At 44.2% G+C, this 70,783-nt stretch overlaps 3 protein-coding genes across 3 annotated transcripts; 2 read left to right on the forward strand and 1 right to left on the reverse strand.

Annotated features, from left to right (window-relative positions):
- Positions 1–2,274: 2,274 nt before the first annotated feature.
- Positions 2,275–11,945, forward strand: LOC308612792 (dual specificity tyrosine-phosphorylation-regulated kinase 3-like; the record flags this gene model as incomplete). The annotated part of the gene is made up of 3 exons (XM_081225498.1): positions 2,275–2,552; positions 4,419–4,527; positions 10,371–11,945. Exons 1-3 carry the CDS (start codon positions 2,476–2,478, stop codon positions 11,943–11,945), a joined length of 1,761 nt encoding a protein of 586 aa, XP_081081624.1. The 5' UTR covers positions 2,275–2,475.
- LOC308612795 (eukaryotic translation initiation factor 2D-like) lies at positions 11,912–22,013 on the reverse strand. The gene is made up of 8 exons (XM_081225501.1): positions 21,813–22,013; positions 20,712–20,902; positions 19,133–19,216; positions 18,569–18,659; positions 15,883–15,990; positions 13,792–14,045; positions 13,174–13,291; positions 11,912–12,001 (listed from the first exon to the last, which is right to left on the reverse strand). Exons 1-8 carry the CDS (start codon positions 21,866–21,868, stop codon positions 11,989–11,991), a joined length of 915 nt encoding a protein of 304 aa, XP_081081627.1. The 5' UTR covers positions 21,869–22,013; the 3' UTR covers positions 11,912–11,988.
- Positions 22,014–37,721: 15,708 nt separating this feature from the next.
- Positions 37,722–47,404, forward strand: LOC308629000 (dual specificity tyrosine-phosphorylation-regulated kinase 3-like). Its single transcript, XM_081256446.1, has 3 exons — positions 37,722–37,897; positions 39,772–39,883; positions 45,494–47,404. The coding sequence occupies exons 1-3, from the start codon at positions 37,821–37,823 to the stop codon at positions 47,066–47,068; spliced, it is 1,764 nt and encodes a 587-aa protein (XP_081112572.1). The 5' UTR covers positions 37,722–37,820; the 3' UTR covers positions 47,069–47,404.
- Positions 47,405–70,783: the final 23,379 nt, after the last annotated feature.

The raw sequence follows: 70,783 nt of genomic DNA on the forward strand, positions 1-70,783 counted from the left end.
AGGCAAGAGAAGTTCTAAAGAGTCCCAGTTCTCTTTCAATGGCAAAGATTAGCCTGAAGTGCTCAGCAACCAGATCAACTGGAACCTTAGGGATAATGATGTTGACGTTTTATGAACTTCATGACTTCAATCAACTGAAGCTTGAGCTCTGTCAATCATGAATATGCTTAAAACTTCTCCAGTTTGACAGTTCTGGGAGACACTGTTTTGGGAAAGATCCTCAGGGTTCTCCTTACTTGCTGCAAGTAATAAATCCTTCCTTCTCTCACTCTTTGATTTCATTGCATCTTTTGGCTCAACACCCACCAAGAGGCAAACCCAGTTTCTTGGTAACGGGAAGGGAAGAAAGGGCGTAAATGATGTAGAAGCGGCTCAGGAGCTGGAGCGCACAGGGCAGCAGTTCAGCTGGGGTGTGGGGGCTCCTGCTAGATCCCCCATTGGGCTTTAATCCAGCCACACTGTTATGAAACAGGGGCTCCTTGAAGAAATTACTTGGGTCACTAAGGTCGGAGACTCATGAAGTGCCAGCATCCTCGTGTAATCCTCCCTCCCGTGACCTTGGGATCAGTAGCCTAAAGACAAAGGCGGCCTCTGTGCTTCCTATCTCAGGGGCAGGAAGGGGAGCAGAATGCCTCAAGGTGGCTTACATAGCTATGTCTTAAAGCAGACTTGGAGAGAGCAGTGATTCAGAAGGAGGTAAGAAAACTTGGGGTGGGGGGCAAGTCCTATCGAAACGTTTAGTGCAGTAAAGTGGTCTGAGGGGTCCACATAAGTACTAAGAACAATGATTACTTAATACAAGTTTGCAACCTTAGAGCTGGAAAGGACCTCAGCAACAATCTAGTCCAAACCTTTCGCTGCCATGGAACTCTTCCTTCAAACAAAATCTTCCATAGGAGTCTAAATACAAACCCACATGAAAGCAGGATTGTTCTGGTTGGGGAGGGGTGGGGGAGGGGCTGGGCGAGGCTAGGGAAAAAAAGCTTATTCATAAGATTAGAAAAAAATTTTAAATCATCATGGAAGAAAATCTTTGAATTTATATTTTTATCATAGGCTAAAGAAAACATTGATTGTAAAGTTCCCCAAACGGACACATTAGTAATTTATAAAGTGAAGAGCCTTTGGATTTTAAGGGCATTTTTACTAAAGACATGAGAACAGGGACTCTGACTTTGAGTTTCACGGAAATGAGCCTTGGATGCAAATGTTCAGGTTTCTGGACTATGCTCTGCAGGCTTGGGGCAGTGAGTCCCCAAGCCCCACCAGGTGGCGCCCGTGTTCGGCATTTCCATAACGTTTAGTTCTCTCCTCAAGGGTCAGACAGCCTGCCTCGTGTTTTGTAGGTTTAGATAATCCGACTGGCTGTTACGCTCAAGAAAACAACACTTGTGTTCTTCTGTTTTAACCTCCTTCCCTTTCACTTTCGTTCCAACTATCCAAATCCGCTTACCCTTGGTGTTGCCGAGGCATCTTAACTTTTCAGAAAAGTAAAGGGAAAACCCCCACCCATTCCAAGGAAGAAGACAGGAAGAGCCTTCTTTCCAGGGGGTCTGGTGCAGCAGGACGAAGGCTGGGAATTTGGAGACATTTAGTTCACGCTTTGCCAACCACAGATCTCCTCTGGCCTCACTTTCCTCATCCTTAAAATGGCTCTGAGCCCTACCATCCGTGGCATCCCATTGCAGGGGAGTCAGACATACCTCAGCTTAAATTCCGGATCCTAGTTAAATCTATATAAAAGAAGGATGTCATCTAGTATGGTTACCGAGGCTAAATGAAAAGATTCGTGGCGCCGGTGGTGTCACAAAATGGGTTTATTATTATTGGTTTCCTTTGTTAACTCATTTACCCTCCGGAGGGACGCCCCTCAGTGGAGAAGTCTGAGAAATTACCCATGTCTTTCGTTCTTATTTTATTCATATTCAAGGGAGGTTTTAGAACTCTAGGCTGCAACTTGCTAAGAGATAGCTAGCTGACCGTGAGGTGCCGGCTGCCACTTCTGAGGCAGAAATCGGGGGCTGCTATTTCACAAACCCCCCGTCAGGGCCCTTCTACCTCCCCAGCCGCGGCCCTCAGGCCTCGGCCAGCGACCAGAAAACCTCAGGCGGCGGGTTCCCAGCCTCCCGCCTCCCACCTTCCGGGGCCAGCGAGAGCTTCCGAGACACGCGCCGCTCAGTGGGGAGGGGCCTCGGCCCCGCCCCCGTGCGTGGCCACATTGTTGCGCCGAGGCGTTTCAAGGGGCGTACCGCGGTTGCTAGGCGACCACACCACTCCCCTTCCCGCCCCTGCTGCTCCTCTGGCAGTTGTCGACCCCAGCCAGTCCCGAGCGGACGCGCTGGGAGCTGCACTGTGTGGAAGAGAGGTACCGAGGAAACGTCGCGGCCCGGGAGGCAGCCGCCCCAGCTCAGGTGGACGCTGCTCGCCTGACCGTCCAAACGCCGCCCCTCCCTCCGGGGGGTCCGGAGCTAACGGATGGGAGGCACAGCTCGCGGGTCCGGGCGGAAAGATGCGGGGCCGCCAGGAGACGGACTGCCGCCCCAGCCGCGGAGGTAACGGCGCCGGGGGATAACGCGCTAGGGCTCCCGAAGGAGCCGCTGCAGCTGGCAGGCGAGGTCGGGGGGCGTGGATGGACTGCGCTGGAGGTTGAGCGAGCCCCCAAGCAGTAAGGACGAGGGAAGGGGTCTGACTCCCTCTCCGGGACTGGCCCACCCTCTTCCTCTCCATCAGCTCCCCTGCCCCCAGCCCAGCGCGGGAGTGGGCTAGAAAGGAGTTAGGCAAAGAAGAATTCCCACCCTGGGGATTATTTCTCAAGTCCTACATCGGGGGTATATGGTAGGAACTCTGAGAAGCTGGGAGGTTTTTGGTGGGGTTTTTAGCAAACTGGGGGAGACAGGGAGCAATCCCTTTTCAAATAAGCCCTGTTGCTCAGAGCAGATAACCAAGGGCTTTGCCGTGAGGGGTGTAGGTGAGGGGCTCTGCCGAGTAGGACTTTTTGTGGATCGTGTTTTGAGAGATTCTCCACCTTTCATAGGATTTTACACCTTAATGGAGAGTAGGGACCACCTGCCCACTTCATTTGCATGGAGACTACCTTTGGGTAATTTCCTTTGGCTATTTATAGGAAATCTTGTAGGTCTTCAGTCTGTCTTTTTCTTTGTAAATGTGGACGTCTGTCCCATTTTGTTTGTTTTATTCGTGCTGTTGGCAAAGAATCAGTCACATCCAGAATTTTTGGTTCTTGTCAATGAAGCAGTTCCCGTTAAAGGTATAATTTTATCAGAATGTAAGCATGTTTTTTAAAAAGAGAACATTCCAAAAATAATTTGTAGTGGGTTTTCTGTTTGGTGTTTGTTTTTGTTTTTTTTTTCTCTTTGTACTCCTATAACACATCGATTAAGAAAACTCTAGAATTTTACAAAACAGTTTTTATAAGCCACTAAAATATTCCAGCATAGTTTTAAAGATTAAAGAAAATTCTTCCCTTGCAGCTGGCTCATTATCATTGTATTCATAGTATATCATGTAAAAATGATACAATGAAATGCTGATGTGTGTTACTGGGAAATCCATGTTCTTGGTGGCAGATGAAATACATTATTCAGAGCCATCCTGTGGATTAAATAAATCCTCTCCGTCTTTTGTGTTCCCTTACAGCGGTGGAGGGAGGCACAGTGTTAAAGAGCAGAGAAATTATCATTTGGCATTTAGCTTCCACCATCCACCCGAAAATTAAGTGGGTAAAGATGTGAAATCCAGTACGTTTTGTAATTTAGAGAATCCCTATAGTATTTGCTGTAGAATTCACTGTAGTTTTCTACAAGTTAGATAGATGTTAAGTAGGAAAATAAATAAATAAATATAGAGAAAGCCCTAAGAAGGCCTTTTATTTCTTGCTTGTGAGACCCAGAAGTGCGTAGACTGGAACTATTCTTCCCTTTACAACATGTGGCCAACGGCTCAGAGAGGAAGGTAGAGTAGCCAGTGGTAGAGCTGAGATTAGAATCCAAGTCTCCGAGTTGAAAATACAGTTCTGTCTTGTTTGTTTGTTCTGGTTAGCTTTTAGGCTTCAGATTTCAACTAGCCTTCGTTTTCAAGTAGTAAGTTAAATGAGATTCTTTTGATGGTCCCTATTGTTAACAACATTCAGAAAGTAAGACTTATTTTAACAAGTTCAAACTATAAACCTAGAAATGCTGTCCTTTCTTTAAAAATAAAAAAAGGAGGAAAAGTTGGGTTTCCTCCCTTCCTCTGCCAAATACCCCTGTGGTGTGTATTCAGTGCCAAAATGCAGTGTGGACATTTGTTTGTATTAATTCTTCTTTGTAGCAGATATGAAGCAGTTAAAGGGTGTTTTGGAAATACAAATTTATATACTTCAGTTACTGACAGATTTTATCTGTAATCCTTTCAACTAGACTGGATGATTTTGTCTATGATACTGTCCTAATAGATGAAACCAAAGGCTCACCCTGTTCAAATACACTCTGCAATCCTTCTGAACCACCTCTACCCAGAAGACTAAATGTAAGTAAATGAAGTAATTCTTTGAGCTCTAATGGGCCTGGAAAGGAGGAAGTGCTACTTTAAATGGTCAAGGTACAGTTACATGTCACTGGTAACCCAGGCTCTTTTTTATTCACTTTTGGTTTCTCTTGACTTTGAAATAACAATTTCTGTGGTCCAAGTTCAGCTTTTCAGAATGATTTTGATTTGGAGCCCACCTATTCCTTTCAATCACTGGGGTAAATAGGGAAAAAAACGACATGCTACTTTTATCTAGATAGTGTTTGTTTTGTTTTTTTTCCTGCGGTACGCGGGCCTCTCACCTTTGTGGCCTCTCCCGTTGCGGAGCACAGGCTCCGGACGCGCAGGCTCAGCGGCCATGGCTGACGGGCCCAGCCACTCCGTGGCATGTGGGATCTTCGCGGACTGGGACACGAACCCGTGTCCCCTGCATCGGCAGGCGGACTCTCAACCACTGCGCCACCAGGGAAGCCCTAGATAGTGGTTATTTTTTTTGATAGAATGATATGTACAGTATATTATGATGGCTCATTTTAACAAGAACAAGAAACAGAAAATACCTCTGAACTTACAGATCTGCAGATTTTTCCTGCACGGTAGAAATGCAGTCCTAGCTTCTTAGTATGCTTTAGAGAACCATTTTATACATCATAAATGAAACTTGAGCAATGCATTTTGGTTTCGATGCATTTAATCATTTTGGAGCTTGCAGACATTTAGCTTTTGACACCGTTTTATGTTTAAGAGAATAAATTAATTCCCATTCCCTCGGCACTCATAGAGAGGTAGGGAGAGCAGGGTTTTGGACAAGTTCCATGACAGGGAGAATCTATCCTGTGACTTTAAAATTTGCTGCATATATCATCAACGAACAAACTGAATAATTGAGTAGACTAATTTATCAATAATTCTCCTTCCTATTTCTGTTTAAGACCTAAAATTATTTCTATGTAAAACACTGCTTGCATTTTTCATAGTCCTTCCCAACGCTTTGTCAGCTTTTGCCATTAAAAATCAACCCCTTCACTACTTTCAAGGCTAATAATATTACAAGATACGGGCTACATATATTTGGAAGGCTGGTCACCCTATTTTTAATCTCCTTTCCAAAGTGCAGTAAGTTTCCATTCTCCACAAGCTTATTGTTTTTAATATGTAAAAACCTCTAAGAGCTCCGGAACCACCTATATACTCGTGTGTTGACTATCAGATTTCGTGGTTACTTGCTGACAATTAGCACATCTCTCTGGGAAACTTTTACAGTCCGTCATCATGTGACTTAAAGTCCATTTTAACTTTACTTCAGAGTTGGCCAGTGCTAATCACCATATAGTAGGGCAATTAAATTGTATGTTTCAGGATCAAAATGAATTTTTTTACTGTGTGGTATTCAGAGTAACACAGCTTGCAAAACACAAGATTTTAGATTCTAAAACAATGGTGTCTTTGCAAATTTTGCTGAAAAAAGTGCTTTTGACCTCTTAGTAACACTTATAGTTCATTATGCCATGACTCCATTGCGAGACGCTATTGCTCATTTCACAAAGTGCTTTGGCTTCCTTGTTTATCCAAGATGCCCTTACATTCTTGTTGGAAACTATAAATCATCTGCTCATAGGCTTTTATTGGGTTAGCTTTGTGTTGCAGAGATTTAGGGTCGAGAACGAGGGAGGGGGTGGTGTTTTATATCTGGACGAGAAGGATATTCCTTTTCTGAATTTCTCAACAAGATCTTTAAGACTTGATTAACGCAGTTGAAGATTCTATTTGAAATGTCAAGAGTGCTCCAAATTGATCAGCTCGGTGCTTTGTGACCACCTAGAGGGGTGGGATAGGGAGGATGGGAGACGCAAGAGGGAGGAGATATGGGGACATATGTATATGTATGGCTGATTCGCTTTGTTATAAAGCAGAAACTAACACACCATTGTAAAGCAATTATACTCCAATACAGGGGTGTTAAAAAAAAAAAAAAAGAGCGCTCCAAATTAACAATGTACATGAAGCATTCTTAAATGAAACATGATTAATCTGGCATTATTTGTCTCTCTGGATATAATTACATAGTTAAAATATTTGAAGTCGATAGCAGACATTGGTCAGTTCTTGTGATTATAACCCTAGACTAGAAATATACAGTGTTTTGTAACTACTTTAACATGTGTGAAAATTGTAGATTCTCGTAGAACAACGGAAGGAAGATTTTATTTATAGCACAGCAGACTTGATACATAATTGATTCAGACCAGTATTTGAGTTATTACAGGAAAGGAAAGAAAGCTAAGGCGAGAACCCCTCCCTGTGTGGAAAAATTTCTTTCTGGAATTCTTCAGATTCATTGGAGGTTCAAACCTTGACAGTCCACAGGGGACTAGACCTGAAGTGTCTTGTTCTGTTCTGGAAGCCACACTTGCAGAGAGATATAACGTGCAGCCCATAACGTGCTGAGAACGTGAATAGGATATAGTAAGGCAGCCTGACCCAGGCTGTGTGAGGTAGAGGATGTGATGGGGATGATGAGCCTCGAGAAAAAATGGTGAAGGCAGGACAGCCCCTTTTAGGTATCTGAAGGGCTTTAACATGGAAATTTGGACACTCCTGTGTAGTTCCGGAGGGCAAAATAAGACTTAATTTGCAGAGAGAGAGATTTAGGCTCACTTTAAGGAAAAACCATGAGTCAGGAAATCCAAATGACATCCTTAATCTTATTGTAATAGTTCTGTGGAAGTTAAATTTCTGTTCTTATTAACAGTCTGTACCTGAGACCCTCTCTTTACCACAAACAGAAATGAATACCTCCAGAGCCAGCACAGCCTTACATGTAGGTAGAGTAGGTGAAATGCCCAGGGGTGGACCCTGGACCACAAATACCTTTCCTACCAGCTTGTCATTGATGACCGCGGGTCCTAGAGAGTCATTCCCTTGGGTTAAGGCATTGATCTTTTTAAAGGTCAAATATGTCTGGAGAGATAACCCATTAAATTGCATGGCAAGTTGAAAGGAGGTTTTATGTGGGGGAGAAAGTGGGTGAGGTGTTTCCATGCATCCTAAGGGAAGGCTGATTGTGCAGGCCTTCACGGAGCATAAGGCATAGTTGATGCCAGATGTCTGGTGGAGGGAGTCTGGAACTGCAGAGGAAGGCACCACAGAGAGAAAAGATAAGCTGAAAGGGGAAAGGGAGGGTGTATTGGAGTTTAAACAATATATTGAGAATTTTGCCTAATTGTTACCAGTGTTTTTAACATGTTTTATAGTTTCTGAGGGTCTTTCACATATATTACTAATTATAATTTGATTCACACAACATCCTGCAAGGAGGTATTATTATCCACATTTTAAAGATAAAGAAATTGAGGCTAAGAAACTGGGCTAAAGGTTAAGCCTACCCTGGGACCTACAGTTTTTGAGCAGTGTAGCCAGGACCCCAACCTAGGCCTTCTGACTTCACGTTTCTTCAGAATGTGTCCCCAAGATTTTAGCAGTAAATATTTAGATGCATTTAGGTTAGGTAGTAAAAATTTAAGGAAAACTGGTTTAGATGCATGCAAATATTTGGTTTTGTTATGTAAATCTACCTAAAACCAAATAATTATAATTCCCTAGTTCAGCCAAACCTATCTCCTAATAGATTGTAGTGCCTTGAGGTAACCTGTTTTTTGGCACTTTTATAATTGTGAACAATTAGTGCTCATGTGAATGTGAGATGGATGGATGAGACCTTTTTTTTTCCATCCCTAAAAACAGGAATGGTTATTTGACTTAATTGCTGATAAACAAAATGTTGCATTATATTTACATCTTAGCAAGGTATTTAGGTTCTGTCTGCCAGCCTGTTTTATTTTCTTGACTAGTGATAGTTCTCTATTTTGGTATCAGAGATCTCTCCTGGTCCGTATCTTGCCTCTTTATTTAGAAACTCAATGCCAAAGTATGGCTACCGTTGTACTGGCTGCTTTGCTTATATGTAAGATGGTGCAGTGCCTCATTTTTGTAACTGTAGTACTATATAAATGTTTAAATTGATTAAATGACCTAAAAGAAGCAGGCAGGAACTAATGTCGTGCTCTTATAACTAAAGTAGGGGCTGTCTAAAGTATGCCAACACTTAATTTTTTTTCATTCCTTTTGTGTTTTTTATATTTACATCTTTTATATATTTTTTTTTTTTTTTTTTTTTTTTTTTTTTTTTGTTACGTGGGCCTCTCACTGTTGTGGCCTCTCCCCTTGCGGAGCACAGGCTCCGGACGCACAGGCTCAGCGGCCATGGCTCACGGGCCTAGCCGCTCCGCGGCATGTGGGATCTTCCCAGACCGGGGCACGAACCCGTGTCCCCTGCATCGGCAGGCGGACTCTCAACCACTGCGCCACCAGGGAAGCCCTATATTTTTATTTATACAGGTGATGGGTCAGGTGTTGTTTGCTTAGGTTATATTAAAATTCTCTTTTTTAAATGGTTGGCCACTTTGGATCATTACCTTATAATTTGCGTTATATTTTAAGAGATCATAAAGATAGCTCAGAGCTTCTCTGGAATTATCTACCCCTGATCATAGAGGCTCTCAATCATACACATCGGGGGTAAAGTTCTTCAGGGTCTGTTAAGAAAAACAGTTGTTCTTTGAAGTATCCCAGACTTTTTTTTTTAAACAACAGATTTAGCACTTTTTTTCTTCTTTCCTTCTAGCACATTCTTATATTTTTCTTAGTATTTTTTTTAGCGTCTGGCTTTTTCATTGTCTTTCCCTCCACCGAGTTTCAAAGAATCTTATTTCATTTCAGAGGTATTTAATAAGTAGAGTTTTCTTCTGTAGGTTATTGTTCCTTGCAGGAAAAGGTGATGCCAAATCAAGTAAAAAGAGTTGTATGCCTTTGTCACGTAGGCGTTTGCTGAGGGAGACTAGTGTATGTGTCTATGAGCAAGGGAAGGACAGAGAAAGGAGACTCTTTGTCTTTAGGAGAGTTTTACAAGAAGCACCCTGGGGCCTTAGATTCTCACTGCTATTCATCAGATACTTAAGGAATTGGCCTTGGTGATCTCAAGAGTTCTCTCTGGATTAGAAATTTTGTGATTCAATGAACTGAGATAGAAAGATGCGATCATTTATTTGGGGACCCAGGAGTAGATGATGAGGCCTTGGTTGATTCCAGGCCAAGGTCAACATTCAGCCCTACTGGAGAATAGTACAGGCACTAGGAGAAGCTGGTACCAGGTTATGTTAATGTTCTGGACCAAGATTCAGAAGACCTGGGGATCACATCCTGCCTCTGTCCCTTTATCATTTACAGAACACTTTAATATGTATTCATTTGCTCCTGGTACATGCCCTTAAGATTTGGGAAGATACTTGAAACAGTTTGTGAACAATATAGGACAGTATATATATAACAAGGGCCAGATTACGTGGCAGACTCGAAAAGCTGCAGCTAAGATGTGAGTGGAGCCATAGTTAGTATGGGCTTGGAGTAGTTCTAAGTGGAAGAGGGAGGACTAGCATTGGGCTTTGAAAGAGCGTAGGATTTGAGTGGATAGGGTGAAAAGATTCTCGGTAGGAAGACATACCAGTTAGAAGGAATCTAGCATGTTTCGGGTATGGTAAGATGACCGTCTTGTTTTGAACAAAGGGAGGCCTATGTAGTGGGGCTGGGGTGGCCACAGCAGTCAGGGAACCTAAGGATTAACATAACACGAGTTTCTAGAGACTCCTGCTTTTCTTATCTCACTTTTGGGCCTTTTAACTACACAACTGGCATGTTTTGTTGTTTTGTTCAGTCAGGGGGACGATTCTTTCGTTCTTCCACCGTTTTTAGTGACTTTAACATAGATTCACTTCTCTTTGCCGTAGATCACCACTGAGCATTTAACAAGAGATCCTACTCAGTGCTTCCTGAATGGAGGTGAGATGAAGGTAGAACAACTATTTCAAGAATCTGGCAACAGAAGATCTGATACTTTTCAGTCAGATGGCATCAACGACTCTGAAAAATGCTCTCCTACAGTTTCTCAGGGTAAAAGTTCAGATCGTTTGAATACAGTAAAATCCAGCAGTTCATCCAAAGCATCCAAAGTGTTGCCTCTGACTCCAGAACAAGCACTGAAGCAGTATAAACACCACCTCACTGCTTACGAGAAGCTGGAAATCATCAATTATCCAGAAATCTACTTTGTGGGTCCAAATGCCAAAAAAAGACATGGAGTTATCGGTGGTCCCAATAATGGGGGTTATGATGATGCAGATGGGGCCTACATTCACGTGCCTCGAGACCATCTAGCTTATCGATATGAGGTGCTGAAAATTATTGGCAAGGGCAGTTTTGGGCAGGTAGCCCGGGTCTATGATCACAAACTTCGACAGTACGTGGCCCTGAAGATGGTACGCAATGAAAAGCACCTCCATCGCCAAGCAGCCGAGGAGATCCGGATTTTGGAGCATCTTAAAAAGCAGGATAAAACCGGTAGCATGAACGTTATTCATATGCTGGAAAGTTTCACGTTCCGGAACCATGTTTGCATGGCCTTTGAGTTACTGAGCGTAGACCTTTATGAGCTCATGAAAAAAAACAAGTTCCAGGGTTTTAGTATCCAGTTGGTTCGCAAGTTTGCTCAATCCATCTTGCAATCCTTGGATGCTCTCCACAGAAACAAGATCATTCACTGTGACCTGAAGCCAGAAAACATTCTCCTGAAACACGATGGGCACAGTGCGACTAAGGTCATTGACTTTGGGTCCAGCTGTTTTGAGTACCGGAAGCTTTACACCTATATCCAGTCTCGGTTCTACAGAGCTCCAGAGATCATCTTAGGAAGCCGCTACAGCACGTCCATTGACATGTGGAGTTTTGGCTGCATCCTTGCAGAACTTTTAACAGGACATCCTCTCTTCCCTGGAGAGGATGAAGGAGACCAGCTGGCCTGTATGATGGAGCTTCTAGGGATGCCACCACCAAAACTCCTGGAGCAATCCAAACGTGCCAAGTACTTTATTAACTCCAGAGGTCTACCTCGCTACTGTTTTGTGACCAGTCGGGCAGATGGGAGGGTTGTGTTTGTGGGCGGTCGTTCACGGAGGGTTAAGAAGCGGGGTCCCCCAGGCAGCAAAGACTGGCGGACAGCACTGAAGGGGTGTGATGATTACCTCTTCATAGACTTTTTGAAAAGGTGTCTTACCTGGGACCCCTCTGCCCGCCTGACCCCAGCTCAAGCACTAAGACACCCTTGGATTAGCAAGTCTGTGCCCAGACCTCTCACCATTGAAAAGGTGTCAGGCAAAAGGGTAGTAAACCCTGCAAATGCTTTCCAGGGCCTGGGTTCCAAGCTGCCTCCAATTGTACGAATAGCCAATAAGCTTAAAGCTAACTTAATGTCAGAAACCAGTGGTGGTATACCTCTGTGCACTGTATTGCCAAAACTGATTAGCTAATGGACAGCTGGTGTGCTCAGAGATGAAATGTAGGTATTTTTAATTATCTTGCAAACCTGAAAATGGAAAAAAAGAAACAACACCAAGCCCATTAATGGATATGTTTTTGGTAGACTAGATATCTTTTTTTAACAAGGCAAAGCATTTTTATATGACTGTAAAAGAACTCTTGAAGGGCTAATTACCTAACCAGCTTGTATTGGCCATCCTGGGATACATAGTAAAAGACTTTTTATAAGTCAGTGCATCTTTTGTTATTATTGTCAGGTGTTCACCAACCTGTGTATTATTCTGTGGGTTTAAATCCTTTTCTCTCAAGGTAGACGATATACCAGAAAGTATGTCCTGAACATTCACTTCTAGTCTCCCTCGGCATCTGTTCCAGAGGCTTAATTTGGGACATGGCCGTAGTTATAGATGAGACTGAAAACTAGATCTGCCGCGCACTCCAGACCCCACATGTGTATAGAATGCCTTAAAGAAGCTCACACGTAGAGGAAGAGAATTACATTAAAACCCCTTGTTTAAAAAACAGAGCAAAATTCTCAAAAAGAAAGAAGTTCAGACTTGAGGTGAAAATCAATAAGCAAATCTCCTGACATGATAATATTTACCGGGTGCTTATTAAATGTCAGGTTATTCGATCTTGACAGCAATCTTACAAGTGTTAGAAATCAGGGCTCAGAGAAGCCTGGTAATGGGCTCAAATACACCTTTGCTCCAACACCCTGGGGAGCTGGCTTTTGAGCCCAGATGGCTCAGTCTTCAAAGTCCAGGTTCAACCCACATGTAACACTCCCTCTGCTGGTGGCTGTGTGTGCGGGTCGGGTGGGGGTGTTCACACCGATTCTTCCTGCTGACACAACCTAATCTGGCCCACCTACTCTTCAGAAAGGTGAGGGGACTGAAGCCTCCAGAACAAACAGGCTGCCCCAGGGCCCTTCCGGGGCCGGACATGCTGCCCAATCCGTAAAAGAGCCCAGAATCACCACAGCAGAGGCAGTGCTCAAAGCGCCTTGCGCATTTTAACCTTCATTTCCTTGACATCCTTTCACTGGCTAAAACTTAAGTCTTTAAAACTCAGTGTTTGCTAGATCAACCCTCCACTTCGCTCTTTCCACATCATGTCCCTAAAACAATTCCCCCATCAGCCTTGTCCCATCCTACCACCAAAGAGCAGGAGACAGACCCACCGCCCGGCCCCCAGCCCACACCATGCCTTCCATACCAGCAGGAGAACATGTGGCTGCCCAGGAGAGTGCTGGTGAGTAAAGGGAGGTCAGCCTTTTTGACGCGGTACTTCAAAGCATGCAAGAAGCATCTCTGCAACACTTCGTCCATTTGATCTGCAAGGAGAAGACAAGAACCACATCCTTCCTGAAGGCCGCAGAAGGCCCGCGCAGCACAAGATAACTCCCCGCACGGTGACATCCGTACCTCAACCCTCAGCTCTGAAGGAGCCCATTCCCAGGCACCAAAGCTCCCAGACTCTCTAGAACACTGAGCCTTTACAGAGGTCTGACCCCACAGAGGGGGTCAGGCCACAAAGTCCCACCCAGCCAGGCGCGGATGCTTCTCTGATAGAGAAGTCAGAGCCAGAAGAAAACTAAGAGGGCCGTGTAGCTGGGAACAGTCCAAATAGCAGAGCCGACGGGTATCCAGGGAAACGCGACATATGCGCAAGACTCCCAGGTAAGATGGCAAAGGGCTGTGGCACCACCCTCATCAAAACTAAGGCCTTTCCCCGCCCCTCCTGGAGCCCTGGCGCCGCTCTGGGCGGAAGCAGAGCCCAGCGCTTCAGTCCCCACACTGAGAGGCGAGCGCCCTGCTCCTGCCAGAGCTGTACCTGGAAGGGTCTTGCTGTCCGTGGGCTCTGGGCTCAGGCCCCCGACACTGGGGTCTTCTGTAGCTTCCGACGGGGACTTCTCCCCACACCTCTGCTGAATCTCCCCCTCCTCCTCCTCTCCCGCCAGGGTCAGGCGCCTCATGTCTCCCTGCAAGGTGGTGTCTGCCTGGACAGACCCCTTCTCTTCACTGAGATCTGGGGGATCCAGGGCCAGTGGAGCAATGGATGGTGGAGAGGACTTGTCTCCAGATTGCCTGCAAAAACCTCATGTCAGAAACACTGAGCAGCAGCCACAACACTCCAGCCCCGGTCAGGGGGTCAGCAGGGGTCCAGAGAGAGTAAGACCCACAGGCAGGGGTGTCCAGGAGAGGCCAGAGAACCTGGGTGTGCCTCTCAACTCTGTTTCCAATTCTGGGCCCAGAGAAGTCCCATGCCTCAGTTTCCTCATCTTTGAAATGGGGAGAGTAATTCTTGCCTTCTCCTTAACCCAAGGAATAATAATATTATTAACAGACATTCAGGGACAGAGAAAAATTAAAGACAACATAGTTAAAGTGGAGCTCCCCTTCCAAAGTATTCCCTCCATATAAATTAAAAATAAAACCATTTTGAATTAAATAACCAAATGAAGACTGCAAACACATCTGTAGTACCAGGTTGGTGAAATACAAACCCAAGGTTGAGTGTATGGAACAAATTACAAACACCTGGACTGCTCAAGACTGCTCAAGACTGCTTCTGTGTTAAATCAGAATGCAATCTAAAATAGATAAATGACAAGGACCAACTGTATAGCACAGGGAACTATATTCAATACCTTGTAATAACCTTTAATGGAAAAGAATCTGAGAAAGAACATATATGTATATATCTATATCTAGAATCACTAGATATACTAATGGTCACTAGAATCACTTGGCTGTTCACCTGAAACTAACACAACATTGTACATCAACTATACCTCAACTGAAAAAAAAGAATGCAATCTAACCTGCAGAGTAGAGATTACAATGGCTTTATGCCACTAAGCCTTATGAAGACAGGAAAAAAAGGGATGCCACATAGCAGAGCGGTAAAAACAAAAAGCTTTATGTTAACTAAGATTATGCAAGTCAAACAAAGTTTTACTAACAGCCGCAGCAAGGCTTATTAAGTATGGCTACTAGTGAGGCCAGAGCGTATGTTTAGGCTATTCTGATCAGGTAAATACCATAAGTGTTTTCAAAGGGCGGGAGGACGGGAGACTGAGGCAGCCACTGATAAAACAATTTAGACAACAGGACCTTAACTGCCCAGACTAACAGTCAGAAAACAAGGTGCTGGGAGTACGTGAGTAAGCAGCCCTCAGATGCCTGCTGAAACCCACACTGATGAGGCTGTACCTCCAGCAAAGCAGGGCTTGGCCAATACTTGTAAAATAAGTAACTCCAAGACTGACTAAAAACGTAAGGGTAAATCTATACCAACAGGCCACACAACACTTGGCCAGAAGACCAGGTAGACTGCTTTCGAGAAAAGCACTACTTACTATTTTGGTTAAATGACACGAAAATAACCAGAAAATAAACTCACATACAGCTCCAGAGAGCAACCGTCACAGTGAGAAAGTGCAAGTTCCGTAATGAGGAGGAGATCCTAAATGTGGAACTTGAACAACAGGAAAGTCATCAGGTTGTCACCCTGGTGCCTGAGGATCTACTCTGCTTTGATCTGGATTCAGATGTGAGAATTCCCGAGCACTCATCATGGGGTCAGAAAATGCCTAAATGTACACGGCAGAAAAGGCCAGATCGACCAGTGCCATAAAAATAAAGAATATCACTGTACTGAGAGGCAGAGAAGACAATCCCTAAGGCCTTCTTCCAGCCCTAGGATTCTATAATTCACCTAGGAAATCAAGTTCTCTGTAATTTCTTTTCTAAACAGGCCAAAAAAAAATCTTTTCTCCACATTTTGCAAGGAAATTAATGTCTAGGGTCAGCAACTTGACTAAGGACACAGCAGGGATCAAAACTCTCGCTTCTCAATCCAGGCCCTGTGCTCCCTCCGCCCACCCAGCTCCCTATAAAACAGAAAAAGCATGGAACCCACCACAAGTGGTCCTGGTAGGTGTGGAGCACAGAGAAGCCCCTTCCCTTCAGACCTGAGGTCAGCATCTCGGCTGTGGACATGGCAGCAACTCTGATGGCAATGGGGGCTCTGAGAAGGAGGAGGTCAGAGACGAGGGTCAGGGAAAGTCTTCCAGGAGGGCACATGTCAGGACCAGGTTTCTACACATGTGTTCAAAGCACCACGGTTGCAAATCTGAAGCATCTACTTGTATCACAGAGCTAAAACTCGGTGCAGTCTCAATCTTATTCAAATTACCTACACATATGACTTTCAAAAATTCCTTGACCAAATATTCCCTTCTGTGTAAGTAACTCCTCTATTGATGATATCACTGTTATATTCTTATTATGAACCAAACCCAGCCAGGACTCAGAAGGATATTTAAAGTTCCCTTTCTTTAATTTCAAAGATATAAATTATCTCCCCTATCTTAAAAAAGGCATAGCCATCCTATATGGAAATTCAGAAGGGAGGCCATTCATATGCCATAAATTAGGCTGAGGGATACCAGAGGGAAGAGAGAAGAGAGATACAGTGGTACCAACAAAAGGTTCCTTCTGAGTTGGTTCTTTATAACAGGCCTTGCTCTGTATAACATCTATCTAAGAACTGGATGTGTCCAAAATATCAGAAACAACCACATTTACAATAACTACAAAAAACTTCCAAAGCCCAAATGGGAAATCTCTGTCAGCCCACTGTTACTCAGCAATGCTCACACATTGCCTGTAAGGATCGGTGTCCAGCTGGCTAACAGGAGGGGAATATACAAGCCTGGCAACGTTGCCTGGACCCAAGGGAGACGATTCAAGGGCAGATTTCCCAACACCTGAACTTCAAAAAAAACGTTTACTAATCCGGTGGCTCCACTTCCTGTGCCCATGGGTCAGTTCCTGCCACAGAATCTTTGAATTTGGCTTCTTTCCCAGTTCCTAAAAGACGGGTCTTTGTCTTCCACCCTTGGAATCGTCAATGGCTCAAGAACTTCGGTCTCGAACCTGTCTTGTAGTTTTAGTAAACTCCCTTGTACCCTCACCCCCTTCCATAAACCACCTAGGATTCATTCCCACATACATTCTAAATGCCAAACTCAGAGGCCAAATACACATTTATGTAGTTTTCTCCGATCTTGGATAGAATACTGGGGAGAAAAAACAATAATTTCACCATTCTTTTCAACTTCAAGTTTTGCTACAGGTAAACAAGGAAGGAAACATTTCTAGGTGCTTGGTTCCCAAAGGTTCAAGGAAAATGGGAGAATATGAGCAACAAAAATAAGATCTTTAAACACTGACCCCTCCCATGCCTCCCATGTTTCCCTCTCAAAGAAGCAATGAGTACAATAATAAGATGTCATTTTTCATTCAGGATGATACAAATGAAAATGACCCATCATATCCAGTGTCGGTGAGCATGTAAGGAAACAGGCTCCATATACCCTGTAGGTAGGAGGGAAAACTGACACAGTATTTTTATAGGGCAACAGAAAATATGCACGATCTTCAGCCAAACAGTTCTGCTTCCTAGTATCTACTTTAGAAAAATATTGGCACTAGTGTCCCTAGAGGCATCAGGAAGATCTTGTTTGTGATAGAGACGAAGTAGAGGCAACCACAATGTCCACTGGAAGAGGACTTTTCCCATCACCCCACAGTGGGTAAAAAGATTCAGCTTATCTGTGCTTGCTGACATGGAACATGTCCCCACTACCTGAAGTGAAAAAGTAATAGGGATAAAGTTTGTTTATTTGTATTTTTAAACATACACACCCCAAACCATACATTTTATATGCACGTGTATATATGCATTGAAGAAGGCTGACAAGGACGTGCATCAGAATGATAATGGTTACTTCTAGGAGAAAAGGATTATGGGGTGAGAGGGTTTTGATTTTTCACAACTGTTCATACCATTACTTCCTAATTTATTTTAAAAAAGAGACACTGTGGTGATGGCTGAACAACCCTGTAAATATACTAAAAAAAATCACCGAATCGTACATTTGAAACAGGTGAATTTTATAGTATGAAAACTGTATCTCAATAAATCTATTAAAAATAATTAAAAGATGAGGATGATGATGTGGATGTTCGACAAAAATAATGTTGAAGTCATGCAAGGCAGGAAAGACCAAGAAAATGTCACAGACAGGAGACTAAGAAGACATGACAACTAAATGCAGTGTGGTACCCTGGACTGGATTCTTGAACACAAAAAAAGAAAATAAAGACATCGTGGGAAAACTGGGGAAATATGCATAAAGTCTGTAATAGTGTCAAAAGGACTGTACCAATGTTAATTCCTTAGTGTTGATAACTGTACTGTGGTTATACAAGATGTTATCATTACAGGAAGCTGGGTAAGGAGTATTTCAGGACTCTGTGCTATACTTGCAACTCTTCTATAAATCTAAGAAAAAAATGTTTGAAGGAGAAAAAAAACAAATAAATTTTAAAAAGGAAGCAGCAGCAGCAGGAGCAAATACACTTGGCCCAGATGTATGGACACCCCACAGGCTCACTGCCATTCCCCACTCTCTGATTGCTCAGGAAGAATATGTTTTTTCTTTTAATCCTTTATCCATATGCTGTGAAGTTGTCATTCCCACCCCTCCCAAGTTTTCCCTAAGTTGTTTCCCCATAGGCACAGCTGACTGGCACAGTACCTGTTCCCCACCAAGGCAATGGCACAGAGGTCACCCTTCTGTACCTGAGGCAGACCAGCAGGGGGCACCACTAGCCCTGGCAGCATCAAATCTGCAGGAAACAAAAGCATTGCAACTAACTCCACAGTTTACTTCATCATTTACTCATTTGCTCAACAAACATACATTTGTTAAGCATCAACTACATTATTCATAATGAAAATAAAAAGTGGCAAACTGAGGATCAGACCTTTTCCTTCTGGGAGACTAGTGGTCAAACTGAAGCACCAAGCTGAGGGTCCAGTTCCATGATCTATCTTATTCTGGTTTCCTAAATTCAGTTTATTAATCTAAAGTATAGCATATGGCAGTTCACAGAGCACTTTCATGTCACTTATCTTATTTAAGCCTTACAGCAGGGTCAGAGAGCTTATGGAAGCAGCCAAGTAAGAGATGCAACAGACATGAGGGAAAAATTCTATTTTTCAATCATATGAATGCACAAAATGGGTACATTTATTAAAGTAGTTGGCCTTTACTAAGTAGGTTTCAGCCACTATCCAGAATATAGGAAAATACTCTTACCTGCTCCCACCACCAGTTTTTCAAGCACCAGGGGCCATGTTGTAAATGTTGCTAGAAGATCAGGATAAGACCACAGGGTGTACACTGTCCAAGAAGAGAGCCAGAAAACACTTACTGCCCAAAAGTCAACCCCCTGGGGAATGGCAAAGCCAAACACTAAGGCCACATTAATCAACATGTAGAAAGAAACTCAAGTCAAAGCTAGAGAGAAGGTTGTAAGGGGATGCCCAAAGAAGCTGCATTCTTTTTTTTTTTTTTATTAGGTTACCCCAAGTTTGTGAAGCGGTTTATATGTTATATGCTATTTACTTGAGAATCCTTGCTTCCTTTAGCCTTAGAGACCTGCATTCTTTACATATTTATACTGAGCTCTTTGCAGTAGTTTCTCTCAATCTATGATCTTGAGAAGTTATCACTTTTACTGGTCGGAAGACACATGAAGTGAGCTACAGCTCTAAGAGTCTGCTTAGCTGCCAAAGTTGGATATTTATGTGTAAGGCTAAAACTAGTGATGAAGTGAACATCTGCTTTTGCCTGTCCAGTATCCCTTTTCCCCTCTCTGGGAACTGAGTGCCCCTTTTCCTGTGGGAAACACATTCCATATAGTTTACATCAGGCTGACTCCCTTCTCAAAGAGGCTGCAGTCTTGAAGAAGGCGGAGACTTAAGAAACTGGGTGTCACTTGAGACTTGGAGGCACCTATTGTTCCACCTGGACGGCAGCAGCCAAACGTGGCCATAGTGGATAAAAGTAGGGACAGAGCCCCAACGAGGATTCCTTTTATGTCCTCAGAAGCAAGTAATCCGAAACCAGGGCACCAGCCTGTAAGAAATTCTGAAACTTTCCCATGTTTCTTATTTTTATTCTCTCTGTTTCCACAGGGATTAGCAGTAAAACCCTTAGATCAAAAAGGGCTTGTATGTGTACAGCAGCAAAGCAGGGTGGGGGTAGGGGTGGCCTGGGGTAGGAGACTGCACTGCACTGCTGCAGCCAAGCTGGGAGGAAGAAAAGGCCCCGAATGACAAAGTAGGTGTCAGCAGCCATGGAAAAGAGAAAAGGACACTGCCTCTCTGAGATCTGTGACAAAGAAAGCAAGCAAAGTATCCTGAGAGCCAGACAAGAGCCTAAGAAAGAATCCCTGTGAGACATCGCAACCAAAGTCCACCACTAAGACAGCTGGGTATGGAGTTTAACTAACCCAGCTTCTTTCCCATCACAGGATCTCTTCAGTAGCTTAAGAAAATTCCACTCGTGAAAGTTTTAAGAAGCATTTTTTACATGCCCTGAAACTCCACCCTTTTCACGACCTCTGCTCCAATCCCTACTTAACCCACTAGAAACCAGTGTTTCTTCACCTCAGAATTTCCCTTGGCAACCACCCTCTTTTTGTGTTAACCCTTTTTCCCCCTCACTTCTATAGCAGTTTCTGATCTTGAAAGACCCAATTCTAGGGACACTAAGTCCAAAAAGATTCTTAGGGAGATTTTGCATTTATTTGTTTTACGGAAGACGGATTAATGGAAGAAACAGATGTTAGGCAAGGACCATAGTAATGGCCATCTCCATCCCACTGCCATACCTGTCGGATATAGAGTTTTCTCCAGTTCAAATAGGATGGGGTTACCACCACGCACGTACACAGTCACTGCATCCCCTCTGTGAGCATACAACTTCACAGTGTTGAGTTCTTCCTTTCCAGGTACTAACTCAGAGACCTGATCCGTTCCAAGAGTGGGGAAAGCAGCTGTCACCTCGGCCCGAAGCTTCCTCCTGCAGAGAGAGCGCACACACCTGGTAGGTATGCTGCCCGGATGGATTCCAATAAATACTGAGGACTCAAGACTTACTATACAATCACGAGGCCCAAGAAAAAGACTGGTTGATGATGCCGTATTCTCACTCTTCCAAAACCTCCCATTCTCTTTCTCATCCAATGTCTCATCTATTTTCACATGTTCCTGGGGCATGTCTTTCCATTCTACAAAGAGAGGGAAAAACTGAGATCCGGTAAGCGACCCAAGTTAGCCTGCCACTGGAAACTAAGCCCTGCCTTCCTGACTCCACACATAGCTCCTGGACCCACTCCTTTCTCATCTATGCTTGGCCAATCTGTCAACTTGTGATTAAACAGCTCTGCTAGGGCACCAAGAATGACAACTATAGAACACTGCCTCCAAAATTCCCAAGGTGACACCTTCATTTGCAAAACTGAACAGATACACTTCTTACCACATGTGCCTTATCCCCTCTCACCTCACCCTCCACCTGTCTCTCCTGCCAGTGGTAATCACTAGACACTTCTTCTCGTATGCTTGTAGTTCTCTGTGCCCCATCTAATCTCTCCCAAGGGACTCAAAGCTCTTGGTAGGGCAGGGACCCCGTCTTCCTTCATTTTCGCATCCTCCACGACACCTTAAACAGACTGCAGTCAATACGCGCTGATTGAATTATACGCTTTCTCGTAAACTCACTAAAATATCCAAAAGACAGCCTGGGAGATAAATCAGGCCTCCTCTCCATCTTCACTCTCAAAACACGTCTAACTCACCCTTGCCCGCCCCCCGGGGTCCCTTCTCCGGCTGTACCCCTCGGCCTCCAGCCCAGAAAAGGCTGTGAGCCAGCCGAGCTTGAGAGATGTCTGGGTGCCCTGGTGGGCAGAGCAGGCTCTTCTCTCCCTCACCTGTCCGACCCCTTGATGGCCGTGTTGGACTTGACCCGAAAGGCCTTGGCAAACATGTCTGCTGGAGGGGCCTGGGGAAGAGAAGGAGACCACAGCAGCCAGGGACTGTCAGGAAAGCGCGAGCACGGAGGCTTCCCAACCCGCAGTCCTGGGGGCAGCCATGCTTGGGCCCGGCTGGGAAAAGGGCCCGGCTGGAAACCGGGGCCGCGCAGCTTCGCGGCCACCCCTAATGGCAAGGCTGGGAACTGAAGCATGGGGGGCGGGGCCGGAGAAGGCGGGGCGGATCCCTGCGCCGAGCGGTGCACCCTTTCGCCTCACCCCTTCTGCCGGGCTCTGCGCCTAGGCGAGTGGCTTGAGCGGTTGCGTCTGTAGTATCTCTGGGGCCAACAGCGATTCCGTTCATTTTTGCTCCATCAGCGTTCTAGTGTGTTGAGTAGGAGCTCTGCCAGCTCTCATTCCATGCAGTTTAGTTCAGCTGGGCAAAATTAATTGAACTCGTGTTTTCTTAAACTTGCAGGCCTCTTGAATGGTTTTCTTCAGGGCTTTTGTTTCTTAAGATCTTTACATTTTATTGCACACTTGGGGCCTCAGCTAGAATTCTTTCCGAGATTTTCTCCTTCCTGTTTTTTAATTTACATGAGGTGATAATAACAATAACAGGGAATCCACTTTAGTCCGAGGTTTGACCTCCTGTTAAGAGGAAACAACTATACAAATGATCTTCAAATCTGTTATTTAAAACTTTTTTTTTTTTTTTTTGCGGTATGCGGGCCTCTCACTGCTGTGGCCTCTCCCGTTGCGGAGCACAGGCTCCGGACGCGCAGGCTCAGCGGCCATGACTCAGGCTCAGCGGCCATAGCTCAGGAGCCCAGCCATTCCGCGGCATGTGGGGTCTTCCCGAAGCGGGGCGCAAACCTGTATCCTCTGCAACAAACCTGTATCCTCTGCAACGGCAAGCAGACGCTCAACCACTGCGCCACCAGGGAAGCCCTAAAACATTTTTGGATAAAAAACCCCACATTTTTGGACCTTTTTAGGTACCTTTTGCATTCAGGCATTATTTGGGGGGATTTTGTTTGCAAAGCAATTTTAAAAACTCAGAGTGCTTATAAAAAACTAATTTTGAGGCATAGTAAAATCAAATTATGGTTTGGCTTCTCCCTAGCAGTTTGATCTTGGGCCAATGGCTTATCCTTTCTGAAACTGTTACATTCTCTGTAAGATGTGGAGGTAATACCTACTTCACTGGGCTTCTGTGAGAAACCACTGAGATAACGCATGTGATATATTGCAGGGTGCTTTGAAATTTTCCCATAAATGGTAGATATTAGTCCAAAACAAACAAACAAAAAACAGTCTCAGGCAGGGGTGAGGGATTGGGTTTCCCTGAAAGGGACTGCTGTGTACCCTGGAGACAAGGATTTAATCACCTGGGGTCCTGGCCCCTACTAAACTTAATTTTGCTAATGAAAATTTCAGAGCAGAGTGTCCATCCACCAAGAAAAAAAAAATCCTGATTGCTTTAATTTGGTGATACAGTCACACAGAGGAGAAGTCCATCTGGGCTATAACAAAGATGAGGCCTTGCACAGTCTCTGTCCACCACCATCTGTGCCCTTAATCTGGGGTCAGCCACAGCTCCATCTCCTCCTGCACTTCTGACCCACCATGCCTTTATTCTGAACCACCCCAGCCATAAAGCCAACGTCAGAGGAGCCCAGAGGAGGAGAGTGCCACAGATCCTTCTCCGCTTGGGCCCCCACCCAGCCACACTCGGGGGGGTGTGGTGCCAGACTCTGTGCTGTTGACCAGGCCTATTGCAGTACAGCCATGGAAGCAGTCTCTGACCAAGGAGCCGAGGAAGGTTATTCAAGGGCATACTAGAAATTTCAAGCTGTGAAAACTATTGTACACACCATATGTCCTGGCTAAGAAGGCACAGATTAGCAGCCTAAAAATTAATTCATGGTTGACAAGTAGGAGCCAAGACCCAAGGGGATGCTGTACACAGCATCCTGCCTCCCTATTGGCAGAGCAAGATCTCCCTTTCCCCAGGAGGGTGCCATCCCAACTTCTCTGCCTGCATCAGGGACCTGTGTGTTCCCTGCCGGTGGCCCTGTTGCTAGGCAAGCTGGCTGAACCCTGAGTCCAGCAAGCCTAGATTCTTTAACTTTCCCTTTGTGGCTCCAGTACAGCCCCACAGGGCTACCAACCTGCTGCCCACTCTTGGGTAAGCTGCAAACACAGGCTCTCTTTGATTTATGATTTGTATAAAAGGAAAGGTAGAAGTTAGAGTCCAGAGGGTAGAGCCAAGAACTGTCATTCACAAGACTTCAGCCATAATCAAGGAACTGGCAACACATGCCTTGATGCATTTCGTATTAGCTATAATCAGTGACTCCATTTTTCTCCCCTTTGAGGAGTGTCTACAATGGTTACAGGTGGTTATAATATGCCTGTCCCAACACTGAATGTCAAATTTGTTTGGGGCAGAAAGCTTGTGTCTTTTGTTCACAGATCTTCAGATCAAGAACTGTACTCAAGCAGCTATACTCAAGGAAATACACCTGAGGCTCATTATCCACAGCTGGACCTGATTTAGAAGATGAGATCCTTCATTTTGAGCAGATAAAGGAGTGAAATTTGAGGGGACCTGGGGAAGAAGTTAATATGTTTTGCATTTAAGAGGCACATGCGTCATTGAAGGGCAGAGGGTAGATGATGGTAGCCAGACTCCAAGAGGGCTCTCAGTGGTCTTCGTGTGCTTATGTGGTCCCCTCCCACATGAGACCAGGGCTGACTTCTGTGACCATTAGCATATGGCCAAAGTGATATTGTGTGACTCCTTATGGCTAAGTCATTGCCATTTCTACCTTGGTCTCCGAGATTTCTTGCTCTGGGGGAAACCCCCCGCCATCTTGAAAGGACACTCAGGAAGCCCTGTCAAAAGGTCCGTGTGGAGAGGAACCCATCTCCTAGCACCAACTTGCCAGCCATGTGATTGAGCCACCTTGGAAGCACAGCCTCCAGCACTGGGCAAGTTGTCCCATCCCACATGCTTTCAATCCTCCCAGCTGAGGCCCCAGCCACCAGGGATCAGAGACTAGCCATTCCACTACGCCCTGTCTCAAGTTCTGATCCACAGAAGTCATGAGATGGTAAATAGTTACTGTTTTAAGTTATTAAGCTTGGGGATGGTTTGTTATGATGCACTGGATAACTAATACAGGAACCCAAGCATTTCTCACTCCCAGTGCATCCTGAGATAGCCAGTTGGTCCATGTCACTGCGATTGAAGCCACAACTGTGTACAGTCCAGCTCTTCTCCCAGGAAATCATCCTCCACTAGCTCTTTTGCTTACGATGTGGAAATTGAAAACCTAAAAGCCTAAGATGTTGAACTCACAATATAAAAGGGGGACACAGGAGGCAAAGATACGCACATCGGATGCTTGCACTTGCAAAATAAAACCACAAGGCAAATTTGAAGAAGGCAGAGTTCCACTATGCCCAGCTCAGCACTGATATGTTGCCTGGTATTCAGGGATAGGTGGGTGCCAGCCAAGACCAGAGCACCCAGTCTGAGAACAGCTGCATCCACTTCCCAGCCAGCCTGACACACATGCCCTAGAAGCCGAGGTGCCCCCTGCTTCAGCACGGTGAGGACTTTCTTTGTGAGTTTGATGCCCACCTGTGCTTTCTCTTTTCTTGGGACTGCTCAAACTAAATATTCAGCTGGGCTTTTGAAAATCCCCTTTCCTCTTCATTGCCTCCCCCAAACTCACACACCCAAAAGCTAATGAACCTGCGCGATCCCAGGTGAGGCCTGTAGGAACCCTCGGACACTGGCAATTGGGCAAAAAAAGAGTTGCATAGCTGCTCAGAAGTAAAATCTTTTACATCTCAGAAAGTTACAGTTATTTCCTTGCCTGGGATAGATCTGGAAGGGACTGATCTAAGGTTTCTGTTGCAGAAACCTGTCGTTGGAAACCCTCAGAACCTAATAGACTCTGGGAAAACACCACAGATGACCTGCATTCCCAGGGACCTTTGAGCTCGGAGCTGGATGTCTGTGGTGAGGAGGAAGGAAAAGCCAAGGGCATGGGGTGACTGAGGAGGAATGGAAGCCCTGCAGCCAGCTGTGGGCTTCTTATTGTGGCTGTAAGAGGGAAGACCAGGCAGGGCACAGGCAAAGTCTAGATGCAAAGCCCTGGGGCTGAGTCAAGATGCTTCCTTAACTTCAAAGTCAGGCTTTCACATAGTACCAGACCCTTAGAGAAATGTTCCTTTGTAACTGATGCCTAATGTACTTCTGGATCCTGTGATCAAACCTAGAGCTAGAACTGCCCGGATCACACAGCAGAGGCTGTAGATGAAAGAGGCTCAGGGGACAAGTGCTGCAGGTATATTGCTGAATGTCACAGTTCCTCTGGTTCTGTGCTGTCCACAGCAAAGCCAAGCCCAGACAGGCTGGGTTTTGTCTATCATTTCATTTCGAGAGGACTTGAAGGCAAGAGGTTTTCTAGAATCTGGGATTGGGCAACACTTCTGGAGTATGGGAAGGCTGGATGTTTAGGGGTGGGTATCCAGAGAGGGGAAACTCTGGGGAAGAAGGGCAGGAACATGGGCTTCACGTCTGCAAGCGCTGATGTCTGCTTCCTTTGCTTTGGAATGAAGCAGATGAACATCTTTGCTCAGGTCAGTGATGTCAGCCCAGCCTAGGGTTCAGGTCCAGCCTTCAGAGAGCCTGTAAATTAAGGGTGGGGACAGGATTTGACCCAAAAGTATCTGTTACAACTAGTCACAATGCCCCATTGCCCTGCTTATCTACCAACTCCACTGTCCCTCAGGCTACACAGGATTAATGACAGGGAAGAACACCGTGTGACAATGGAGGCAGAGACTGGAGGAATGCAGCCACCAGCCAAGGAATGTCAAGGGTTGCCAGCAGCCCCCAGAAGCTAGGAGAGAGACATGGAACATAGCCTCCCTCAGAGCCTCCAGAAGGAACCAACCCTGCTGACACTTTGATTTTAGACTTCTGGCCTCCTGAACTGTGAGAGAATACATTTCTGTTGTTTTCAGCCACCCAATTTGTGGTAATTTGTTAACCGCAAACAATACAAGAGAAACTAATACAAGCCCTGTGAACCTAACACAAGAGGAGTAAAAACATATGCTCACAAAAAAATCCGAACACAGGGGCTTCCCTGGTGGCGCAGTGGTTGAGAGTCTGCCTGCCGATGCAGGGGACACGGGTTCGAGCCCTGGTCTGGGAAGATCCCCCATGCCACGGAGCAACTAAGCCTGTGCACCACAACTACTGAGCCTGCACTCAAGAGCCCGCTAGCCACAACTACTGAGCCCATGTGCCACAGCTTCTAAAGCCTGTGCACCTCAACAAGAGAAGTCACTGCAATGAGAAGCCTGTGCACCGCAACGAAGAGTAGCCCCTGCTCGCCGCAACTAGAGAAAGCCTGCGAGCAGTGACAAAGACCCAACACAGCCAAAAATAAATAAATTAAATAAATAAATTTATTAAAAAAAGATTTTGTAAAAGAGGCAAAATACAAATGATATAGCTAGTAGTATTAGTAAGGTTATAAATAAGAATTTAAGCCTAGAACTTCTATTAGGTGCAGCCCAGTATATCCCCAGGTCACCTGACTTAGCCTGTTCTATACCAGTTCTTATCTTTAAAGGAAATTATATATTGGTATTGTTTATAAGGCACCCGACCCAATTTCCTACTGTTATTAGCTGGTTATCCTTCGTATGATTTAATATACTAAAGGAGCCTTTAAACTTGAGCATAGCCTGGTGTTAGCCACATAGATACATACCAGAACTGTGTGAGGTTTCCTTGTCATAAACAGGAGGTTATGGTTTTTGACTGAGATTCCGCTTGGTGTTCTCATTGAGCTTGAGTGGCCCTAAAAGAAAATTCATATTTATGGTCAGAGTCGGAGCAGGTATTATTAATTGGCCAGGTGAGGGATATCACCTAGTAATATCAATAGTGGCCTAAAGAGAACTATAATTTCTTTCTTCTACAATAAATTTCCTAAGGGCTATCCAATTAGAGCCTTGGAGTGGAGAAATCCACCAGAGTAATCCAGAAGAACTGGATATAGGTAAATAGCCATATACGCCAACAATTGGATTAACTTTAAACACAGTATAAGATTGTGAAATACATTCGGTTCATAAGCAAAGTTGTGAGCAATTATCAAAGTAATTGGTAGACAGGCCTGGTCCAGCATCTTGGGTCAGATGTCTATTTCAGATGTCATCTTCTCATCCTAGTCTGGAAGTTTCTCCTCTGTTTGAGTCTTGTTTTAAGGTGATTTTAAGGTCAGCAATCCTCTCTCTAGGCCAGTCCAGTGCAGGGACACTTTTGGAAACATTAATCCAAGAGTCAATTCCTTTCAGTTTCGCTGTGCATGAACTAGTTAAGAGTACCTGATAAGGGTCTTTCCATCTAGGTTGGAGATAGTCCTTTAAATGATGTATTTTCCAGTATGCATAATCCCTGGCTACAGGTCATGAGGCATCTGATCTTCATCCAAAGATAGATTACTGAGATAATCTTCAGAAACAAATTAGAGTGTCCTTTTAATAATTCAGTTAAAGTTTACAATAATATAACATAATAGCAAGGAGCTGAATCGGAAGTGAGGCTTAAGCAGTAAATACAGACCTCAATTAACAAAACTAGAATTTGATATCCACTAAAACATAAATTTTTCTCTCTAAAATTACCCTCATTTTTACCAAATATAGACAAAGTAAGATTAATTTGTTTGCATATTAAGTCTAATTTCAATAACCTTGGCCTGATTACTTAGGTAAGTGTAATTGATCATATAGGATCTTTTATATTGGCCATGGGGAACTTTTCATTAGGAGTATCGGACTGAAGTTTTCTTTTAAAAAGCCCTCTCAGGGACTTCCCTGGTGGTGCAGTGGTACGAAATCTGCCTTCCAATGCAGGGGACACGGGTTTGATCCCTGGTTGGGGAACTAAGATCCCACATGCCACAGGGCAACTAAGCCTGTGCACCACAACTACTGAGCCTGAGCGCCACAACTAGAGAGAGAAAGCCCACGCACCACAACTAGAGAAAAGGCTGCGTGCTGCAACGAAGACCCAGCACAGCCAAAAAAATGAAGAAAATAAATAAATAAAATAAAGTAAATGAATATTAAAAAAAAAAAAAAAAAAAGGCCTCGAGGTCAAGGAAAGCAATGCCAAAGGCTTGTCACAGATTTTGCCTTACAGATTTGGGTGAATTACTCCCTTTTCAAGATACCCACAATATCACCAACCAGGAGGTTGCCTTCCTTATTTACCTGATAAGGCTACTGGGAACCTATGAGTTTCCAATTTCTGAAGGAATCAGGTAGACAGAAAAGATAAATGTTTCAATTCTGCTTACAGAGGTACAACTTACCAAATTGCTGTAAGTCATAACTAGCTTGAGGGAAGGGTCTGCTTATGTCTGGAAAACACAGATTAAAAGCCAGTAATGTTTTAGACAGAAACCATAAAAATTATAACCACATTCATCAATTCACTCAGTCCTATGTAACTTATCGTTTCTGTTAATAGTTTCATGAAGCCATCCGGTTTTCCAGTAGAATTTTTAAATTTCTTACCCAGTTCAGCAAAATGCTCTAAAAGTTATCAGAAATCTGTACTTGTCCAAAAGTCCTTGCTATGAATCTTCTTGAAGAGGAAGCATTTTTGCAAAGGCATAAGTGTAAGACAATAACTGTCTATGAATGACAAAAGACTTAAGAAGGCACAGTTAAAGACCTGATTACAATGCTATTGACAAAGAAACTTGGTTACTGCTGTGACACTTTAGGATAATAACCAGAATTATGACGGATAAATTTTACCAGGACATACCAGATTTTTAGGAATTTTAGGTAATTTCTAGACTATGTATATTAATGATATTTACCCATGCAATACAACCTAAGAAGATTTATTACTCATTTGACAATAGTTCCCATGTAATTTAACATACCAAATGAACCTAATTAGTTTAATACCTCTCTTTGGGATGTTTCAGGGAGCCCTTTGATGCTAGCTAGAAGTCAAAGTTAGCTAGAGGTCAAAGGAACTTCTTTAGAATTTGATTTGGGAACTTTGTCAAAAAATATCTAAAAGTTTTTTTTTTTTTTTTTTTTTTAATTTTTTTGCGGTACGTGGGCCTCTCACTGTTGTGGCCTCTCCCGCTGCGGAGCACAGGCTCCGGATGCACAGGCCCAGCGGCCATGGCTCACGGGTCCAGCCGCTCCATGGCATGTGGGATCTTCCTGGACCGGGGCACGAACCCGTGTCCCCTGCATCGGCAGGCGGACTCCCAACCACTGCGCCACCAGGGAAGCCCAAAAAAATATCTAAAAGTTTTTAAAACTCTTGGTCAAATAGGATCATAGGTCACTGTGAAACAATGCTTATCCACTTAACCAAAGTGACAAAAAGATTTCAAAGGCAATTACAGACAGTTATAACATGTTACCAGTTAAAGGTAAAAGAAACTTTATAATCTGTTATCAAAAGTGGATCAATATTCTAAGAAAACTGTGTCATCTTAACAGAGAGAAAAACCAAATTCATGTTTTGCACCAGCTTATTTCTCAAATTCATTTACTCAATTAAATGTATTCTACACTTAGCCAATCCTGACCATGCACAGAACTCTTTTCTCAGGATTCCTTTTCCATAAACCTTCTGTAACTTTCTGTATCCATACTAGTGTGTCCCTTATTTTTTCCCATCCATAAACAACCAGCTCTAGAACAAAATTACTTTTTTTCCCTTAACAAAATGCAATTCCATTCCTCATACCTTCTTTTACTGAAGACACACATCCTACTTTGCTACTATATGCGGAAATGTTTCCTTTATTATTTCTAGTAGCTTTAATTACGTATTTAAATTAGAATTCACAGCTCTTAAAACCTTACTTTCTAGTGAAGACTAAGAAGTATGCAATTATGAACTGTTGTTTACATTTTCATTCTGTAGATTGGCAAACATAAATACCAGTAATAATTTCTAAAAAACATGTTTTTTTATAGAAAATATCTCAGTGTGGCCCCAGACATGTTTATTAATAGTCCTTAATGCCTTTAGTTTCCCTGTAAAAGGAAGCCAGTGTTCAGTACCTAAGGTTTCATTATCTTATTTTATTTGGGAATGACCTAGTCATTCAATAAACTTCCATCACTTAGCTTAATTTAGTACAACTCTAAAATTTAAAGTTGCCAAGTATCTGGAGAGAATATTTTTAAGTAGATATTCCTAAAACAATTTTCCTAAAGAGTTCACCCAAAACCTCTTTTCTCATTTACATTTAATTTAGTAATAAAACATTTCAGTATACCAAGTTATTTTTCTTGTGGACAAATTTGCAACAGATATAATAAGATCTTATTTGACTTTTATTAAACCTAGGTACAATAAAAGTATACTTAATGTTGATGACTCTAAGACATGTCTGTATTAATTAAATCTACCGACAAACCTTAATACCAGGTATTAATTTAATGCTGAATATTTCCCAGTTGACATGAACTTGAAATTCATTCTGGATAGTTTCCTTTTTTATTTCTGAGAATTTTTATAAATGCTTAATTTACTTTAAGCCAATTAAGTAGAGCTCATTTGCAAATTAATTTTGATAATACCATCCAAAGGTAAAGACATATGTGCACACATGGACATATAGACAGACACAATCAGAGATCTCATCGTTTTATTTTAAAACTTAGTCATGAATCAGGTGTTACAATATAAAACTCACTACTTTGTAACAGTTAGAATAAGTCAAATTTCAAAAGGCCTCTTTCCTCCCTGTTTTTCTCCTCAGTCTCTGGAATTAGAGATGGTCTAGATAACTGTTCCTGAGAGCCCTGGTCTCAAGGCACAGGGAGAGAAAAGCATGTTCTCCTAGAAGGACCTGTTCCCTCAAGGGTCAGAATTCTGAAAAGATGTTTTATTAAGCCAGCTTTCTCTAACAACTGCATACAAAATAAAAGAGCCCATATTGGCTATTTTCAGGGCAAAGTTTCCCTTTAATTCCAAATAAGTAAGTACTTGTAAATATAAGTTTTGGACATACATAAACCTGGCAGGGGTGTTAGTCAGAGGCTGGCTTTCTGATGCTCCTCATGTCTCTGTTTGAGAGGCTCTATATCCCATTTTAAAGTTGAATTTGTCAGGGGTAAAACTTACTAATGAAATTGTGTGATGGGCCAGTGTGCGGCTTGTGAGCTTAACTCCTCCAGGCATCACCCTAGAGTCGTTTCAGCCCTCTTATGTGGCTCAGTTTCACCCTTCAGTGGTCTAAGACCACTGTGAGTGCTCGGATCACTGAATGGCCAATTCTTATACATGATTCCTGGATGAGCAAGTCTTTTAATTAATGTGTGGATTGCCCTGTGGGACCATTGCACGGTATGAGGACTCTGCCTCCACCACTCCCATACATATCTCAGTTGCCTGAGAAAGCTCTAACTGACCAGGGGGAGTCTTGTCCCTCTTCTTTGGAGCAAAGCTCTCATGTAACATCTTCACTTTTATCCTGACAAATTCTATGAAGGCAGCCAAACTGAGGAAAAGAGTCAGATCAGCTTCTTACCAAACTACTCAGCCCAGACCGCTCAGTGTCTTTAAACTGAGCAAACCCCATTGTTTTTCAGACAGCCCACCCCCGCACACCCCGGAATGTTTCAACCGGGGGCCAGGTACCTGTTATACACTGCCAAATAAAACTCAGGATCATCAACCAATACAGGAGATCCAAGAACCAGGAGAGACTCACCCAAATTCGTCTGGACTCTCCAAGGAGGTGGATGGACACAAGAGGTCTCTGATACTATCAATGTTCCAGTTTCTCCCAGAGTTCAGGTAAAGGAGAGAAGTCTGCTCTGCGTCCCTTCATGGTCACCAAAACTGTCGACTGGAAAAATATGCACAACATGAGAGTTGTGAGTTAAGTTTTATTTGGGGCGAATGAGGACTATAGCCCAGAAGACAGCCTCTCAGATAACTCTGATAAACTGCTCTGAAGAGGTAAGGGCGGAAGTCAGTATATATGTGATTTTGGTGAAGAGGGATACATGCAGTCAAGCACACATTTTGGCAGAAGGTTGCTGCTACTCATGAGGAGCAGATGTCTCCATTTATGATTTTAGTGATTCTCTAGATATGAGAAGATGCAAGAAACTGGGCTCATAAAACCTTCTGAAAATATCCAACTATCTGAAGGCCTGTTCTGCCAATTTCTCCCAGAGCACAGAAGGCCTCATTCCTGATCTCTACCCTAAACTCCTTTCAGGGTGTGTTGAAGGTCAGCAACTGCAGTGGCTTGAGACTTCATTTTTGTAGTGCCCGATGGCAAGTGACAATTTTTAGTTGGAACCACACACCAGCTGGGTGAACTTGGACAAGTTGGTAATCTTTGAGAATGTTTTCTGAATTGTAAAATAGGGATAATACCTATCTCACAGGACTGTTATAAGTTTTAAATGAGAAAATATATGTAAAGCACTTCTGATGGTACCTGGAACATAATAGACTTAATAAATGGTAATTAGGGATTTCCCTAGTGGTCCAGTGGGTTAGACTCTGCGCTCCCAATGCAGGGGGACGGCTTCTATCCCTGGTCAGGGAACTAGACCCTGCATGCATGCTGCAACTAAAAGTCTGCATGCCGTAACTAAAGATCCCACATGCCTCAACGAAGATCCTGCGTGCCGCAGCTAAGACCCAGTGCGGCCAAAATAAATAAATGAATATATTTTTTAAAAACGGTAATTATATTAGAAAGAGTCCTGGTTAGGTTTTCAAACTTCAGAAACATAGTTTCACATGGCCCCTCAGGTCTGTCGCTGGAACTGGTCATGTTGACTTGGGAAGAGTGAGAAGAGGTGACAGATATTTTGGGAAAAGACAAATCTTTCTGGGGTTAGGGATCAATAAGGACAAACTTCAGGATTTAGGAGACATAGAACCAAGTGTCTACAGTATTGGAAGAAGCATAGGGATTTTATTTGTTGCTGTTGTTGCTGTTTTCAAGATTCTGAAGCATTAATGGGGCAACTTTCAAAGCTTGGGGAAGAGAGAGAGAGGGAAGAAGTACAGGACGTGAAACCTTGCAGGACCCTGTGGGGCCCTCCAAGGTATAAATCCTTTCCATGTCCCCTGTTTCTTCTCTGTAGGAAATAGTCTTCATTCAGCCTCCTTGACCTTTCCTGAGTTCCAAAGGGCAGATTCAAACAGTTGCTTATCAGGGAAGGGAGGGATTGCAGAAAGAAAGGAGGAGCAATCAAGAAACAGTAGTGCAGCATGGGGCAGGTTCCTGGTTCCTCTTCAAGGAATATACATAACAATATATGTTTGAGTTCTTCTGCAGGAACTAAGGCCCCCTCCCAGGTGGAGGATGATAACTTCAGGCTAAGCACTAGATTCTGGGAACACCACCCTCTTACCTCACCACTAACCAATCAGAAGTCTGTACAAGGTAGAAGATAATGAAGACTCTGACCCCCTCCCCAAATGATTCTCCTTTTGAAAACTTTCATGGTCCAGCAGAATCTCTGGAGTTGGTTTTTGGACACAAGTCTGCCTTCTCCCCAGGTTGCCAGCCTCCTGAATAAAGCAACCTTTCCTTTCCAAGCAACACTTGCCTCTCAAGTATGGGTTTTTGAGTGGTGAACAGCTGAACCTGAGTTTGGTAACAGAAGTCCATGAGGTTCAGAAGAGAGACAGCTTTCTGAAACTTCAGAAAAATGACATGGTTTGAGTGTTTCCGTGAGTTAAATCTCTGTTTCTGAAAATAGCTATACATGTTTCTGGAGCTCAGGTGAACTTGAGGTCGACATAGCTTGGGGAAAATGGTGAGTTTCATAGGTTCTCTATAAATGATTTTTTAAAGTGCATTCCAATTTTGTGATTAATATGGTATACTATGCATTATGGCACATCATGCTGCAAAGAATAATTTATAGTTATTGAAGAGAATTTAAACTTAACCCACCAACAGGTGTTTCATCACAAAATTCCAGGTGCATGTGGCCATAGGAATATTTTCTTCATCTTTACATTTGAAACTGTTATAATCACATTCGGAATGTTCTGATGATTTTTGAAGAGGCTGGAATAGTCCCATTTTTCTTGTTTATTTTTTAGGGGTTCCTTATTTTGCAGATATATTAGAACTGGCTTCAACAAGCAAGCAGGTATCTTACTGGATATTTGGCTAATCCACGATAGGTAAATCTGGCTTTAGCTGCACTGAGAGAGACAATGGAAATTTTGAACTACTCTTGAGTGGGGCTAGGGAGCATAAGCAGATAGGGTAGGGGATCCTTGGAGAAAAAGAACCAGGCATGGCTTTCTTGACAGAAACCATTTTGTTACCTAAGCCTGGCCACAATGCTTGCCCTTGCACAGGTCTCAGTAATTAATGATCTTAAGGGAAGAAAAGAATGCAGAAACATTACCTGTTATTAGGCAAGAGAAGTTCTAAAGAGTCCCAGTTCTCTTTCAATGGCAAAGATTAGCCTGAAGTGCTCAGCTACCAGATCAACTGGAAACTAAGGGATAATGATGTTGACGTTTTATGAACTTCATGACTTCAATCAACTGAAGCTTGAGCTCTGTCAATCATGAATATGCTTAAAACTTCTCCAGTTTGACAGTTCTGGGAGACACTGTTTTGGGAAAGATCCTCAGGGTTCTCCTTACTTGCTGCAAGTAATAAATCCTTCCTTCTGTCACTCTTTGATTTCATTGCATCTTTTGGCTCAACACCCACCAAGAGGCAAACCCAGTTTCTTGGTAACGGGAAGGGAAGAAAGGGCGTAAATGATGTAGAAGCGGCTCAGGAGCTGGAGCGCACAGGGCAGCAGTTCAGCTGGGGTGTGGGGGCTCCTGCTAGATCCCCCATTGGGCTTTAATCCAGCCACACTGTTATGAAACAGGGGCTCCTTGAAGAAATTACTTGGGTCACTAAGGTCGGAGACTCATGAAGTGCCAACATCCTCGTGTAATCCTCCCTCCCGTGACCTTGGGATCAGTAGCCTAAAGACAAAGGAGGCCTCTCTGTGCTTCCTATCACAGGGGCAGGAAGGGGAGCAGAATGCCTCAAGGTGGCTTACATAGCTATGTCTTAAAGCAGACTTGGAGAGAGCAGTGATTCAGAAGGAGGTAAGAAAACTTGGGGGGGGGGGCAAGTCCTATCGAAACGTTTAGTGCAGTAAAGTGGTCTGAGGGGTCCACATAAGTACTAAGAACAATGATTACTTAATACAAGTTTGCAACCTTAGAGCTGGAAAGGACCTCAGCAACAATCTAGTCCAAACCTTTCGCTGCCATGGAACTCTTCCTTCAAACAAAATCTTCCATAGGAGTCTAAATACAAACCCACATGAAAGCAGGATTGTTCTGGTTGGGGAGGGGTGGGGGAGGGGCTGGGCGAGGCTAGGGAAAAAAAGCTTATTCATAAGATTAGAAAAAAATTTTAAATCATCATGGAAGAAAATCTTTGAATTTATATTTTTATCATAGGCTAAAGAAAACATTGATTGTAAAGTTCCCCAAACGGACACATTAGTAATTTATAAAGTGAAGAGCCTTTGGATTTTAAGGGCATTTTTACTAAAGACATGAGAACAGGGACTCTGACTTTGAGTCTCACGGAAATGAGCCTTGGATGCAAATGTTCAGGTTTCTGGACTATGCTCTGCAGGCTTGGGGCAGTGAGTTCCCAAGCCCCACCAGGTGGCGCCCGTGTTCGGCATTTCCATAACGTTTAGTTCTCTCCTCAAGGGTCAGACAGCCTGCCTCGTGTTTTGTAGGTTTAGATAATCCGACTGGCTGTTACGCTCAAGAAAACAACACTTGTGTTCTTCTGTTTTAACCTCCTTCCCTTTCACTTTCGTTCCAACTATCCAAATCCGCTTACCCTTGGTGTTGCCGAGGCATCTTAACTTTTCAGAAAAGTAAAGGGAAAACCCCCGCCCATTCCAAGGAAGAAGACAGGAAGAGCCTTCTTTCCAGGGGGTCTGGTGCAGCAGGACGAAGAATGGGTATTTGGAGACATTTAGTTCACGCTTTGCCAACCACAGATCTCCTCTGGCCTCACTTTCCTCATCCTTAAAATGGCTCTGAGCCCTACCATCCGTGGCATCCCATTGCAGGGGAGTCAGACATACCTCAGCTTAAATTCCGGATCCTAGTTAAATCTATATAAAAGAGGGATGTCATCTAGTATGGTTACCGAGGCTAAATGAAAAGATTCGTGGCGCCGGTGGTGTCACAAAATGAGTTTATTATTATTGGTTTCCTTTGTTAACTCATTACCCTCCGGAGGGACGCCCCTCAGTGGAGAAGTCTGAGAAATTACCCATGTCTTTCGTTCTTATTTTATTCATATTCAAGGGAGGTTTTAGAACTCTAGGCTGCAACTTGCTAAGAGATAGCTAGCTGACCGTGAGGTGCCGGCTGCCACTTCTGAGGCAGAAATCGGGGGCTGCTATTTCACAAACTCTCCGTCAGGGCCCTTCTACCTCCCGAGCCGCGGCCCTCAGGCCTCAGCCAGCGAACAGAGAACCTCAGGCGGCGGGTTCCCAGCCTCCCGCCTCCCACCTTCCGGGGCCAGCGAGAGCTTCCGAGACACGCGCCGCTCAGTGGGGAGGGGCCTTGGCCCCGCCCCTGTGAGTGGCCACATTGTTGCGACGAGGCGTTTCAAGGGGCGTACCCCGGTTTCTAGGCGTCCACACCACTCCCCTTCCCGCCCCTGCTGCTCCTCTGGCAGTTGTCGACCCCAGCCAGTCCCGAGCGGACGCGCTCGGAGCTGCACTGTGTGCAAGAGAGGTACCGAGGAAACGTCGCGGCCCGGGAGGCAGCCGCCCCAGCTCAGGTGGACGCTGCTCGCCTGACCGTCCAAACGCCGCCCCTCCCTCCGGGGGGTACGGAGCTAACGAATGGGAGGCACAGCTCGCGGGCCCGGGCGGAAAGATGCGGGGCCGCCAGGAGTCGGACTCCCGCCCCAGCCGCGGAGGTAACGGCGCCGGGGGATAACGCGCTGGGGCTCCCGAAGGAGCCGCTGCAGCTGGCAGGCGAGGTCGGGGGGCGTGGATGGACTGGGCTGGAGGTTGAGCGAGCCCCCAGGCAGTAAGGACGAGGGAAGGAGTCTGACTCCCTCTCCGGGACTGGCCCACCCTCTTCCTCTCCATCAGCTCCCCTGCCCCCAGCCCAGCGCGGGAGTGGGCTAGAAAGGAGTTAGGCAAAGAAGAATTCCCACCCTGGGGATTATTTCTCAAGTCCTACATCGGGGGTATATGGTAGGAACTCTGAAAAGCTGGGATTTTTTTGGTGGGGCTTTTTAGCAAACTGGGGGAGACAGGGAGCAATCCCTTTTCAAATAAGCCCTGTTGCTCAGAGCAGATAACCAAGGGCTTTGCCGTGAGGGGTGTAGGTGAGGGGCTCTGCCGAGTAGGACTTTTTGTGGATCGTGTTTTGAGAGATTCTCCACCTTTCATAGGATTTTACACCTTAATGGAGAGTAGGGACCACCTGCCCACTTCATTTGCATGGAGACTACCTTTGGGTAATTTCCTTTGGCTATTTATAGGAAATCTTGTAGGTCTTCAGTCTGTCTTTTTCTTTGTAAATGTGGACGTCTGTCCCATTTTGTTTGTTTTATTCGTGCTGTTGGCAAAGAATCAGTCACATCCAGAATTTTTGGTTCTTGTCAATGAAGCAGTTTCCGTTAAAGGTATAATTTTATCAGAATGTAAGCATGTTTTTTAAAAAGAGAACATTCCAAAAATAATTTGTAGTGGGTTTTCTGTTTGGTTTTTGTTTTTCGGTTTTTTTTTTCCTCTTTGTACTCCTATAACACATCGATTAAGAAAACTCTAGAATTTTACAAAACAGTTTTTATAAGCCACTAAAATATTCCAGCATAGTTTTAAAGATTAAAAAAAATTCTTCCCTTGCAGCTGGCTCGTTATTATTGTATTCATAGTATATATCATGTAAAAATGATACAATGAAATGCTGATGTGTGTTACTGGGAAATCCATGTTCTTGGTGGCAGATGAAATACATTATTCAGAGCCATCTTGTGGATTAAATAAATCCTCTCCGTCTTTTGTGTTCCCTTACAGCGGTGGAGGGAGGCACAGCGTTAAAGAGCAGAGAAATTATCATTTGGCATTTAGCTTTCACCATCCACCTGAAAATTAAGTGGGTAAAGATGTGAAATCCAGTACGTTTTGTAATTTAGAGAATCCCTATAGTATTTGCTGTAGAATTCACTGTAGTTTTCTACAAGTTAGATAGATGTTAAGTAGGAAAGTAAATAAATAAATATAGAGAAAGCCCTAAGAAGGCCTTTTATTTCTTGCTTGTGAGACCCAGAAGTGCGTAGACTGGAACTATTCTTCCCTTTACAACATGTGGCCAACGGCTCAGAGAGGAAGGTAGAGTAGCCAGTGGTAGAGCTGAGATTAGAATCCAAGTCTCCGACTTGAAAATACAGTTCTCTGTCTTGTTTGTTTGTTCTGGTTAGCTTTTAGGCTTCAGATTTCAACTAGCCTTCGTTTTCAAGTAGTAAGTTAAATGAGATTCTTTTGATGGTCCCTATTGTTAACAACATTCAGAAAGTAAGACTTATTTTAACAAGTTCAAACTATAAACCTAGAAATGCTGTCCTTTCTTTAAAAATAAAAAAAGGAGGAAAAGTTGGGTTTCCTCCCTTCCTCTGCCAAATACCCCTGTGGTGTGTATTCAGTGCCAAAATGCAGTGTGGACATTTGTTTGTATTAATTCTTCTTTGTAGCAGATATGAAGCAGTTAAAGGGTGTTTTGGAAATACAAATTTATATACTTCAGTTACTGACAGATTTTATCTGTAATCCTTTCAACTAGATTGGATGATTTTGTCTATGATACTGTCCTGATAATAGATGAAACCAAAGGCTCACCCTGTTCAAATGCACTCTGCAATCCTTCTGAACCACCTCTACCCAGAAGACTAAATGTAAGTAAATGAAGTAATTCTTTGAGCTCTAATGGGCCTGGAAAGGAGGAAGTGCTACTTTAAATGGTCAAGGTACAGTTACATGTCACTGGTAACCCAGGCTCTTTTTTATTCACTTTTGGTTTCTCTTGACTTTGAAATAACAATTTCTGTGGTCCAAGTTCAGCTTTTCAGAATGATTTTGATTTGGAGCCCACCTATTCCTTTCAATCACTGGGGTAAATAGGGGAAAAAACGACATGCTACTTTTATCTAGATAGTGTTTGTTTGTTTGTTTTTTTGCGGTATGCGGGCCTCTCACCATTGTAGCCTCTCCCACTGCGGAGCACAGGCTCCGGATGCGCAGGCTCATCGGCCATGGCTGACGGGCCCAGCCACTCCACGGCATGTGGGATCTTCCCGGACCGGGACACGAACCCGTGTCCCCTGCATCGGCAGGCGGACTCTCAACCACTGCTCCACCAGGGAAGCCCTAGATAGTGGTTATTTTTTTTGATAGAATGATATGTACAGTATATTATGATGGCTCATTTTAACAAGAACAAGAAACAGAAAATACCTCTGAACTTACAGATCTGCAGATTTTTCCTGCACGGTAGAAATGCAGTCCTAGCTTCTTAGTATGCTTAAGAGAACCATTTTATAGATCATAAATGAAACTTGAGCAATACATTTTGGTTTCGATGCATTTAATCATTTTGGAGCTTGCAGACATTTAGCTTTTGACACCGTTTTATGTTTAAGAGAATAAATTAATTCCCATTCCCTCGGCACTCATAGAGTGGTAGGGAGAGCAGGGTTTTGGACAAGTTCCATGACAGGGAGAATCTATCCTATGACTTTAAAATTTGCTGCATATATCATCAACGAACAAACTGAATAATTGAGTAGACTAATTTATCAATAATTCTCCTTCATATTTCTGTTTAAGACCTAAAATTATTTCTATGTAAAACACTGCTTGCATTTTTCATAGTTCTTCCCAACGCTTTGTCAGCTTTTGACATTAAAAATCAACCCCTTCACTACTTTCAAGGCTAATAATATTACAAGATACGGGCTACATATATTTGGAAGGCTGGTCACCCTATTTTTAATCTCCTTTCTAAAGTGCAGTAAGTTTCCATTCTCCACAAGCTTATTGTTTTTAATATGTAAAAACCTCTAAGAGCTCCAGAACCACCTATATACTCGTGTGTTGACTATCAGATTTCGTGGTTACTTGCTGACAATTAGCACATCTCTCTGGGAAACTTTTACAGTCTCTTATCATGTGACTTAAAGTCCATCTTAACTTTACTTCAGAGTTGACCAGTGTTAATGACCATATAGTAGGGCAATTAAATTGTATGTTTCAGGATCAAAATGAATTTTTTTACTGTGTGGTATTCAGAGTAACACAGCTTGCAAAACACAAGATTTTAGATTCTAAAACAATGGTGTCTTTGCAAATTTTGCTGAAAAAAGTGCTTTTGACCTCTTAGTAACACTTATAGTTCATTATGCCATGACTCCATTGCGAGACGCTATTGCTCATTTCACAAAGTGCTTTGGCTTCATTGTTTATCCAAGATGCCCTTACATTCTTGTTGTAAACTATAAATCATCTGCTCATAGGCTTTTATTGGGTTAGCTTTGTGTTGCAGAGATTTAGGGTCGAGAACGATGGAGGGGGGGTGTTTTATATCTGGACGAGAAGGATGTTCCTTTTCTGAATTTCTCAACAAGATCTTTAAGACTTGATTAACGCAGTTGAAGATTCTATTTGAAATGTCAAGAGTGCTCCAAATTGATCAGCTCGGTACTTTGTGACCACCTAGAGGGGTGGGATAGGGAGGATGGGAGACGCAAGAGGGAGGAGATATGGGGACATATGTATATGTATGGCTGATTCGCTTTGTTATAAAGCAGAAACTAACACACCATTGTAAAGCAATTATACTCCAAGACAAGGGTGTTAAAAAAAAAAAAAGAGCGCTCCAAATTAACAATGTACATGAAGCATTCTTAAATAAAACATGATTAACCTGGCATTATTTGTCTCTCTGGATATAATTACATAGTTAAAATATTTGAAGTCGATAGCAGACATTGGTCAGTTCTTGTGATTATAACCCTAGACTAGAAATATATAGTGTTTTGTAACTACTTTAACATGTGTGAAAATTGTAGATTCTCGTAGAACAACGGAAGGAAGATTTTATTTATAGCACAGCAGACTTGATACATAATTGATTCAGACCAGTATTTGAGTTATTATAGGAAAGGAAAGAAAGCTAAGGCGAGAACCCCTCCCTGTGTGGAAAAATTTCTTTCTGGAATTCTTCAGATTCATTGGAGGTTCAAACCTTGACAGTCCACAGGGGACTAGACCTGAAGTGTCTTGTTCTGTTCTGGAAGCCACACTTGCAGAGAGATATAACGTGCAGCCCATAACGTGTTGAGAACGTGAATAGGATTTAGTAAGGCAGCCTGACCCAGGCTGTGTGAGGTGGAGGATGTGATGGGGATGATGAGCCTCGAGAAAAAATGGTGAAGGCAGGACAGCCCCTTTTAGGTATCTGAAGGGCTTTAACATGGAAATTTGGACACTCCTGTGTAGTTCCAGAGGGCAAAATAAGACTTAATTTGCAGAGAGAGAGATTTAGGCTCACTTTAAGGAAAAACCATGAGTCAGGAAATCCAAATGACATCCTTAATCTTATTGTAATAGTTCTGTGGAAGTTAAATTTCTGTTCTCATTAACAGTCTGTACCTGAGACCCTCTCTTTACCACAAACAGAAATGAATACCTCCAGAGCCAGCACAGCCTTAACATGTAGGTAGAGTAGGTGAAATGCCCAGGGGTGGACCCTGGACCACAAATACCTTTCCTACCAGCTTGTCATTGATGACCGGGGGTCCTAGAGAGTCATTCCCTTGGGTTAAGGCATTGATCTTTTTAAAGGTCAAATATGTCTGGAGAGATAACCCATTAAATTGCATGGCAAGTTGAAAGGAGGTTTTATGTGGGGGAGAAAGTGGGTGAGGTGTTTCCATGCATCCTAAGGGAAGGCTGATTGTGCAGGCCTTCACGGAGCAGAAGGCATAGTTAATGCCAGATGTCTGGTGGAGGGAGTCTGGAACTGCAGAGGAAGGCACCACAGAGAGAAAAGATAAGCTGAAAGGGGAAAGGGAGGGTGTATTGGAGTTTAAACAATATATTGAGAATTTTGCCTAATTGTTACCAGTGTTTTTAACATGTTTTATAGTTTCTGAGGGTCTTTCACATATATTATTAATTATAATTTGATTCACACAACATCCTGCAAGGAGGTATTATTATCCACATTTTAAAGATAAAGAAATTGAGGCTAAGAAACTGGGCTAAAGGTTAAGCCTACCCTGGGACCTACAGTTTTTGAGCAGTGTAGCCAGGACCCCAACCTAGGCCTTCTGACTTCACATTTCTTCAGAATGTGTCCCCAGGATTTTAGCAGTAAATATTTAGATGCATTTAGGTTAGGTAGTAAAAATTTAAGGAAAACTGGTTTAGATGCATGCAAATATTTGATTTTGTTATGTAAATCTACCTAAAACCAAATAATTATAATTCCCTAGTTCAGCCAAACCTATCTCCTAATAGATTGTAGTGCCTTGAGGTAACCTGTTTTTTGGCACTTTTATAATTGTGAACAATTAGTGCTCATGTGAATGTTCGATGGATGGATGAGGCCTTTTTTTTCCATCCCTAAAAACAGGAATGGTTATTTGACTTAATTGCTCATAAACAAAATGTTGCATTATATTTACATCTTAGCAAGGTATTTAGGTTCTGTCTGCCAGCCTGTTTTATTTTCTTGACTAGTGATAGTTCTCTATTTTGGTATCAGAGATCTCTCCTGGTCCGTATCTTGCCTCTTTATTTAGAAACTCAATGCCAAAGTATGGCTACCGTTGTACTGGCTGCTTTGCTTATATGTAAGATGGTGCAGTGCCTCATTTTTGTAACTGTAGTACTATATAAATGTTTAAATTGATTAAATGACCTAAAAGAAGCAGGCAGGAACTAATGTCGTGCTTTTATAACTAAAGTAGGGGCTGTCTAAAGTATGCCAACACTTAATTTTTTTTCATCCCTTTTTTGTTTTTTATATTTACATCTTTTATATTTTTATTTATATAGGTGATGGGTCAGGTGTTGTTTGCTTAGGTTATATTAAAATTCTCTTTTTTAAATGGTTGGCCACTTTGGATCATTACCTTATAATTTGCGTTATATTTTAAGAGATCATAAAGATAGCTCAGAGCTTCTCTGGAATTATCTACCCCTGATCATAGAGGCTCTCAATCATACAGATCAGGGGTAAAGTTCATCAGGGTCTGTTTAGAAAAATAGTTGTTCTTTGAAGTATCCCAGACTTTTTTTTTTAAACAACAGTTTTTAGCACTTCTTTTCTTCTTTCCTTCTAGCACATTCTTATATTTTTCTTAGTATTTTTTTTAACGTCTGGGTTTTTCATTGTCTTTCCCTCCATCGAGTTTCACAGAATGTTATTTCATTTCAGAGGTATTTAATAAGTAGAGTTTTCTTCTGTAGGTTATTGTTCCTTGTAGGAAAAGGTGATGCCAAATCAAGTAAAAAGAGTTGTATGCCTTTGTCACGTAGGCGTTTGCTGAGGGAGACTAGTGTATGTGTCTATGAGCAAGGGAGGGACAGAGAAAGGAGATTCTTTGTCTTTAGGAGAGTTTTACAAGAAGCACCCTGGGGCCTTAGATTCTCACTGCTATTCATCAGATACTTAAAGAATTGGCCTTGGTGATCTCAAGAGTTCTCTCTGGATTAGAAATTTTGTGATTCAATGAACTGAGATAGAAAGATGTGATCATTTATTTGGGGACCCAGGAGTAGATGATGAGGCCTTGGTTGATTCTAGGCCAAGGTCAACATTCAGCCCTACTGGAGAATAGTACAGGCACTAGGAGAAGCTGGTACCAGGTTATGTTAATATTCTGGACCAAGATTCAGAAGACCTGGGGATCACATCCTGCCTCTGTCCCTTTATCATTTACAGAACACTTTAATATGTATTCATTTGCTCCTGGTACATGCCCTTAAGATTTGGGAAGATACTTGAAACAGTTTGTGAACAATATAGGACAGTATATATATAACAAGGGCCAGATTACGTGGTAGACTCGAAAACCTGCAGTTAAGATGTGAGTGGAGCCATAGTTAGTATGGGCTTGGAGTAGTTCCAAGTGGAAGAGGGAGAACTAGCATTGGGCTTTGAAAGAGCGTAGGATTTGAGTGGATGGGGTGAAAAGATTCTCGGTAGGAAGACATACCAGTTAGAAGGAATCTAGCATGTTTCGGGTATGGTAAGATGACCGTCTTGTTTTGAACAAAGGGAGGCCTATGTAGTGGGGCTGGGGTGGCCACAGCAGTCAGGGAACCTAAGGATTAACATAACACGAGTTTCTCAGACTCCTGCTTTTCTTATCTCACTTTTGGGCCTTTTAACTACACAACTGGCATGTTTTGTTGTTTTGTTCAGTCAGGGGGACGATTCTTTCGTTCTTCCACCGTTTTTAGTGACTTTAACATAGATTCACTTCTCTTTGCCGTAGATCACCACTGAGCATTTAACAAGAGATCCTACTCAGTGCTTCCTGAATGGAGGTGAGATGAAGGTAGAACAACTATTTCAAGAATCTGGCAACAGAAGATCTGATACTTTTCAGTCAGATGGCATCAACGACTCTGAAAAATGCTCTCCTACAGTTTCTCAGGGTAAAAGTTCAGATCGTTTGAATACAGTAAAATCCAGCAGTTCATCCAAAGCATCCAAAGTGTTGCCTCTGACTCCAGAACAAGCACTGAAGCAGTATAAACACCACCTCACTGCTTATGAGAAGCTGGAAATCATCAATTATCCAGAAATTTACTTTGTGGGTCCAAATGCCAAAAAAAGACATGGAGTTATCGGTGGTCCCAATAATGGGGGTTATGATGATGCAGATGGGGCCTACATTCACGTGCCTCGAGACCATCTAGCTTATCGATATGAGGTGCTGAAAATTATTGGCAAGGGCAGTTTTGGGCAGGTAGCCCGGGTCTATGATCACAAACTTCGACAGTACGTGGCCCTGAAGATGGTACGCAATGAAAAGCACTTCCATCGCCAAGCAGCCGAGGAGATCCGGATTTTGGAGCATCTTAAAAAGCAGGATAAGACCGGTAGCATGAACGTTATTCATATGCTGGAAAGTTTCACGTTCCGGAACCATGTTTGCATGGCCTTTGAGTTACTGAGCGTAGACCTCTATGAGCTCATGAAAAAAAACAAATTCCAGGGTTTTAGTATCCAGTTGGTTCGCAAGTTTGCTCAATCCATCTTGCAATCCTTGGATGCTCTCCACAGAAACAAGATCATTCACTGTGACCTGAAGCCAGAAAACATTCTCCTGAAACACTATGGGCACAGTGCGACTAAGGTCATTGATTTTGGGTCCAGCTGTTTTGAGTACCGGAAGCTTTACACCTATATCCAGTCTCGGTTCTACAGAGCTCCAGAGATCATCTTAGGAAGCCGCTACAGCACATCCATTGACATGTGGAGTTTTGGCTGCATCCTTGCAGAACTTTTAACAGGACATCCTCTCTTCCCTGGAGAGGATGAAGGAGACCAGCTGGCCTGTATGATGGAGCTTCTAGGGATGCCACCACCAAAACTCCTGGAGCAATCCAAACGTGCCAAGTACTTTATTAACTCCAGGGGCCTACCTCGCTACTGTTTTGTGACCAGTCAGGCAGATGGGAGGGTTGTGCTTGTGGGAGGTCATTCACGGAGGGGTAAGAAGCGGGGTCCCCCAGGCAGCAAAGACTGGTGGACAGCACTGAAGGGGTGTGATGATTACTTCTTCATAGACTTTTTGAAAAGGTGTCTTACCTGGGACCCCTCTGCCCGCCTGACCCCAGCTCAAGCACTAAGACACCCTTGGATTAGCAAGTCTGTGCCCAGACCTCTCACCATTGAAAAGGTGTCAGGCAAAAGGGCAGTAAATCCTGCAAATGCTTTCCAGGGCCTGGGTTCCAAGCTGCCTCCAATTGTACGAATAGCCAATAAGCTTAAAGCTAACTTAATGTCAGAAACCAGTGGTGGTATACCTCTGTGCACTGTATTGCCAAAACTGATTAGCTAATGGACAGCTGGTGTGCTCAGAGATGATATGTAGGTATTTTTAATTATCTTGCAAACCTGAAAATGGAAAAAAAGAAACAACACCAAGCCCATTCATGGATATGTTTTTGGTAGACTAGATATCTTTTTTTAACAAGGCAAAGCATTTTTATATGACTGTAAAAGAACTCTTGAAGGGCTAATTACCTAACCAGCTTGTATTGGCCATCCTGGGATACATAGTAAAAGACTTTTTATAAGTCAGTGCATCTTTTGTTATTATTGTCAGGTGTTCACCAACCTGTGTATTATTCTGTGGGTTTAAATCCTTTTCTCTCAAGGTAGACGATATACCAGAAAGTATGTCCTGAACATTCACTTCTAGTCTCCCTCGGCATCTGTTCCAGAGGCTTAATTTGGGACATGGCCGTAGTTATAGCTGAGACTGAAAACTAGATCTCTCGCGCCAGCAGCCTTTCCTGTGGGCTTATGCTAGGTGAAAGGGCTCACAGCAGAGTATGGGGTGGGGGAAGCTCCGGCAAGTTGTGGGTCCCCTAGAAAATTCTCATCAGTGCTTCCAAGTGGCTCATTTCTCTGCCCTTCAATTCTGTGATGCATGGTGTTTTTATTGTATGTTGTCGTTATTATTTTTGTTTATTATTTTGCCACTGGTTTGTTTCCCGGGCACTCAAAGCATTTTACAGACATCTTACCACTTCACAAAGTACTGGCTTTAAAACAAGTCATATGCATCCCTCCTCCCATGTCCAAGGAAGATAAAGAAGTTCTTGGCCCCAAATGACCCAGAACGTTAAAGGTAGAATCAGCCTGCAAACTGCAGTTCTGCATTTCCATGGACTCTTTCCTTATAAAAGTGATTGCTATCACATAACCCTAACTACAGCTTCATTGCTTTCGCTCCTCTTTCCAGCTATCTGCCACCTTGATGTGCCACAATTTTCTCACTTTCAGTTTAAACCGAAGACTATTCCCTAGACTGGGAGTGAGCTTCAGATATAAGAAGAAAATCCAGAAACTGGTGGTAATCCATTTCATTTTTTCTTCACTTCAACGTCCTTTCTTTTTCTCTGCTAAGATTTAAACAGGGAGGGCTGGTAATAAAACTAATTGCTAGCCAGATGGCTTATTCAGAAGGATGGTGAAAGGGACAGTAACTAACTCACTGCTGCAGTTTTGTTTTCTTCCCCCTGCTGTGCCTCTACTTCCACCCTCCTCCAAAACAAGAGTCCACCTGAACTCTGTCCTGACAGTGTGTTCTTCACAGTAGACCGTTGCTTTCTCCAACACTGCTCTCAGGACTATCCAGTTCCATTTTTATGATAGAATTTCGTCTCTACAGATTCCATAAGGTCGGAACGAGGCTGTTTTTGTTGGGCAGCACAGTCACAAAAAGAAGGAAAATGCCATGGGCATGTTACTTAAGGAACTTTTGCCTTAACCAAAAGTATTCCTCACAGCACAGGCTGTGAGAACAAATGTCCAGAGCATGGCCCCAGCCTCTCAGGCACAAGGACCACAGGGCAGAAAAGGGTTCAGACTGTGACCTCAGCCTCTTAAAAGGGGGATGTCCTGGTACTTCTGGGGACTGAGCAAGTGGACTATTTAAAACCTTAATTATTTCCCCTACCCCTTGTTTATGGAAGGCAATGGAATATGCAACTCCTTTCAGCCCCCTAACTCCTGCTGAGTCCTCTAACTTACAGAGAAGTTTTGTAAGGCTACTGCATTATCTAGGCAGAGCATATGGTGAGGTGGCCTTTCCAGTCGTTATCTGTGTGGGAGACCTACTCTCTTAAGCAAACTGTGTTGAAAGGACTGCAACCCCAGATGCATCTGCCACGTGCAGGATTTCGATGTTTGTGTTGTCAGTGAGATATCACCTTGGTCAGCCAGCATTGTGTGTGACTTGGGAGAGAAGGGAGCCTGTGGCTGAGGTTGGCATGTGGTCTGTTTTTGTGTAGTGAATGGACCATGAGGTTACAGAACCTGGGCCAAGCGACAGGATATAGACAACCCATGACACTGTACAAATTCTAGAAAGCTCTGGGAGGGTGAATGGATGTGTTTATGCCTAAATTTGGCAACCTAGAGGGTGATGCAGAGCAGAGTCATTCAAGTTGGCATGACTGTCTTCTGCAGGCCGGTTCAAGTTTGGGGAGAGTGGGCTGCTCTAAAACATGGCGGTTGTGCCAGATGGATTTGAGGAGGTTTATGAGTGCGTTTCAAGTTTAGGGACAACTGTAGTTTTTAAAAGCTGTCACCCTTTTTCCAGCCACTGTCAGATTTTTGCTTGGATCCCTGCCCAGCCATAGCACTAAATGACCAAATTGGATCAGAGTTAGTACAGAGATTCAGGCTGTGCCTTACAGTTGCTGGATTGTTCTTCAGCCATTTTGTCATTTCAATTAAACAGGTCAAGTTGGTTGAGTTTTTTTTTAATATTTATTTATTTCTTCGGTTGCACAGGGTCTTAGTTGTGGCAGGCGGGCTCCCTAGTTGCAGCTCGCGGGCTCCTTAGTTGCGGCTCACCGGATCCTTAGTTGCAGCGTGTGGGCTCCTTAGTTGCGGCAGGCGGGCTCCTTAGTTTCGGCTTGCAGGCTTCTTAGTTGTGGCTCACCGGTTCCTTAGTTGCGGCATGTGGGCTCCTTAGTTGTGGCATGCGAATTCTTAGTTGCAGCATGCATGTGGGATCTAGTTCCCTGATCAGGGCTCGAACCTTGGCCCCCTGCATTGGGAGCGTGGGGTCTTAACCACTGTGCCACCAGGAAAGTCCCACCTTCTTTTATTGATTTTTTTTTTTTTTTTTTTTTTTACAGTGTGGAGTTGGAGAGCAGAAAGGTACTCCAAGGTTTGTTCCTGGGTGTGGGTTTGGGGGGCTTGGAACTACATTAGTTGAATCAAAGTAAATGAAGTAGTATGCAACATGAATGAGGAACACTCTGTATTGCTATTTGGAAACTGGATATGAGGCTCCCAATCTCAAAATCAATGCAACTTTCTCCAGGAGTCAGCTCTTCAGAAAATCTTGGCTTCAATAGAAGACCTAAGGTATATGGGCATTCAGGAGGATCTGACCAGTCTTCCAGACAGAAACATTTCCACTATCATGACAAAGTGATGAGGGCAGTTTAGCTGGGTTGCGTTGTTCCCTGAAGTGTGTGGGTGGAATGGCTTTTGTAGTTAGAGGGCAGGGACCGGGCTGATTTCATCTTTGTGAACCCCTCACTTGGGAGCAGCAGCCAACACCTTCCTCACCCTTCACCACCACCATCATCACTCCCTCCTCATCTCACTTGGTTCCTCTGAATCTGGATCCCATGATCGTGTCTCATTGGCATCCTCAATTCCCCTTCCTCCTTGCCCTTCTCACTGAACTAGCCTCATAATCCCTCAACATGGACCAAATATACATCTGGATTCTCACCTGCATTGTCCACTTTTGGGGGGGAAAAATGCTCAGTTGTGAAAATGGGTACCCCACAAACTACCAGGCAATGAACCTGCAGCATTATCTCATTTGCTGCCTCTGCAGGACGGGAATTATTATCCCCATTAACCAGACAAGAAAACTGAGGCTTGGTTAGTTCTTTTTCGATGGTAGATTTGAGGAGCATCTTGGGGAGATAGAATTATTTATGCCTTATTTATTTGTCAGCTAAGAATAGTTGCTGCTATTTTAATTTTATAATGTCAGTGTCTTTTTGACGCCCCACCCATCTTGATTAAATTATCACTTTATTTGGTCAAGATTTTTTGGAGCCAATGAGAAGGATGACAGTAGAAACCAAAAGTGTTTGTTTTCCTTAAATCTCTGAAGGTGACAAAATCTGGAAGAGGAAATGAGGGTGAAGTCCCAAGTTTCTGATTGAGCTCTAGGAATGAGGTGGCAGGTTTCTTTATATCATCTATTATTATCATTGTCACTAGAATATAAAGGTCATTGAATCTTACTGTATGAGTTAGTTTTATCTTTAACCACTCAGCTCCAAGAGAATGCCAGAAACTGTCTGCTAATTCTCTTCCATGTGTCTTCTCCATATCTTACTTCTGGAGATGATGTTCAGGTTTTTTAAAGATACACTGTTTCTAAGTTGAGAAATGGGAGAAACCATGTTCTAATGTATTCCTTGACTGATCTGTGAGCACTGCCTACCCAGAGCCTTGCCAACTACTCCATGGCTTGTCAGCAGTCCTTTGGGTGTTTCCCAAAGTTCACTCCAATTCAGTAAGAGTCAGCAGTGAGGTGTAGCAGACAACGGGGACTTAGCAGGGAGTGCAGAGATGGGTGGGTGATACGGTCCCAGATCTTCCTGACCCAAACTTGCTGTGACTGACTTTTAGCCAGTCCACTTCAGTGTCTTCACTAGCAGGCATTGGACTTCTCTTGCTACTCAAAGTGGGCTGTGGGCCAGACCAGCATCATCAGCATCTCCTGGAAGTACAGAGTGCTGGCCCCACCCTAGACCTTATCAGTCAGAATCTGCACGTTAACAAGATTCCCAGGGGGTTCACATGCACACGAAAGTTTGAGAACTGGATTCTGAAATACACACTAACAACCGTCATTCTCCCCTTGCCCTAGGAACGAATAAAATAGTGAGGAGACTTGGGTTTGATGCCTGGCTCCGAATATATTTCATCTCTGACTTGGGCAAGCTGCTTCCTCTGGAGCATCACAACATTGAGGTGTTTCTCCTGATTAAGGAGAATGGAGATTAAACGCCCAGCACCCACACAACTCTAACCCGACTTTTCTAACAGTAAAGTGAGAAACAAAAGCCAGGCCGCAAAGAGTGGAGCGGGGTCACTGTTTTTCACTTTATTTTAATTTATAGGAAAATTTAAATACAATTCTAGGTGGGACTTTTAAACGCTTTTTAAAAAAATTATTTGAAAAAAAAAGCATTTAAGTCAGATCCATTTGGCTTTCCTTGCAACCTTGCCAATCTCTTTCCATTCCAAACTGCCATCCAGGCAGGGACTCTTCTCACCCCTTTTGTTGATTTTTAAATTCACAAAATCAACCGAGTTTCCAAATTGTTATTGACACAGTACAGAGCTGGGTAGGAATGTTTGTTTTATTTCATTCCTAAAATCATGTTTTCCTTTCAACATGGAAAATTGGCTAATCCAGCTAATACCTGCTCATTTTATTAGACTCCACCCCACAGTGATTGATCTGTTCATCATGTTCTATCATGATTTCTCCTTGTAATAGAGTGCACGCTTCCAACGGGTATTCCCATTCATCATGAAGCTCCGAGTTAATCGGTTGTGATGCTACCGAGCATGTGCAGATGATGGGGATTCATTTCCCTCCGTGTACCAGGAGTGTGCTCACCTCTTGTCTTCTTTCAAGTTGACCTACGTAGTCAATCTCCGATCTCTTCTTTTTTTTTTTTTTGCTGTACGCAGGCCTCTCACTGTTGTGGCCTCTCCCATTGCGGAGCACAGGCTCCGGACACGCAGGCTCAGCGGCCATGGCTCACGGGCCCAGCTGCTCCGCGGCATGTGGGATCTTCCTGGACTGGGGCACGAACCCGTGTCCCCTGCATCGGCAGGCGGACTCTCAACCACTGAGCACCAGGAAAACCCCGATCTCTTTTTGAGAGAGGGTAATTGGAGAAGGGTTATGTGAGGCCACCTTCTTCTGGTCTGGTATTTGACACTGATAATAATGAAAAGGAAAATGCAACCATAACTAACTATGATATAAAGATTCTACTTCTGTCTCCCAGGGGCTCTGTGAAGAAGGAAAGAGTCTAACCTGCATCTCCTTTCCCAGATGAAATTAATTTATGACCATAGTAGTATACTTTATTCCTAGGTGTTTTAAGGTGCAGATTGGGACAGACAGGTTAGCTGGCTAATGTCATATTTTAGTTTTCATGACACTGAATCTGTTATGAACGGGGTTTCTTGCGTGATCAAAAAACTGAACAAAAGATTAAACAAAAATTTCAACTGTGAAACAGTCTGGATCTGTAGCAGCTGGTCATGTTGAAACTTTCTGTTTTGCTTAATTCCTAACTGGGCATAATTAAAGTTAAATGCAAAATTTTAGGTAGCAGCCGATAAATCGTTCTAGGATTTCCTAACAGAATAGTCCTACTACTTTAGTGAATCATGGAAAACTCTTTCTCATTTACTTTTGATTATTTCTCTTTCATCTATTATTCAATGAACATGGAAGTTGGAAGAGTGACAATGATTGTTCCAGACTGCGTCTGTATGCTTTTTCTCCTTTGAGAATTAAGGATAAAAGCTTATCCATTGAACCAGGTAGAATTGCCGGAACACGCTCTCCTCTGTCTCTTCAGTCTCGCCAGAGGTGACCAGTCTGTATAGCCCTATAACTTAATATGCACAGAGCAACTGTAGGCATCCACAACGTGAACAACCTGGAGTCTTCCAAACAAGGAGAGAGACAAGGCCAGGGATCAGCAAATCAAGGAAGAGTTGTCCTCTGCCAGGAATCAGCCTCTCGGTTTTTAATAATATTTTTAATATCCTCTTTTCAACATAACATGTCCCACTTTCACCTTCAAACTGTGCTTCCTAAAGCCCAAGATTTTAAAAGAATTTACTTCCAAACCTGGCCTTCAACCAGAATGTGATTAGGGGTAATCCTCTCCAAGTGTCTGTCAAATTATGCCTGCTAATTTCAGCGAGAAAAGTTTTTAAGTGAACCCAACCATGTAAGGACTAAAAGCTCTCTGGTCCCTGAGAGCCATAGCCCCTGAGATAAGCCAGAGCTACAAATATATCGTCTAGACTTTGAAAGAAAGGATATGATTCTTAATATAGCTCACCAACCACTAAGTCAAGCCCAAGCTCTCATAATTTTTTCTATAACAGGAGAAGCCTGCCTGACAGTTGACTCGAAAGATTCTCACCTCTTCTGCTACCACAGAAATAAACTAAAAAGAAAGGACTCCCCTAAATCAGGCCAGGTGGTGACCTGTGGCTATTTCAGCTCAGGATGTCAGCCTCTAAAGCATCAGGTTTGAATCATTTGGGATCATGGGATTCTATCATTGTTCACTTGAATCTGCTGACACACTTCCTCTGGAAAGCGCAGTTTGGCATGGATGAGTCAGTGGGTTTTGTTTTTTTTTTTTTTTAGGTTGTTTGTTTTTTAAAAGATAAAAATTGCTTTGAGAATTTTTCAGCATCTCATAACTGTTTCAAAACCAAGGCTGACAACTTTCCCAGCAGGCCCTGAGTGCTATACTCTGAAATGTTCCCAGTGTGGCAGGCAAGTTATCAATCACTGAATTTTTAGGGCTGTGCTGCAGGTACAGCCTCTCTTAATTTGATGACAATGACAGAGGAAGAAAATTCTCGAAAAAGAAAATATTGGGATGAGAAAAGTAGTGGAATGAGAAACAGCCTTGTAGAGATTCATCCTATAATATCCTTTTAGTTCCCCAGAGCGTCTGTCCATAAGCTCTGGCATTGTTGTAAAGAAGGGAGATTGGGAAACAGGCGCAGTACTCAGGGATGGCCTGCTTCCCGGAGCCCTAACGATCGGCTCTCCCATCAAGAGAGAGTTATCACATTTTCTTTCCTGGGGCCTAAGCTTAGCTTAAGGATGAGGTCTGGCAAGCAGTTTAAGGAATGCAGCTTATTTGGGAAGTTTCTGGGGTTTTTGTCTGTGGGTAATGTAAAGCTTAAGGGAACTGAGCAAATGGAAAGGGAAAGAATGTTCTTAGGGGCCCTCAGGCACCTTAGCTGCTGCCTGCTTCTGATTGGCCCTGAGCCCTTCCTGCCCTGGCAACAGGAGCTAAGTGGACACGGAAGAACTGCCTTCTGCCACCCTTGAATTGTCCCTTGGATTCTTGAATGGGCTTCCTGCCTTATGAGAGCAGGGCCTAAAGCTAGAAAAGGACGTTCCCATAACTCACATGAAGCTGCTGCATGTTAGAAAAACTAACTTCGGCTGGAGAAACTACAGACCAGGGGGAAGTTAAGAGAAATAGCTGTTCAGATTTCCCCATGATCTAGTACACCCCAAGCCAGGACACTCCTATGGTTTTTTGTTCCATTTAAGGCAAAAGCTTATCAGAGCTTAGAAAAGACAGTGAAATGGCAATGAGACCTCAAGGTGTGTTGTCCTTTGCTTTTCAATGTCCGGAAGACATCAGTCCAGAGGCACATGAACTGACTGTGGCTAGACGGTGCCAGTGCCGAGGGCTGATCTTGACCTTTCTGTAGCATGCGTTTGGGTGCAATGCGCCCTGCTTGTTTACAGAGGCTGCTCAGCCCTGCCTTTGCAAGTGGCTGCTGACAGCTTCTGATGGCAAGCAGACTCAGGACACCCAATCCAAACCACCACGGACAATTCTTAATCGTCCCTGGGGTGGAACCCTGGCCCAAACTAAACTCACCTCTGCCCTCCTGAAGCCCATCCATACAGGCCTTTATTGGTGCATTTATTCTCTTGACAGTGACTTACTGAGCAACTGCTGTGTGTGTGAAAAAGAGGACTCTAGTGGCATTTGTCAGGGATGGAGTGCGCCAGCAGCACTGTAGACTGTTCAGAATTTTAAAAAGCCAGGCAGTGGAGTTAGAGAAAATGCCAAGTTATCTACAGTCCGTTCTGGTTTTAAAATTTGAATAAATCTGCAAGTGAATGGGGTGGGAAGGGGAGAGAGTTTCAGAAGAGAATGTTCTGAGTCTGCGGAGAGTTGGAGTCTTGAGTTCAGAGCTGAAGGCGGAGGAGGAAAGATGGTGTAGAGACACGCTATCCCCTTGCTACGTGGCTCTCATTTCCCTCCGTTTCTGACCTTGAAGATGAGATGGGGTCACCCTCGGGTTTCTCCGACATGATTTCAGGTCAGGGGTGTGACTCTTGCTGTTCCCTCCTCAAACATCAATTCTGTACCTAAGTTGCCATCCAAAGCAACCCCGGGGGAGGAGGAAAGGGCAGGCACCAGGCTTCCCCACCTCTCTTGCCTCTCTCTCCTTTATTTCCCTCGACAATAAGCTGGCTTGTAAGCTGGCTTGCGCTGCTGTTTTCTCTGGTTGCTAAATCAACATTCTTTACTTCTGTCCCATCATCAAACCCTGTCTGAGCCCAAGACTGAGGTGAATACATGGGATGGAGTCAGGAACTTCATCCCTGAGATCCTTTCCTACAGTTTTCGAGCAGCCGTCCCACACTGTCCTGGTCCCAGTGTCCTCTCAGTAAACCCTCGTCATCCAGGAGTCCCTTTCCTCTCCTTGAAACCCAGAGTCACTCTCTGCTTTAAAATGTCAGAGCGATTTCCAGGCAAGGCAGCATGAGTGAGAGGGAGAAGCCTCCAGACCTCTCTAGGAGACCGCAGGTGCTTCCCCTTGATCCTGCTAAAATAAGGGTCCAGGGTTTCCGCGGTGGATCTTCCTGCAGGGACAACTGTTTCCCAACTGCTGTGTCACACCCGACACCCCTACTACCTCAACCTGGCAGCTGCGAGTCAAAGAGTAATCCCTCCATTCTTGATTTATTCCCAGCCTTCAATTCTACTACACCCAGAGGAGAGAGGTGCAACTTTAGTGGGGAAAGCCTGGGTGGGGCTGAGGCTGGAGGAGGTGCCGCCGAGGCTGAGAGCTCTTCAACCACAGAGTCACAGTTTGTAAAGTCAGGAGCTGGAGCCCCGGGCTCTGGGAGCGTCCTCTCCCTGCCCGCAGCTGTGTGTTCTGCAGGGACTCCCCCAGTGGGCACCAGGTCCCCCCTACCACCTTCTCTTCATTCTTTCAGTAAATGAATGTGCCAGGCAGTGTGTTGGGTGATTCACACGTGATTAAGACATTTGTCCTTGCTCTCACATTCAGTGGAAAGTTAAACTCTGGTGAAGAACTGACATACAATGGGATACATATGATGATAGATGCAGACCAGATGCCCTATGGAGTCTCCTCCTGTCCACCCCCCCAAAAGAAGAAGGGTAGGGGTGGAGGTCAGCAAAGGGTTTTTGTGGTGACTGCCCTGTCCATCACTAGCCATGACTATTTCCCCCACTGACCACCCACTATCTACAATGCCTCCTGCCTCAGTGATCATGGGTGAATGGTGCCCAGGCTCTTCGAAACTGAAAATGTGGGAGACTGAGGCCCAAACTGGAGAGAGCAAATACCCATGTCCCTTTGGTTAGTAGCAGAGCCAAGGTTTGGAGCCAGACTCTCCACTGCTGCTATCAAAAAACCATGCCCCATTCAACACCCGGCCTCCATGCAGTGTTTACACTGCACTCCCAGCAACCCTCCTTCCCCAGTCCCCATCCGACTCCCCAAAGGTGCCAAAATGGGGGGGGGGTTATTTTTACCGACAGGGTTGGGAAAGGGGCAAAGGCTGAGGCTGGGGCAGGTCAGTGGCGCCAGCTGAGGCTTAAATACAATGAGAAAGCCCCACCCTGCCAGCTCTGCCTGAAGAGAACCCAGCAGGAAATAAATAGCGCTGTGTGCCCTGCCTGGAGGGCTGGCCTGCATATGTCTGCCTGGATGAAAGCCAGTCACATGAGCCGAAGCTGTTTAAAAAGAGCTCTGGTAATCTCCCGGCTCAAGTGTCTCCTCTGGCATGGGGAGCTATGTGGGCAAGGGTGCCAGCTCTTCTTCATGGGGCCTGGGTAGGCAGGGACGAGCAGGGGGAAGGGGCAGTTCGGGCCAGGGAGAGAGCCGGCCAGTGGGCCTTGATTCCAGGCAAAACCATCAGTCCGCAGGTCCTGGCACTGGGACAGGGTGATAAGTCTGGTGAGGGCTGTGTGGATGGAGAAGTCGAAGGGAGAAACGCTTGGCAAAAGTTCCCTGATCACGTCTTAATATGGCCAAAGCCGTTGTTGCAAACATACCACTTGCCCCCTGATATGTGTGTGCACACCGCCCCACCCACTGTATAACTTTTCTCTCCCATAGCTTTGTCCCCCTGCATGCATTCCTGCCCCACCTCCAACCCCCCGGCCCCAAGCTCAGAATGTCAGCATCCATCTCCCTTCAGCAGCGCACCTGACCCTACTCCCTTCTCCCACCCACCGGCTCCTGTGACACAGGCCGGTGGCTGCTTCTCTCCAGGCCTCAGTTTCCCTCCAGGCTGCATGTTTCAGATCTGGTCCTCAGGGCTCTCCAGGCAAACTAGGGCAGCACACAGAGAGGCTCCTGGGAGAAGAGGTTTTACTCTGGAACTGATCTGTTACTGAAGTCCCTGAACTAGGTGAAATGATTCAGCAAGCTCAGGACCTTCTTGTTCAGATATGAGTTCCCTGAGATGTTGGGGAACCTTGGGCCAAGAGACTCATTTGCTCAGATCCTCCTGGTGAGAAAGCACCTTGTGTAGAATGGCTGGAAGCGTGTAACCCCACTGCAGTGGGGTGGCTAGATAGCAGCCTGGGGACAACAAGGAGACAAAACTTGTTCTCTGCAGGACCACAGGGTGCTGCGGAATGGGGAGGCCAGTGGAACAGCTTGACCTCGAGGAGCCTGAATAGGGTGATGGCCTGGGGGCGGGCAGGCGGGGCTCACTCAACAGCTCTGGAGATTCTTACTGACTAGATGGTTGATTGTTCAAGGGGGAAATCGGGACCTCACCCCCCCCCCCCCGCAAAAAAATCCCACTCCCAGTTAGCAAATCTAACTGGTCCAGAAAAACACTGACCATATAGGGAGGCAACAGGATCATTTGTGATTTCAAGAACTATTCTGGAACTCCAAACTCCATAGAGATTCCTCCTAAGGTTGGGGCCAGATGCCCGCATTCTCTGGCTGGAAAATTTATGAAATCAGTGGGGGATTGGGACATAGGCAGAAACATCTAAGTTCTTGTAATTAATACATTTGCTTCTGAGCCAACTTCAGGCACCAATGTAGAGCAGGATCTGAAGAAGCCGGATAGGCACCAAGCTACACATGAGGATGAATAAGTTTCCTATGGATACTGGGTCCAGTCCCCGCTCAAACACAGAGGAACTGGGGAGAGTCTGATGAAGAGGCCACTTACAAAATGTGGACAAGTTTATAGGAAACTATTAAGGGACAGTGAAGCACACAGGCATAGCCTTACGGCCAAGAGAACCTTAGAGAACATGGCTGTGGATGAGGCTGCGGGAGAGGCCCCTCTACAGGAGGCCCTTTGCAGAGGAAGGTGGCCCTGCCAACCTCTGGCCAGCAAGGAGGAACCAAGGGGACAAATATGCTGCCATCTCTTCTCACTCCTGTGCCTCCATTGACCAAACCTAACCAAAGCGAAAGGACGAGAGAGTCTGACTGGTGCAGTCCCAAAAGGCCAACTCCCTGGGGCACAGAGCACAGTGGGGAAGGCTGGGGAGTGGATCCAGAGGGGCAGAGTAGGTACAGCAGTCTCCATGATCCTAAGCAGGCAATTTCATCAGCATCAATGAACATTTTTGGAGCATAGAACATGCACCAGCACTGTGCCACCCACCTGGGGTAAAACTTCAAGAACCTGGGACTTCTGGGGATGCAGGAGCAGGAGTGTTCAGGGAATCCTTCTTGGAGGAAGTGGGAATGTGAGATGGGGCTCGGAGGAGAGGTGAGACAAGGGCTGGGAGTTCTTTCCTTCTGGTAGCAGAATGCCACTTTGCAACTGGATCCGTCCCAAGGTCAAGTTTCAGATCTTCCATCCCTGAGATTTTACATCCTAGCCATGGCCAACGACGCCCACCTGACCGGGGCTGTCTTAGTCCACACGTTGCTTCTCATCTCCCCTGGGAGGGATCAATTTGCCGAACTTTATTTTCCCCCTGGAGTTTCTGAGGACAGGTTTCTCCACCTCCAAGAGTGATGTCCTAATTCATCAAGCAATTCATCAGTAAAAATTCACTTGGACTTCTCTGGTGGTGCAGTGGTTAAGAATCCACCTGCCAATGCAGGGGACATGGATTTGATCCCTGGTCCGGGAAGATCCCACATGCCGCAGAGCAACTAAGCCCATGAGCCATAACCACTGAGCCCGCTGTGCTGCAACTACTGAAGCCCGTGTACATAGAGCCTGTGCTCCTCAGCAAGAGAAGCCACTGCGATGAGAAGCCCACACACTGCAACAAAGAGTAGCCCCTGCTCGCCGCAACTAGAGAAAGCCCGCGTCCAGCAATGAAGACCCAATGCAGCCAAAAATAAATAAATAAAAATAAAATAAAATAAAATTAGATGATCAGGAAAACTAAAGGGAAAAAAACACATTGTTTAAAAAAAAATTCACTGAACTTCATGCTGGGAGTACGGGTGAATAAAACACACTCCTTGCCCTCAGGAGGTCATATTTTACACAGAACAGAGACATGTAAAAAACTTATTAGAATGTGTTTGACAGGAGGTGTCATGGAGGTATGATCCAAGTTCTAGGGAAGCACAACAGAGAAAGTGACTAATTCCTGGAGGTGTTAAAAAAAGACTTCAGAGAGGTAATATTTGCACTGCAAGTCCATTAATGAGTGGAATTTGCTAGGCTGAGAAGGGAATTCCTGGCGGAGGACTTGAAGTGTGTTGAGACAGCAAGAGGTGAAAAGGGATGGTGAAAAACTCAGGACGACTAGTGTATAGGATGGCAGGAATTGAATCTGGTGAAAAAGGTTTGGGCTGGTTTAAAGGGTCATTAGGAGTACAGTTAAGGATTTTGTCAGTTAGGCAGACAAATAAGGAACCAAAGGATGTTTTAATGTAGAGAAGTCATATGATGTGTTTTCTTTTTGGAAAGAAAGTAATTTTCTGGAAGGAAACAGTATTTGTTCAAATGCAGGTAGTGGAATGTGAGCTAGGGGTCAGGTACCCCTGGTCCCACCCCACATCCTACCCACTGCACCCTCCCCGACTCCTGCCATTTTTCTGCAGAGACCAATCTTTATTTGGTCTGCTGTTGCTGCTCTGACTTTGCAACAAATAAGCCAAATAAATCAGCTTGTTTCTTCTAGGACAACGTGGGATGAGAATACCCAAGAAGATATTTCCCCTTCTTTCAGGTTTTACCCCATCCCCTAATTTGATGACCCAGGGAATGGGAAGGAACCTTAACTGGAACAGCCAGCCTATGGGACTTAGGACTTGACAGTCCTAGAATAACCGGCCAACCCCAGAGCTTTTCAGCCTCCCTGTGGTTCCTTCCAAACTTTGTGGCTATTCCTCCAGGTCTTAGCTGAAAATCACCAAAAATAGGCCAGCTCTTTTCAATTTAATTAGCCATTCCTCTGAGGACACCAGATGGAATGAAGCAGAGACAGATGCATCGGGGGCAAGGAGGGGTGGGAGTCGATGTTAAATGGGGTTGTCTCATGAGCCCAAACTCACCTCCACAAAGGGTGCCTCTTAAAGCAAGGAGCCCAAGAGGCAGATGAAGGTGCTCCAGCCCTCGGGCTCACAGGCAGGGGTCTGTTGCTCTCAGGCCTGGTCTGTGAGGCAGCCAGAGGATGGAAGCAGGTACCTGGGTCTCCTGGGCAGGAGGAGGAAGCCGCCTCCCTCCACAGGGGCTAATGCACAGTTGGCCTGCCTCGAGGGGGTTCATCTGCCCTCACCTGGCTCCTGTCTCGGTGACTGTAGGCAGCCCACACTGAGAGCCTTGTGACACAGCCAGGCGCGGTGCTGGAGTTTATTTCTGGAGCTCTTTAAGAGCGGGGGAAACAGCCAGCTGTCTGGGACCAGATGATCCCTGCAGTGCCTTCCTTATCTAAGAGTGAGGTTTGATAAGTAAATGCAGGCAGCTCTGGGGCAAGGGAGAGCTAAAATGACCCTTAGAGCCTTAGGGGGGTCTCACCCTTAGCAAGTACCTCCTAAGCACTGCAGAGACCACCGATGTGGAGCAACTGTCCCCTCTTGTGGTGAGTAGGAGGATAAAGTTACACTGCCCCCTCTGGTGGTGAGTGAAGGGATAAAGCCACTTCACCCTCTACCTTGGTACGCAGCAGGTTCTCCAGGATCTTCTTTCAGTTTTACAGATTGACATATTTAGTGGAAAAAACACTGGAGCTATGCTGTGAATAGCAGCCTGGTTCCAATGAGAACATGGAGTCACTTTTCCTTTTTGCTCCACGGAGGAAAAGAAACTACCTGTTGGTAACTTTAGTCAAGCCTAGCACTTTCCATATTTGTAACGTGGAGATGATGGAGACACTGCCTGCCCACCCTCCACAGGGGCCACTGCCTCTCCTAGTGTTGCAGGTAGGGAGTGGGGAGTCATTGTACGTATGGGGAAGGGGGGCACTTCCTGATCCTGGGACCCAGTTAGTCTCATTGCTGGGGTGGTCTTCCCTGTTGGAAGCTGGCTGTCACTCCAGCCTGGACCAAGACATCCCACATGGCTCAGCCCCTCGTGGCTGCCAGGATCCTTGCATCCTGGTCAGGAAGTCACTTTTTCCAGCTGCCCAGGGCTGCCTGCCAGGGAAGGTCAGAGTGACCTGGTGATTGTGGTGCTCAGGCTGGAAAGACAAAGTCCTGGGTCTATTTTGTTGTTACTGTTGTCACTTAGTCTGTATGATTTACAATTATTTTTAGGAAACTTACTGGACATTTTTAAAGTGTGCACTGTGACTCTATCTATCAGACACTGGATGCTATTGGTGGAAAACAAGCCAGAAGAATGAATTCTATGCTTCAACTATGGTTGTGAGTCTTTCCATGTGTAAATTAATGGAGCTTTTGCTACTGTTTCTCCCCTTCCTCCCTCCCTCCCTCCCCCTCCCTTCCTTCCTTTTTGTACTGATAGCTCAAAACTAAAATGAACTGAGTGCATGAATGCTCTGAATGGTTAATTCTTTGGATAGGTGTACATTTAGAAGCAATGTTGCACAGTGTGTTTCAAGGTTATTTTCAAGACTTTATTTTGCTAATTGCACTTTAAATTTTTTTATTGTGATAAGATGTATATATCATGAAATTTACAATGTTAACCTTTTTTTTTTTTTTTTTTTTTTTTTGCGGTACGCGGGCCTCTCACTGCTGTGGCCTCTCCCGTTGCGGAGCACAGGCTCCGGACGCGCAGGCTCAGCGGCCATGGCTCACGGGCCCAGCCGCTCCGCAGCATGTGGGATCTTCCCGGACCGGGGCACGAACCCGTGTCCCCTGCATCGGCAGGCGGACTCTCAACCACTGCGCCACCAGGGAAGCCCAATGTTAACCATTTTTAAAGTGTATAATTCTGTCACATTAAAGGACATTTATAATGTTGTGCAACTACCACCACTATCCATCTCCACAACTTTTTCATGATCCCCAAAAGAAACTCTATACCGGGCCTCTTTTTAACACTGGACCCTGGAAGAGACTGCTAGAGTCCAGTTTGACCACTGAACTTCTTGGTGACTCTCCCTTCTACTGTTCTTCCTAGCCTGGGCAGAAAAGTAGTGTCCACCATGTTCTGGCCACTTCCCCAGTGGCAATTCATCAGATACGGACAACAGCAGAGAAAGAAGCTATGACTGCCTTGGTTTCCTACAGTTGCAGAATTCTGTAGCCAGAAGAGACCCCTAGAGGTCTTTTGAACACCCCTCCCCAAAGCAGAACCACAGCTAACCTACAGCCTAGCTCTGTGTCTGACATATAATGGGCTCAAATAAAGATTTGTTTAATGAATGAATGAGCCTGTACAGATAGATCATTATCCCTGGAAAGGAGACTTCATGACTGTTCACGGTCATAGGGAGATGACAAAGCATGTACTTTAGGGTCAGAAAGATCTGGGTTCAAGTGCTGGCTCTGTCCCTTACAAAATATGCAGCTAGGTTTTTCTTTGTTAGGTCACAAATGGGAATAATTCTTACCTTATGGTGTGAGGCCTGAATGAGGCAATGTATATGACGTATTTTACCTTAGAGTAGGTAGAAGTTCAATTACGCTAATTCTCTTTTCCTTCCAACTATGAGAGGATCTCACAGATGCATTTCCAGAAATGCCTTTCTCCTTTTTGATTCCATTTCTTATTGGCTCCTTTTTTGTCAGATCCTAAGAAAGAGCATCTTCCCCATCTTCCCCATTGTCTGAGCTCTGACCTCAGCCTTTTAAAGTTGGGATTTTAATAATGAGAAACCATGAAAGGGGTTCTTTCCCCTTATCTGACATCGAGCCTGCTGATTTCTATTTTATTGGATATGGTTGTTGTGATTTATTTGTTCATGTTACGCATTTTTTTCCTCCTTCCACCCACCCGCATACACAATTACCCCCACAGGCCACTCCTCTCACCCTTTAAACTAAACTTTCACATCTTTTACTATTTCCAAATCCAAAAACTTGGTTCCACTCCCCTGGGACAGAGGACATAGGGCTTATTATGGGCCCCAGGTTTTAACAGTAACAAGATCCTATCAATCATTCATCAGAGGCAATGCAGTTATATGGCTCCTGCAGTGAGTTTGCTGGGGAAGGGAAGAGGAGAAAAGGGGCAGGTGTCAGGGAGAGGCAGGCCTGAGGGCCAAGGATACTTAAATGTGTTACAGGATCAGGAGAAAGAGTCAGCTGAGTGGGAGTGGGACAAATACTGTCAGTTACCTACTCAAAACCCATACCCCTTTTTCTTCCCTTGGGGAGGGCTCCTCCCTCTGGGCAGGGGAGGAGTTGGAGGAATTCCACTGCCTCTGTCCAGTGATTGGTTGAGGATGAGCATGTGACCCACTTCTGGCCAATGAGATATAAGGGGGAATCTGTGGAGGTTCTCTGGAAATATGTTTTCCCATGATAAATAAGACAGTCACAGGAGGAAAAAAAAAGCATTTAAAATTTATTTGCATTCTCTTTTTCACTCCTGCCTCTTTCCTTGCTCAGTTGAACCATGTCCTCTGAGGATGAGAAGCTTGGAGCTGCTGCAGCCTCCTTGGAACAGTGAAGGGATGAGCTAGCTGGAGGGTGACATCCAGTCCACTGAGGATGGCAATACAGGAGGATGGTAGGACATAGATCCTTGATGGTACTTGACGACTTTGTTGAGCTGCTGAGAAACCTGAGATCACCTCTGTTAGGTCTTATTAAGAAACTGTTACCTGCTTTATGGGTTAAGCCACTGCTAGTCACCTTTCCAGCTGAGTTCATCCTTACTGATATGGGGAGGTTGTTATATTCTGGACCCAAGGTAATTTAGGTTGGTCTTAAAATGGGATCAGGGTACCAGTAAAACTTTTAAAGATGTCGAAGTAAAGCATCTCTGATTGGGGCTTCCTCCCTAAAGTAGAAGTCAAGACCATCACGCTTTAAAACAATCCTGAGTTGCCGATTACTTTGTGAAGGGTAGTGAAGATTATGGAAGCCAGATCTCTTTGCCTTTCTGCTTGAAGCCAGGCTAAACAAGCCTACATCTACAGTTCTAAGCAAGAAATGTCAGTTAGCCCTCTCCATGCCTTCTAGTCCTTATCGGTCATTCTTGATCCACTGGGAGGCAGATTTTCCTAACCTTTCCAATTGGCCACATTTTGATCGTAATAGGAGACAGGACTTTGGACGTCATGCTTTCCTCTGGAGTTTAGACAGAAGAGCAGTGCTCTCTTGATTGAGAGTTCAGTAGGCTGGGTTCCAGTCCAGAACATGGACTTGAAGGAAAAGGAGAGATGTGCAAAGGAGGCATTGCAGAAGTAGCCAGAAGGTACAGGCTGCTTTTCTCAGGGCTGCTGGAGAAATGTACAACCTAGGGGAGAGAAAGTTCTCAAAAGTAACTAATAAAAGCTTAAGCGTTTCTATTTCATTTATTTCTGCTCTGAGCTTCATGATTTCTTTTCTTCTACTGACATTGGGTTTTCTTTGTTCTTCTTTCTCTAGTTGTTTTAAGTGTAGGGTTGTTTATTTGAGATTTTTCTTGTTTCTTGAGGTGAGATTGTATTGCTATAAACTTCCCTCTTAGAACTGCTTTTGCTGCATCCCATAGGTTTTGGGTCGTCATGTTTTCATGGCAAAGATTAATAAAACTAAAAGCTGGTTCTTTGAGAAGATAAACACAATTGATTAAACCCTTAGCCAGACTCATCAAGAAAAAAAGGGAGAGGATGCAAATCAATAAAATTAGAAATGAAAAAGGAGAAATCACAACTGACACTGCAGAAATACAAAGGATTATAAGAGACTACTACAAACAACTATATGCCAATAAACTGGACAACCATGAAGAAATGGACAAATTCTTGGAAAGGTACAACTTTCCAAGACTGAACCAGGAAGAATTAGAAGATATAAACAGACCTATCACAAGTAATGGAATTGAAACCATAATTTAAAATCTTCCAACAAACAAAAGTCCAGGACCAGATGGCTTCACAGGAGAATTCTATCAAACGTTTAGAGAAGTGCTAACTCCAATCCTTCTCAAACTCTCCCAAAAAATTGCAGAGGGAGAAACACTCCCAAATTCATTCTACGAAGCCACCACCACCCTGTACCAAAAGCAGAAAAAGATAACACACACAAAAAATTGTAGACCAATATCACTGATGAACATAGATGGAAAAATCCTGAACACAATACTAGCAAACAGAATCCAAAAGCACATTAAAAGGATCATACACCATGATCAAGTGGGATTTATCCCAGGGATGCAAGCATTCTTCAATATATGCAAATCAATCAATGTGACACACCACATTAACAAATTAAGGAATCAAAACCATATGATCGGGGCTTCCCTGGTGGCGCAGTGGTTGAGGGTCCGCCTGCCGATGCAGGGGACACGGGTTCGTGCCCCGGTCCGGGAAGATCCCACATGCCGCGGAGCGGCTGGGCCCGCAAGCCATGGCTGCTGAGCCTGTGCGTCCGGAGCCTGTGCTCCGCAATGGGAGAGGCCACAACAGTGAGAGGCCTGTGTACCGCAAAAAAAACACAAAACAAACAAAAAAAAAACCATATGATCATCTCAGTAGATGCAGAAAAAGCTTTTGACAAAATTCAACACTGATTCATTGTAAAAACTCTCCAGAAAATGGGCATAGAGGGAACTTACCTCAACATAATAAAGGCCATATATGACAAAACCACAGCAAGCATCATACTCAGTGGTGAAAAACTGAAAGCATTTCCACTAAGATCAGGAACAAGACAAGGATGTCCACTCTCACCACTTTTATTCAACATAGTTTTAGAAGTCCGAGCCATAGCAAGCAGAGAAGAAAAAGAAATAAAAGGAATACAAATTGGAAAAGAAAAGTAAAACTGTCACTGTTTGCCAATGACATGATATTATACATAGAAAATCCTAAAGATGCCACCAGAAAACTACTAGAACTAATCAATGAATTTGGTAAGGTTGCAGGATACAAAATTAATGCACAGAAAACTCTGGCATTCCTATACACCAACAATGAAAAATTAGAAAGAGAAATTAAGGAAACACTCCCATTTACCATTGCAACAAAAAGAATAAAATACCTAGGAATAAACCTGCCTAAGGAGGTGAAAGTCTTGTATTCAGAAAACTATAAAACACTGATGAAAGAAATCAAAGATGACACAAACAGATGGAGAAATATACCATGTTCTTGGAGTGGAAGAATCAATATTGTGAAAATGACTATACTACCCAAAGCAATATACAGATTCAATGCAATCCCTATCAAATTACCAATGGCATTCTTCACAGAATTAGAACAAAATATTTTACAATTCATATGGAAACACAAAAGACCCCGAACAGCCAAAGCAATCTTGAGAAAGAAAAACGAAGTTGGAGGAATCAGGCTCCCCAACTTCAAACTACACCACAAAGCTACAGTAATCAAGACAGTATGGTACTGGCACAAAAACAGAAATATAGATCAGTGGTACAAGATAGAATGCCCAGCGATAAACCCACGTACATATGGGCACCTAATTTACGACAAAGGAGGCAAGAACATACAATGGAGAAAAGACAGCCTCTTCAGTAAGTGGTGCTGGAAAAACTGGACAGCTACATGTAAAAGAATGAAATTAAAACACTCCCTAACACCATACACAAAAATAAACTCCAAATGGATTAAAGACTTAAATGTAAGGCCAGACACTATAAAACTCTTAGAGGAAAACGTAGGAAAAACACTCTTTGACATAAACCATAGAAAGATCTTTTTCCACCCACCTCCTAGAGTAATGGAAATAAAAACAAAAACAAATGGGACTTAATTAAATTTAAAAGCTTTTGTACAGCAAAGGAAACCATAAACAAGACAAAAAGACAACCCTCAGAATGGGAGAAAATATTTGCAAATGAAACAACAAAGGATTAATCTCCAAAATATACAAAGAGCTCACGGAGCTCAATATCAAAAAAAGAAACAATGCAGTTAAAAAATGGGTGGAGGACCTAAATAGACATTTCACCAAGGAAGACATACAGGTGGCCAAGAAGCACATGAAAAGATGCTCAACATTACTAATTATTAGAGAAATGCAAATCAAAACTACTATGAGGTATCACCTCACACCGGTCAGAATGGCCATTATCAAAAAATCTAGAAACAATAAATGCTGGAAAGGGTGTGGTGAAAAGGGAACCCTCCTGCACTGTTGGTGGGAATGTAAATTGATACAGCCATTATGGAGAACAGTATGGAGGTTCCTTAAAAAACTAAAAATAAAAATTAAAAAAACCCAAAAAACTAAAAAACAAAAAACTAAAAATAGAACTACCATATGACCCCACAATCCCACTACTGGGCATATACCCTGAGAAAACCATAATTCGAAAAGAGACATGTACCACAATGTTCAATGCAGCACTATTTACAATAGCCAGGACATGGAAGCAACCTAAGTGCCCATCGACAGGTGAATGGATAAAGAAGATGTGGCACATATATACAATGGAATATTACTCAGCCATAAAAAGAAAAAGTTATTTGTAGAGGGGTGGATGGATCTAGAGTCTGTCATACAGAGTGAAGTAAGTCAGAAAAAGAGAAACAAATACCATATGCTAACACATATATATGGAATCTAAAAAAGAAAAAAGAAAAAAAATGATACTGATGAACCTAGTGGCAGGGCAGGAATAAAGAGATAGACATAGAAGATGGACTTGAGGACATGGGGTGGGAGGGCGAAGCTGGGGCGAAGTGAGAGTAGCATCGACATGTATACGCGACCGAATGTACAATAGTTGGCTGGTGGGAAACAGCAACATAGCACAGGGAGATGGGTTCAGTGCTTTGCGATGACCTAGAGGGGTGGGATAGGGAAGATGGGAGGGAGGCTCAAGAGGGAGGGGATATGGGGACATGTGTATGCATACGGCTGATTCACTTTGTTGCGCAACATCAACTAACACAGTACTGTGAAGCAATTATACTCCAATAAAGATCTATTAAAAACAAACAAACAAAAAAGCCTAAACATAACAAGCAGAAAGAAAGATGGACTGGAAACAATGGGGACTGAAAGCAAGGAATCTAGTTAGCCAGTTACTGGAATATTCTAGGTGAGAGAAAACTAGGGCAGTGGCAGGGGAGATGGAAAGGAGAGCAGGATACAGGAGGCCTTGCTGAGACAGAAGCAGCAAGAACTGCCAACCAGTTGAATGGGGGTTGTGAGGAAAGGGAAGAATAAAAGGACGAATCTCCTAATACAGCGTTAGGAGAGACCTTAAAAATCAGCTAGATCGGGCTTCCCTGGTGGCGCAGTGGTTGAGAGTCCACCTGCCGATGCAGGGGACTCGGGTTTGTGCCCCGGTCTGGGAAGATCCCACATGCTGCGGAGCGGCTGGGCCCGTGAGCCATGGCCGCTGAGCCTGCGCGTCCGGAGCCTGTGCTCCTCAACGGGAGAGGCCACAACAGTGAGAGGCCAGCTTACTGAAAAAAAAAAAAAAAAAATCAGCTAGATCAAGTCTGAAAACCAAACTTGGAATACCTTCCTCAACAAAGCTATACACACATGTCCAGTGTATGTGGGATACAATGTGTTTTTCTCGGTCCCTTTCCTTTTTCAGGAGTAGGGCATACACCAGGGTCAGATAACAGAAGATTCCACAAGTGTTCTGTGCAGGGATTCAGGGGTATCGCTGCAGGGCCAGCTTTATGGGTGTGTGACCCATGTGGTCACACAGGGACCTGTGCCTAGGGGGTCCCATGTTTGGCTTAATGCTCTTCTGTCGCTCCCTTGGAATTCTTCCTAATTTCTGAACAAGGAGCCCTGCATTTTCATTTCGCACTGGGTCCTGCAGACTATGTGGCTGGTCCTGGGACTGTGGCAGTTGCTGCTGGGAAGAGAGGCAGAGGTGAGGGTTAGATAACCCAGTCTGTCTACAGGCTCTGAAATGCGAGGGCAGCCAGGGTTGAAATGAGCGTGGATGAGAAGGGTGTGGATCATAAGAGTCGCAGCCTATCTCACAGGCTTGCTGTGAATGTTAAATGAGCAAATGCCTGTAAAGGGCTCGGAACAGTGTCTGGCACGTAGTGATTGCTATGTGCATGTTTAGTGTTAGTATTATTCCCTCCCTGCATGGATTCCTCACTTGACAGCCCCAGGTTGATTATTCACAGGGCCACAGTTAACTTCTCATTTTTACGTTGTTAGCCTGGCATTCACCATCCAGCCCTAGGCTTATGATTGTCTTTTGGGGGAAAAAAATCCAACAATAATAAATATCATAATAAATAAACGTGTGATCTCACATCCTCTCATCCTTAGTGTAGCTAAATAGTGCTTCAGGCTGCGTCTGTCCATGTGGGATGTGTGTCTGTGTGTGTCTTTGTGTCTGAGAGGAAGCTTTTTTTTTTTTTAATCTTAACTCCATTAATTAGACGTTCTCTCTGGTGGTTTAATTTTTTTCTTTACCTGCCTTTTTTGTTCA

This window comes from Mesoplodon bidens, assembly GCF_964165515.1.
Source record: "Mesoplodon bidens genome assembly, chromosome: 2".
NCBI classification, from domain to species: domain Eukaryota; kingdom Metazoa; phylum Chordata; class Mammalia; order Artiodactyla; family Ziphiidae; genus Mesoplodon; species Mesoplodon bidens.

Bases quoted from the DNA above. Each gene is read 5' to 3' on its own strand.
- LOC308612795 (XM_081225501.1), bottom strand. From the start codon at position 21,868: ATGTTTGCCAAGGCCTTTCGGGTCAAGTCCAACACGGCCATCAAGGGG. The intron at 18,660-19,132 runs GTAAGAGTATTT...TGTTTCCTGCAG, and splicing joins AAAACTGGTGGTGGGAGCAG to ATTTGATGCTGCCAGGGCTA. The intron at 13,292-13,791 runs GTACAGCTCTGG...TTCTCCTTGCAG, and splicing joins GGACAGCAAGACCCTTCCAG to ATCAAATGGACGAAGTGTTG.
- LOC308629000 (XM_081256446.1), top strand. From the start codon at position 37,821: ATGGGAGGCACAGCTCGCGGGCCCGGGCGGAAAGATGCGGGGCCGCCA. The intron at 37,898-39,771 runs GTAACGGCGCCG...CCTTTCAACTAG, and splicing joins CTCCCGCCCCAGCCGCGGAG to ATTGGATGATTTTGTCTATG. The intron at 39,884-45,493 runs GTAAGTAAATGA...TCTTTGCCGTAG, and splicing joins CTCTACCCAGAAGACTAAAT to ATCACCACTGAGCATTTAAC.